This window comes from Cynocephalus volans, chromosome 15 (genome assembly GCF_027409185.1).
Source record: "Cynocephalus volans isolate mCynVol1 chromosome 15, mCynVol1.pri, whole genome shotgun sequence".
Classification (NCBI taxonomy): Eukaryota; Metazoa; Chordata; class Mammalia; order Dermoptera; family Cynocephalidae; genus Cynocephalus; species Cynocephalus volans.
The window spans coordinates 46,083,595-46,155,683 of record NC_084474.1 but is presented as its reverse complement, the minus strand read 5'-3'; the positions used below and the strand labels follow the sequence as shown (position 1 = coordinate 46,155,683).

Below are 72,089 nucleotides of genomic sequence, written 5' to 3'. Positions count from 1 at the left end.
ATACAAAAATGGATTAGGCCTATACTTAAAAAATTTAGATATATGTTGTATTAGTCCATTTCTGTTGCTTATAACAAAATAACTGAATCTGGGTGATTTATAAAGAAAACAAAATTTATTGCTTACAGTTTCAGAGGCTGGGAAGTTCAAAGTCCAGGGAACACATTTGGTGAAGGCCTTGGTGGTGGCAACAGTGACCCAGAGGTTTCACATGGCAGAAAATGGAGCAGAGAGAGACTAACTTCTCATGTGCCCTTCTTTTAAAGCCCTCAGAACCATGCCCCTGACCACCATTATTAATCCATTCATTATGGCATGGTCCTACAATCTAATCATGTCTTCAAGGCCCCACCTTTCAATTAGCATAATAGGATTTCTCACCCTCAACAGTTACAGTGGGGGATTAAGCTTCTAACATATGAACTTTGGGGGACACAATTCAATCAATCCACAGCATATGTAAATGTATCTATAAATTTTGATGCAGTAAAAACTGTATTATACTGTCCAGATTTATAGATGTAATACATATTATTTATAGTTATGTGGCACTATTTTATAATGTCAAGAAATTAAAAGTATGTATTTTAGATATCTTCTAAAATTTACTTCAGGTACAGTAATATAACATTTCTTTTTCCTTTGTCTTTCTAATGAAATATAAGAATTATTGGAGTATAAACCCAAAATTGAACATGATTGGGTATAGCAATTACAATGGGTAGCATACACATTAGTCTTCTAATGGTCTTTGAAAAGATGGAGGTGATCAAATGAGCAAAATGACTTTAAATGTAATGATCGGTATCTACAAAAAGGGATCACTGAGTATTTCATTCATTCATTTAATGAATGCTTACCAACACCTAACATATGCTAGGCTGGGTTGCTAGGAATCCATCAATGAACAAAATAGTTCTCTTGAACTCCTCTGGCTTTGTCTAAAGGAAATTCAGATTTTTATAAAGAAATTACAAGTGATTATATGAAAGAAGTATGTCCATAGAACTATGTACAGCTGAAACCTAGTCTGACTGTTTAGCAATTAATATATAGGAGTAATTGAGATTTAATTTTCCTAACATCACCAGTTAGTGAAATAATACTTCTAGAGTTAATATTGGCTAAACATTCTTTGCTTCAGGGGAGGTGAAGAAGCCCTATCCCCCAAATACCCTCTGCAATCCTGTTCTGAATAAAGATTATAGTCAAGAGCAAGATTAAATGTCATTCAACAGGAAAAAAATCTACTGAGTGCCTACAAAGTGCTAGAGGACAAGACAGACATGTCTTGGCCCTTGAGGAGCTTCCAGTCTAGGAAGACAGCAGCTGAAGAATAACAAAACATGAAAAGTGTCTCATGAGGGAAGGTCAGAGAGCTGAGGGAAAATATATGAATTTTCTTATTGAAAAAGCTAAGCCAGTCAGCCATTGGCTGAAGGTTTCCAAGAGATTCGCAGATAAGTAAACAGCTCTGACTTTGGCACCTTTAGGGTTCTGTGGGGATCTTGACTTTGCTGTTCTTTGTCTCATATAAAGTATGTCCTTTCACATGGTTTTTGTATTAAAATGATCCCCATCTCCCCCAAACACACACACACACACACACACACACACACACACACACACACACACACACACACAATGTCAAGTGGCCTTGTAATAGCCTGAACAGAAGTGACTCCATTTTGTTAAAGCTTTGAATTTAAAAACTAGTTCTCTCCTGTAACCCAAACCACACAGCCTGCAGCTAACTGCCAAAACATAATGACTCTTGCTCTCACATTGTACACAAAACAATTCGAGAAAAATTGTTAACCCAGACGGTCATTTTTACTAGCTTACTAACCTGATCTTATTTGAGAAAAACAGGAACTGAACCCATGGAGAACGAAATATGACTCTGGTCAACTTCCACCTGGGAAGTTCCTTGATGATTATTTGAAACATTCAAGCATGTCTACATGTTCCTACTTGGTCACCATGAATCAGCTTTCCACCACAGACCCCTGGGAAACCCTTTGGCAAACTTAGGAGAGGTGGAGATGGTCTTTGAGACATAAGACCACCATTTCCTCAGGCTGCAGGCTTCCTGATCAAAGTCTACCTTTCCTTATACCAATTCTCATCTCTCGATTATTGGCTATTGAGCAGTGAGCAAATGGACCTTTGGGTTCTCAGAAACAACCTAGGATTTAGTAACTCATGTGAGATCAGTTCAAAGCCTAAAAGAAAATTGATCTTTACCCTCAGTGCTATTTTTGTTGAACTTGACTTTCCCACTTTCTTACTTTTGAAGCAGCAAGACTCTGAAAGCAGAAATTAGGACATAGGCCCAGGGCAGAGAAATCAAAGGGGCCTCTTGCTGTCTTTTTATCTAGGCTTTAGGCCAATGGCACAAAGGGAGTCCTTGCAGAGCTCCACGACTCTGCCTTGCTCACTAGGGCTCTGGTTTAGTGCCAGAGACTTATTGTAAAAAATGTGTGTGCTCAGACTTTTTCACTGGTCCCCAAGGAATCAAAAGATGGCTGATTTATTTTTGAGGGACTTGGGGGTCCCAACAAAGCCTCTTTTTGTCAGCACTCTAACAGAAAACAAGAAGTCTACAATGTGTTGATTTCTTTAGGAAACATCCTCAAATCCTGGAAATATTTTTGTTGCTCCTTAGGCTCCACTCTGTATTTACACCCTTTCTGAAAGTTTAGGGAGGAGGGTTGGTTGCACTGGTAAGATAACAAGATATTGACTAAGCTGCTTTTCCTAAGGTCAGATTTTCCTTTTGTGTCGAGAAAGAGGTCACCACAGGCCTTTCTTCTCTCTTGCTTCCAATAGGCTGGCTGGCAGCACAGAACTGGGTGGAGTGTGGGGATGGAGGGGCTGCCCTCTCTTCCTTCCTCTCCCTGTTTCAATCAAGCACAGCCTCAGCCACTGCAGCAATACACAGGGAGAGCTAATAGGGTCCTCTTGTATACCTTACTTTCCGTTTCCATTAGTGCCCTCGAGTCTTAGGGGAAAAAGTAAAGAGAGAGAATCCGAAGAGCCTGCTTTAGCCTAAAGCTATTTAGGCTTAATGAGCTTAAGAAAAGGAAGCCTTTCATAACGTTCAGCCAGGTTTACTAGAGCTTTGTACTTTGGCTTGTAGCCAAATTCCCAACTAATAAAATTTTTTACTGTTGTTATTTATTTTCTCCATCAAATTATTTGCTTTGTGAGAATATACCTCTCAGAGGTATCAGATGAGGAGATGATTAGTTGAAGCAAGTTTAGAGATATTCTTAGTACTCTGACAAAACACCATTAAATAGTACCCAAATCTCACTCGAATTCTAAACGATGTAAACATGAAAAATTTATTTAAAAGTAAAAATTCTATTTCTTTCTTTCTTTCTTTTTTTTTTTTTTGGTAGCTGACTGGGACAGGGATCAGAACCCTTGACCTTGGTCTTATAAGCCTGTGCTCTCACCAACTGAACCAACCAGCCAGCCTAAAAATGGTACTTCTGTTTGCAGAATACATTTTACTGATATTGGTGTTAGTGAAGGCCCTGACATTCACTGTAAACAGCATAGCATGCAGAGCAATAGGATATTTACAAACCAGTATATAGAGTTCAACAAAACCTTGACAGTGAACCCAAGACTGCCCACGCTGAACAAAAACTACCCATATTACATTACTACCCACACTGTTCATGAGCCACTCTATTTGACTTGCTAGGGTTGGAATTAGAGAACTGTTAAACATTAAGAGACAGGTAAATGATTTGGATGCTGGTAATAAAATACATCTACCATTGAGCTGTTACCAAAACCCCAAAAGTCCGTTTGCTCACCACTCAATAGCCAATAATTGAGAGAGAGGTGTTGGTGTAAGGAAACACTAACCTTTAATCAGGAAGCCAGCAGCCTGTGGAAATGGTGGATTTATGTTTCAAAGACCATCTCTGCCTTTCCCAGGTTTGCCAAAGGGTTTTCTAGGGGTCTTGGATGGAAAATTGATTCATGGTGACCAAGTGGGGATGTGCAGACATGCTCGAGTGTTTCAAGTAATCATTAAGGAACTTCCCAGGTGGGAGTTGACCAGCATCATACTTCATTCTCCATGTGCTCAGTTCCTGTTATTCTCAAATAAAATCAGGTTAGTAAGCTAGTAATGAATGGCCATCTGGGTTAATAATTTTCCTCTAATTATTTGTATATAGTATGAGAGCAAGAGTCATGGTGTTTTGGCAATTAGCTGAATGCTATGTTTTTCGGATTACAGGAGAGAACAAGTTTACAAATTCAAAGGCTTAAGAAAATGGAGTCACTCCTGTTCAGGCTATTACAGAGTCACATTGCAGCCATGTGGTTGAAATTGTGCAATAAATAGAACTACTAATCATTGTAATATACCATGCTAGAGTTTCCAAAAGCAAGTACTAACGTAAAGGTTTCCCACTGCACACATGTTCATAAATAGATATCATCTGTTTCTAGCAAGAGTGCCATGTAAACTCTGGCTTTAGTACGCTGAGTCTCAAAGACCTGCACCTAGATGGTTTTATTTGCTGCTCTCAGCAGCCCTGTGAGGTAGCAGGCCAGCTATGGTTATTCTCTTTGCAGAGTTGTCATGCTCAGGTGGTTATTCTTATTCACCAGGGGTTTTGCATGTGTAGTCTGAAAATGTACACGAAATTTTATAGTAATTCAAAAATGAAACCAAAATTACTGGTTTATAATATGGGCCACAAAAACTAAAGCTGGAACAATGTGGATGTTGAGGTTAAGGTTCTCAAACATGATGGGGTAGGGAAAAGATTTTGTGTTCGTTCAAAAAGGGCACAAGTTTTAGACAGCTGATTAAAATTGCTCTACTCCTTTTTCCTAGATGATCTAATCAACTGCTATGGTTTTACCAACCATTAAAATACTGGTGCCTTCTAAATTTACATCTCTAGAATGGATTTCTCTCCCATGTTCTGACTGGTGGAATTTGATTGCTTAACAACTCTTTGGGGAAAAATGCCAGTTTGATTTATATTGTCTCAAAGCATGAATGGGGCTGGTCTTACCATCAGGGGTTCTTCAGCAACAGCATCTGCAGGTAAATAGGCTAAGCAAGGCAAGTTATGCAGGCAGCAGAAGCCGGTGGCCTTCATCAAATCTGATGTGCTAAAACACATTTTCTCCATTTGTGAAAAGTTATATGGATTGTTTTTAACTTGAAATTATTACTGTTCTTTAACAACCCCCAAAAGTCAGTTACATAAACAAATCATTAGGCTAAAACCAGAAGACTTGACGTAAGCACAATTTACTAGTAGACATGACAGACATTTGCCTGCCCACAGATGAAATGTCTACATAGACATTACCAAAACATGATATGAGGTTGTAAGGTTAAGGCAACTAAGCCAATTGTATTGCTAGGGCTAAGGGTTCTGGCTCAGAGACCCTTCAAATCGGTTTTACAGACTGGGTGACCATACCCCTCACACGCTGGTCCATGAACTAGGTAATTGGGAAGGACAGCGGGAGCCATTGGCAGATGACAGGAGCTCAGTCCTCGGCTTCCTCAGCAGCAGCAGCAGCTGCTGCTTACATCAGCAGTAGCAGAGGCAGGGGTGCCTTCCGGAGGGCTCCAGGGGCCCTGGGAGCAACAGCTTGTAGCAATAGACTCCAGCAGCAGAAGCGGTCTCCTCATGGCCTCCCTGGGGCATCCTGGGGGTGTGGGGCCTGTGGATCACAGCCACTCATCCTTTATACTCAAGTCCAATAACCCAGGACACCTGGGTGCAAGTCAGACAACACAAGAACACCTGGGTGCACATGCACAATTACATTAGACAATAGCCAAGGAACACCTTGGGCCCATATGAACAGTTATCATTTACATCAAATGCTCGGCAAGATTCCGAATCTCCGAGGGCCCCCGACCATTTATCCTCACTTTCCCTACAGAGATTATCTGGTGTTATGCTAATATGTAAATGTTCAAACAATAATTGCAAAGCAGGTTTGCAAAAGCAAATATAGTTCCTGATATTTTACAGCTGAAAAAGTGATCATCCCCTCATTTTTAGGAAATTGGTGTTTCAAAAAATTAAATCTGCAGAAAAGTTAGACATGGAAACAATAACTCTTGTTTAAAATAATTAAAATAAGAAACCATATAGACCTTCATATGAGGCTTTAGCAATCATTAAAATCCCTTATTCTAGCTAGAAATGTGTGAATGCATGACTCCCATTGACTTTAATAGACACCTTTGTGTAAACTCAGCTGTAATATTTACAATCAGGGAGGTATGTTTTCCAAGGTTATTTGGGCGAATATTTGCACAATGCAGTTTTTCTTCAGTATTTGTCTACTCTTGCACTTATTTTTCATTTGATTTAACTACATATCATATAATATAGCAAACATTATTTCACAAGGGAGAACACTTTTCTATTTGTTTCAAAATATGAAAGTTTCTATAAGTGACTGTTATAAGTCTAAAAAATACAGTGTGATTTTATTCTAAGTCCCATTTGACTTTTTTCTTTTTGGTGTGTTTTGAAGTTGAAACTGAGCACCTGGAAAGTAATATTACTGGTTTAATATGTCTTCACTTATACATTTTATTGGAAAATGCCTATATGAAAACTTGCTGAAAAAATGCAAAAGATTTACTCCATGAAGCAAAATGGCTTTAGCTCAACAAAAATCTTTTTGAGACAGAGTGAAAGAATAGCAACAACAACACAACTGATTTTATTTTTTTCACTACCTCAACAGTGCTTAACATATAAAAAGTGCTTTCTGGCTGCTTTCATTTAATAGAACAACAATGTATTTCATGTTAACCTTTCCAAAGATTTATTAAACAATGTATTACCACAAACCAATACTACTGAGATAGGCTACACATAGAAATTAATGGAATTTAATGGCAAAAAAAGATAATTCATTAAAATGCTATGTATCTACAAATGTACACAAATATATTCCAGGCCTCTATATAATAAAGTAGTAACCACACATGACATTCTAAAATCCTATTAAATATCTAGGTACTTAAATAAAAATGCAATTTTATCACTTTCTTTTTTTTTAACTTAAGCCAAAAATGTGTAACTCAGTGACCCTATTTTATTTTTCTTTTCCATTTAGCACTGAAATTTCTAAACATCATTGAAAATGTTTGTTACTTAACAATGAATTTGGATCGAGTAAAATATTCACAACGGTGGCTCTCTTTGGGAAGAATCATGAGTGTTCTTCAACACTACCTTTGCCCTGCAAGCACTCCTAACAGCGGGATTTCTTAGAAGGGATTCATGAGATTCTCCAGCCTCTCCAGCTGCTCCTGGGGAGGACAACTGCAGGTCCAGTTGTCTTCACTTGAGGATGAACACTAGAGACTTCTTCGCTTTCTTCTTATACCTGTTTACATTTGTAAAAGAAAACTGATACTTTAAATTGCAGATAAACAAATATCAAAATCTATTTAATTTTTATTATAGAAAGTTGGAAAAGATAGAAAGTACTAAAGAGATTTTTAAAAATCACTCATAAATCTAATACCCAAAGGAAAACATTTTGATGTATTTCCTTTCATCGTTTTTATGCATACATATTTTCAGTATATATTTCTTATGCAGTAAGTCCTCATTTTGTGTGTCAAGATAATACTCCCTAGCATGAAAGGGAATATTATACCAGTTCAATATTTAGTGAAAAATTAGAAATGAGCCAAAACAAAATATCATATGAAATGGATTAAAATTCTAGTGGGGAGTAAAGAAATCAGAAGATTTTCACATTACCTATATCATGTTGAAGACAGTGGAAGTAATTAAGGAAGACACCCCTCCCAATGACAGAACCCAGTAAAGATCTTAGGTTGCAAAATAAAATTTAGATTTAACTTGGACAATATATTATCTAATAGTTTACCTGTAATTCAAAAAAGGAAAAACTTTAGGGTACTCTGTAACCTGTAGCACCAACATGAAACTAAGATAGGGAAGAACGCTGCTTTATGCATCCTGAAGTCTAAATGCAACCCAATAATGCTCAACATTCTTCTGTATGATCACGAGACCAATGTGTTTTTTGGCTTTTTGGCTTTTAACCTGAGGAATATGGCTCCAGTCCAAATGTAATCTGTTTTTTAAAGGTGTGTTTTATAAACTGGGTACATAAAAGGGATTTATGCACAAACACTCACCTAGAAAAATTCCCTTGATTAAATAGATTTTCAAACTCATTCTAGATTAGAGATATTCACTGGTTAGAAAGGAATACTATTTTATCAACTTATAAAAGGTAATAAAGATATAAAAATAAAAGTCCAGATTAAATCTGAAAAGGAGATTGGTCAGATTTTTTGTGCAAATCAAAGAAAAATATTTAACCATAGTATATGTTTAAAATGTTAGTTTTGTTATGCAAAGCAGTATTATTTCCTGTACTTATTGATATTTGCTAACAAATTCAAGCCATGTTCACCTATATTTTACCAATTTTTGAGGCCTTTTTTTCAAAGAACATAGAAGAATTAACAAATATCACATTAAAAGTGTTTATATGATTTCTTGCTACTTGACTTTTAATAGAACAGGTATACTAAAATGTACATAAAGTGTTTGCCCCTTAAAGTTTTATTTTCATATTAAAATATTGTTCCATTTTGATTGATCATTGAGTGGTAACATTTCCTAAGAATTAAGTTTTCAAATTCTTTTCTTTTTAAGGTATTTCTCAAGTCATCAATTAAACTCTTAATAAGCATTTAACAAAATAAGTTGATATTTTATTTAAAGAAATTCCTTTTTAAAGTGAGTTACTTTAGAAATACAAGTTGCCAATTTTTTCAAAAAATAACAGTTCTTATCATACTCACCAGATAGAATTATCACCATGGGACAAATTGTATATCTGGTTTTCTTAGATGGTCAAACTTACTTGTCCAGCAACTCAGTGTGTAATTTTCTCATTGCCAAGTGACCTATAATTCCCATATAAAAATTTTTAGTTTCTTCTTTAAATGAATCAAATAGTGTTGTCTATGTACATGTATGTTCTCCAAGGAGACAATAAACCTATTGAGGGATGGGACCATGTTCTCTCATTTTTAGGTGACCTGTGCCTTTCAGTGGTTGACACATTTCAGGCAATCAGAAAGTATCTTATAAATAAACGGATGAGTCAGTTTTATATTAGTGAGCTATACTCCTGTCAGTATTTAATAACAAAACAAGACTAATTCTTTTTATCTCTCCTTGTCCAGCTTCTTCACCTTCATTATCAGTTTTATTCAGTAGCTGTACTAGCTTCCTTGAGCTGCAGAGATACAAGTCACCACAAACTATGTGGCTTAAAAAGAACAGAAATGTATTTTCTCACAGTTTTGGGGTCCAGAAATCTAAAATCAAGGTGTCAGCTAGGCTGCGCTCCCTCTGAAAGCTCTTGGGGAGAATCCTTTATTGCCCCTTCCAGCTTCCGGTGGCTCCAGGTATTCCTTGGCTTGCAGAGGCATCACTTCTATCTTTGCCTGTATCACATAGCTTCCTTCTCTTTCTCATCACTTATAAGGACATCTGTCATTGAATTGAGAGTTCAGGCAGTTAATCCAGGATCATCTCATCTGGAGATTCTTAACATATACATACACATATATATGCAAAGACTTACTTTTTTCCAAATAAGCTCATGTTCTAAGGTATATTCTAAGACATGTTCTAAGGTAGACATATCTTTGGAGGGCTACCACTTAACCTACTACAATTGCTTATTGTATAGATTTCTTTCTATTAAATATTTTAACATATAACTTTAAGAAGAGGCATAAATATTTGTACTACCTGATACCCCCCCCAGAAAAAAGACAAAGAGAGACCCCCAAACCATAGTGCCCTAAATAAGGTAGAAGTTTATTTCTTTTTCATCTTACAATCTGGCCAGGAGGCTGGTAGAGCAGTTCTGCTCCATCAGACCATTAAGGGTCCCTAGTGCCATGGGTCTCTGCCATGTTAGCATCTCAGTTCAGGAAGGGGAAAGAAACAAATGAGACCGTAGTTGTATACATCACGTCTACACTGCCATCACACTGGTAAGAACTTATTCCTGTGGCTACTTCTAGCTGAAAGTGGGGCTGGGCAATACTATCTGCAGGTGCGTGGCCATAGATCCAGCTTTAACTCCACTACTATGCAAGATGAAGGAAGGAATTAGAGGAGAATTAGCCATATGTGACAATTTTTAAAAACTTTCACTCTCCTAATTATATCTTTTAAAAATTAAATACAACATTGGTAGAGTCAAAATAGTTGTGCATCTAATTACAGAATTCATCATCTTCATTCGTAGCCTGAAAAATAAACATAAACTTTCGTGATTTTTAAAATTCCTTATCATACTCTGGTTTCTCTTCAGATCGCATAAAATTCCTTATCATGTTTGACATTAATTACCTTTAAAGGAAGAAATTATTTTTCAGCAATTCAGAAATCATTGTTAGACATGGTTATCATTAGTCATTGTTATTTTCTTATAACTGTCTTTAAGACTCGCTGGTTTCTATGAGGAAGTGTTTGTCATGGCTTCTTGCCCTACACCCCTTACTCGTCCACATGGTGGTGGAATGAATTACCTGGCAAATGGGAGACAGCTACGGCCCAGGTTAGTGTGTCTGCCCTGCACACTCAAACTTTCCCTCTAGCGGGCTGTTCAAAGGACTAGACAGGCAACAAGGAGTTGTAATTGGGCCCTCACTCTAAGGCACATTCTCCACCAACTCTATCAGGAATAAAGTTTTGATCCTCATTTGCCTGACTCATGTGTCTCTCTCAATGGACCAAAATGTAAGTGGTGAGGAGAGGAGTAATTTATTAACCTCTTCTAGCCCAAATCGTGATTAAATTTATTATGGAAGCTTTTGTTTCCCACATGACTTGTGAGCATAAAGTGGTGAAGGAGGAAAGTTCCTGAAAAGCTGCAGTTAAAGACTATGCTAAATGTTGTTAAAGGGTAACATGTCTGTCCAAGGAAGAAATTTGTTTTTGGCTTAGACCCAGTATGAAAGTTACTCTTCCAGTCAAAAAGAACAAAATGTAACAAGAGACACAGAGGTTTAAAGGATGGCAAAAACAGAGGGACGCTAATGGCCTACAGAGGACTGCAGCAGCTCCTTAGAAATGCTATTGACAGAAATTATATTGATGGGAAAATTCAAAAATTGCAAAATGGTAATAAAAAAAAAGAAAGAAAGAAAGAGAGTTTGTACAAAGATGTGACCTTTTCACTACACTGCAAAAGTTTGAGAGAAGAGCAAAAAGCACAAGAAGAGAGTCAGCAGAACCTGGACACTTTAAGAAGAATAACATTCAGAGGAAAAGAGATCGGAAATGAGACTCTTCCTTAGGCACACTTGGCTAAGGGCTCCATAGTTGCTAGAAAGTGAAACTAAAAGTAGATATCAAAACTTCACTGTATGTTATTATGTGTTGAATATAATTTCGGATCAAGTTACTCACATACTTCTCTTTTCACTTTGTGGTTTTATCCAGTCTCAATTTATCAATTCCATATTGTCTCTATAAAGTCCTATGTATTGGTGGGGGGTGGGGGGGTGGGGGGGGAAGGCAGGGATGGGGAGGGCTTATTAAAAGAATATACTGAGTGAAAACCATGACTGATACTTGCAGCCAAGGTTCTGATACTGAGTGGCACAGCGTTACCCCCAGAAAGCGTTTGCTTAAGAAGACTTGCTCCTACATGAGTGGCTTCATGTCACACATTTTTGAGGTAGGACTGCTGAATGATTATGACAAAGCTATCTCTTTCTTTAGCTGTAAAGGCCTAAACCATGCCACCAGCAATAAAATGACCTACAACTTTTTATGATTTGTTGGAATCCATTTTTAAGATTTCGGTAGACTATTCTTTGAATACATAAATATCATAGTACTTCCTTTACATTATGGAACATCGTTGCAGTCTCTTTTGTCACCTCTCTCCCCCTGGGTGATGGAGATGCAAAGGATTACTCAAAGCCCATTTTTTTCTGAGCAGTGAGACACCCTGAAGGGGTTAATTTCCAGTGAAATAACAAAGTGACATTCCATAATGCAATTTGCAAAAGGTTAAGTTGATCCACCAACAAAAGCTTGTTCTTAGCAAATACTTTCTTTCCCTACAGCAATTTCCTTAATATGTTTACATAACAATAAAGTAACTTTAGGTTAACCTGCTCCAAGGACTTTTGTCCTTGAGCCAACAATTTTGCTGTGTTACAGTTCTTTATCTACAACAGAGACTTTAGCCTGGGGAAATTTTCCTGTCTTTTGCAAGCTTAACTTTTCTATGTGTAATTTTAAAAGGTTAGGTATACCTGAAACTACAGGGCTTTGGAAACTAGGCCCTGTGAAATACATTTGCTTCATTAATGTTAGTGTACTCCACAGAACATAATTTTAACATCCTGAATTCCTTCATTTTCTCTTATTTCCCATACTCAATCATTCTAAGTAATCTTGATTGTGCTTTAGAAATTCTCAAGTCTATTCCACCTTTCCCTAAATGGGTTTAAGCCCATTTACTCTGTCTCTTGGACATGTGAAATAATCTACCAACTGGTTTCCTTCTCTGATTCTCCTCATAACCTCCAGTAAACTTTCTAAATACAAATCTGTTTATTTTTTTCTCAAGCTATAAAAATTCCAGGTACTCCCAAGTGACTATAGGATAAAATCCAGAAAACCAGAAGTGCCTCTTAAAGTGTGGTCCCAAAACCAGCTAGCTGCACCAGCATCACTAGGGAATTTCTGAGAAATGCAAATTCTTGCCTTCCCAGGCCACAGATCAGCAGAATAAAAAAAACTGGAGATGAGGCCCAGTGAACTGTATTTTTATAAGCCCTCCAGGGAATTCTGAGGCATGCTCAAGTTTTCAAGTCTCTGCCAGAGGGTGCCACACATGGTTGATGCTCTCTGCCTAGCTTTCCTAGGCTGACACTGTGCTCTGTGCCTCTGCCCACAGAACATCAAGCCACTTGCCAAGCACATTGTGTCCTTTCACACTTCTGTGCTTTGGCACTTCCTGTGCTTGAAATGCTATTCTACTCCCCCACTGTCTGGTCAAGTCCTACAAAGCACCTTAAACCCTTTTGGAATAAGTAGGCTATAAATGTCTACTCATCTTTCAGCACCCAGCTCAAATATCATCTTTGCTGCAAAACTTTCTCCTGGTCAGATTTAGTCATTCCTTCCTTCTGTGCTGTCATTGTACTTAACGCTTTGTGCTACAGTTGCCTGTGCCTTCTCATGCTGGAAGTTACATTCTTGGGGGCACACCCTCAATGCATCCTTTACAATGTTGGGATCACAGTGGATGTTTCCAATAAGACATAAGAAATTGTTGAGTAAGATCTTATTTGGTGGTTAAGCAGGCAAGCCCATCTATTCCTGTGTTTTGTTTTGTTTTTTCCCCTACCCCTTTCTTTTAACTGAAAGTGAATCCTCTTCCTGGGAAGGTTCCCCTCTTCAACTGAAAAATTTGAGAGAAAATGTCAAGAAGAGATAAGGTGAAAGACTATCAGCTGGATCAGTTACATTAAGCCCAGAGATCAACAGAGTATATCTTCTCTAACTCACACCTAGTAAATAAAACAAATAACCTCATGTAAATACAGATTCAAGTTCAAATTCTTAAAATTTTTTCTAATCATAGATTTTATTTGTCTTGATTTATGAGAAGAGTTGAAAAATCATATTTAATAAATGTTGGAAAACATAATTCTATGTCTGTGTGGCTAAAAATTAATAGATTTATTCTGGGGAAGGACTCAATATCAGTCTCTAACCTTATTTTTATACCAGGAAATAAAAACTCATTGGCAATAGAGCATTCTGAATTTTCCTTTTTCTTATATTTTTAAACAAAATTGTAAAGGGGATACTTGATACTCGCTTTTCTCCTTAATATACTATGTGGTGTTTATCAGCATAGTGGCTAGACTGAGGAACACTTGTGTGTACATCAACTTTACAGTAACAGGATTGTATTGTAATAACTGCAAGATTTGCCATTTCATCCACTATCATAAATGAACAACAGTTCTCTTCTTGGGACTGTGAAATACTGTTTCCCATCTCCTCAGGAAGATGTGTACTTGTTAAAGTATGGGCAAGCATACAAACATCATGATGGCAGATGAAGGCTGGATGAGACTGTAGCATTTCTCACCACAACTGTAATGTGAGACAGGGGGAGTTGTCTATGAAGATTGGTTATTTTTGCAATTAGCTCAGGGAATCAAGGAAGTGTTCAGTTTGAAGTGTCTAGTTATTAAATACAACAAGGAACAGAACAAAGAGCACTATTGTAGAAAAGGTCACTCCATCAGAAATCATCTCCCTTAGTCCTGCCATCCTACTCCCTTTAGCGCCACTTGATGCACTCATCACCTAGGCATTCCCATGGAGTTATTGTCTCTTCTTCACAATCAATTGTATTTCCCGAAGGCAGAAAATGCCTTTAATCCATCTTTATATTTTCAAGGGAGTCTAGCAAAGTATATACCCTCAATATGCTATGTGTCAAGCTAGAGCTAGGGTCTGGTGCTCACAGACCCCTTGAGCCCAACAATTGGTGTAGTCAGAGCAGGATTCTGAGCAGGTACAGGAGCCAAGAAGCCCTTGAAGAAGGAGGAAATGTGGCTACTTTTGAACATGTTGTGCCCCATGGCCACTTTCCTGTTGACCAGGATCTGGTTGCTGCTCATGGTACTGCAAGTCAGCATAGACCAGGCACTGAAGCGGAAAGCCCCTTGGGAGGGGGAGGAGATGTGACTGTCTTTGAGCGTGTGGTGCCCAGTGGCCACTTTTCTGCTGACCAGAGCCTGGCTGCTGTTCACTCTGCTGCAAACTGATCAAAATTTGAAAGCGGAAAGCAGAGTTGTTGGCGGATGACATGCAGTGACTGGAAGATACGAAGTGAAAAGCAGAGTTGTTGAAAGCGTGGATAAATGTCCTGGAGGATGACGTGCAGCAACTGGCCACTCCCGCTTCTCAAACCAGGGAGGACAACGAACCCAGTGGTGAGTTAGGGGAGACCATGTGTCCCCAGGCACAACCTGTCGTGTATCAGAAAGTGAAATGTGAGCAGCCTATGCAACCAGGCAGGCAACTAGTGGGCAATCCACAGGTGACCCAATTTACTACCTATGTCCCGTATACCCAGGTTGAGTTAGTTGACTTGGGGAGACAGTTTCGGCAGAAACAGTGGGAGCCCCTGGCTGCCTGGCTGTTGCAGTTATGGGACCAAGGGGTGGATAGGGTGATACGCTCTGGTGAGGAGATGGAGAAATTAGCCTCCATCACCATGCACCCGTCCCTAAGACAGTGGCTGCAGAATAGCCACAGGTATGCACAAGGGCCAGGTAATCACTCCTTAACGGAATGGATGAGTGCAGCTGCCCGAACATGTGGGCAAATGCTGGAGAATTGCCCAAGATTGTTAGTAAATGGCAAACATATTCTGAGTTACTCCAAATAATTCGAAAGCTGGGGATGTGGCAATCCATGTTTAATGTTAACACTCATGGCCCGGACAATGAAAATTTTACAGGCAGCATGAGAGACATAGTGCTGCAAAATACCCCGTTAACATCCTTTGGGTCACTGATGGACATTCTGGCCCCATTCATTGGTCGTCCTATACATGAAGTAATGACCATGATAGCTTGGGTGAAGTAGAGGGTAGCAGACAAGCAAAAGGGACCCAAAAGGTGGCTAAGATCCAACCCCCAAGAAATGCTTTGGATTTTATCCCAAAGGGACCAAGCAAGACTAGCCGTAAGCAGATGAGGCTTGACCTGCTTGCAACAGGGGTTGATAAAAAGAAAGCTGACCAGCAGCCAAATGCAGTTATGTTTGCCTTGTGGCAGCAATTGTGCCCTGAACAACTTTTCGCTAAACATCTGGAAACAGATAGCAAGGTACATCCAGTGGATTTAAAGGACTTTTTGATTGCTCCTGAGGAGGTGGAGGAAATGTTCCATTTCGATTAGGGAGCAGGCCAAGGTGATCGTCTTTTGGGGACAGGCAAGAACTGGGGGCCTCATGTTGAATTGGCAATGAAGTTGATGCGCTGGCTAAGGTAAGGTGACTGGAGAGAGCTCCAGCAGCTGATGTAGCTGGGTGGCTACACTGGAGAATGCAGCATGCTGGCTGCAAGACCGGGTGGTCGATGGCTTGTCGGGTGCCACATTGACTTAAGAAAAAATGCCCCTGATGGGAAGATGTGCTCCTGATGAGCAGATGGGCGCCCCAATGGCCAGATAACTCGTGTGAGAGTGCTCCTGACATAGTGGCAGGTTGATCTTGTGGGACCACTGCCAAAGTCAGAGAGTTACTGGCCTTCTGTTTGTATGGCCTTGTGAGGCCCCAGACCAGGTAAGATACCTACCTATTCCTGCAACCATCCTTTCTCAGGATGGCAAACTGGCATGTATCTTACCAGAGGGGTGAGAACGTCCCCTATTGGTACCAATAACCCTTCTGTCTTTTCGCCCATAGTGTTCTGGCTGCAGGCACTGCACCAGAGTCGACTGGGTACATGCATACGTTGGCGTGATCATCTATTGAATATGCACTGAACTTCACGTCAGTATGACTACAAGATTCCCATTGAAAATCACACCAATGATAACTGCTAACAGGACGTGTGTGGCTAAAGGACAGAACTACAGAACAAGCCTTAAGGACAAGCCTTAAGCCATATTGAACAGACAATAGGTTGTATAAATAAAAAGGTCATTTATCCTCGCTAAGGGAACATGTAGATTGTACGGTGAGGGACCCTGAAGGGGTGGATTGTGGGGAAAATAGAATAATTTAGTCAGGCTCCCTCAGCTCAGGTCTGGCTGGGGGGTCAAGCAGCACATTTCTTGTAAACAAATTGTCGGGTGAGGGGGAGTTAGTGCACACCATGCATTCATGTATCTTTCTAGTTATTGCTATTGTGTGTTCTTCAGTTTGTGAAGCATAAGCTGGCAGGCAGAGCTCAGGTCTAAAAATAGAGTATGTTTACTCTGCTGGCAGCTGCTCAGTTTTTCTGTGGACTTTGCTGGCAGCAGTTGAGTTTATGAGTTTCTCCATTGTACTGCCTAGCTCATAGTGTTGTTTGTGCTGAATAAAGACTATTCCTAGTTCAGCCAAGGCTCCAAAGACCTTTTTTGCCAGTTACCTAGCTCATAGACCTGTGTGTGAAGGGTCTGAAAATGGGCTCAAGGGGTCTGCGAGCTCCAGACTCTAGCCCTAGCTCTACACTATTTTGAAAAAATAAACTGAGTATCCATCATTCAGAAAGAACTAGTTGCTAACACTGAAAAGGCAATTTCACATGGGATCCAGACATACTTATTTAAATTATATATCTTAAGCAAGTCTGATAAGAGAAAGCACTTGTCTTCTGTAAAATGCACCAAAAAAAGTGTTCAAACTATTTGCCTTGCTAGTTGGAGAGCCTACTGAAAAACAGCCCTGTTCTTTCAAGGCCACCATTTGATGCAGAACACTTATCTAGTAGTTTCATTTCTTTTGGCTGCAGGAGTAGACATTGAGGGATGCTCAGTATAAGTGTTTATTTGGTACAGAGTTTCATGAAGAATTCAAGGCTTCTGGAACTCTATTAGAGAATAAGCCAGATTCTAATTTTGAGCCCAGATCCCTAATATCTTTCCCAATCAAAGATTTAAGTGGGTGTCAAAGAAAGGCAAAGAGATAGGAGGCCACCAAACCCAGAAGATAAAGGGACCCCTAATTGTGCTTAAGGGACAATTTGAGTGAATAACAAGAAATCTCAGCAAATTAATTTTAACAGTTGGCTTCAATATCCACATATCAAAACATATCTATTGTTATAGATGTACTTAAATTTAACTGAAGGTAATATTGTACTGTACATGGAAATTCATAATTATGAAATTGATAAAGTTTGGAGAGTCCCTTTACCATTCAATTAGTTTTTAATAGCATTTTCTATTTTGCATTTAAATGTGATTAGTTGACAATGTCTGATTGGATTCCTTCCTCTGTCTCATTCCCAGTCCTCACAGACACAAAGTAGCATATCTAAAGCAGAGGTACAGTAGACCTCCTATAACAAGGAGCCTGGGAAAATTTTCTCATTGTATGATTGACACCTGAAGTGCTGAGAAGACAGACCAGCCCTTATTTGTGATCAGAAAAATTCATGGAAATGATTCCCTGGGTCATTAAAGGGGAGAGCAAAACTATCTTCATCTCCCTAACTACATTCAAATAAATTCTCAAATAACAGAATCTCTTACAATTGGAAATAAGCACTGACAAATCTGCATATCTGCATTCGTCTCTACATTTTTCCTTTGAATCTCAGAGGGAGCATTGTCTCCTTTCCTCATATATATATATTTTTTAAGTTGGATTCAGATTTATTTATTTACTACTGGTTATGAATATTCGTGGGGTACAAAGCTGACTGTCACCACTCGTGCCCAAGATGTGATGACTAGATCCATACTGGCAGCATGCCCATTACTACAGTCTGTGATTATACCCCATGTCCGCCACCCAATTATCACCAATCTCCCTCCCCATCCCCCTTCCCCCACTCCACTTTGTATCTCTAGCTATGTTCTCTCCCTCTGCAAGTCCAATGCACCACTGTGGTCTTTCTTTCCTTCCTTCTTTCTCTCTTAGCTCTCACATATGCGTGAGCACATGTGGTATTTATCCCTCTGTGCTTTGCTTATTTCACTCAACATAATTTTCTCCAAGCTTATACAAGTTGTTGCGAATGGGAGAATTTCATTCTTTTTTATGGCAGAGTAGTATTCTATGGTGTATATATACCACAGTTTCCTTACCCAGTCGTCCATCGATGGACATTAAGTTGGTCCCATATCAGACTACTGTAAACAGAGCTGCGATGAACATGGGTGTGCAGGTATCCCTCTGACATGATGATTTCCATTCCTTTGGGTATATACCCAGAACTGCTTTCCCCATATCTTAATTCCATCCTCTTTCATCTCCTTTAGAACTTGGCTTCATCATTTATTTCTCCCCTTCTGTTCCTTTCCTCCCCAGCCTTCTGCACTTCAATTTACAAACACATTGGAGTACCTCACCCCATCTTCCTCACCCTGTATTACCTTCTAGCTGTCCCCCTTCCTTCCTCCCTTTCCATTCAATATTATCCAAAGGGCTATCTAAACTCACTCTTTTATACCTACCTTTCATTCACTCTCAAACCACTGCAATTTGTCTTTTACTGAAAGTATTTTCCCTAAGGCCCTAGTGGCTACTTTTAGAAGAAATATCTAAGAGATACTCATTGTTCCTTCTCTCACCTTGAACTCTTTGCTACAATGGGCACTGTTGACCCTTCCTTCCTTCTTAAAATTCTCTCTTCCTTGGACTTCTAGTTTGTTTCCCTTGACCTTCTCATAATCCCTGAATTTACTTTTAATTTGAAACCTGGTTCCACCATTTTCTCTGTGTGACCTTGGGTAAATTATCTGAACTCAAGGGTTAGCTGTACTGAACTTGTCAGCCTCTGACCTGCCCTGCTGTGTCAGTGGGGAAGGGAGAGGAGGGCAGGAAACAAAAGCAACAGCAAAAAGAGTCTAACCAAGGAATTATTACAAGGGATGGTGAAGCATCAGGAAATCATTACCAGAGCTGGGAAAGAGTTGGAACCTAGGTAAACAGAAACTTTATTCATGGACGAATTCAGCCACTGCCAAAACTACAGTGAAACTGGGTTAGGAAGAGATAAATACCCTGACCATCTCTCACTCCTACTATCCTCCAATGTTCTGCTGGTGCCTCTCACTGGTCAAACCTAACTGGAAAGACAAGAACACAGTGGAGCCTGGGTGATGCAGTCCCTAGAGGTAAATGTCCTAACACACACTGCAAGGCAGGGAAGAGAGGAGAGTGTGCCTGGACGGAGATGCAGCCAGCACACAAGCACTCTGCCCATCATCTCCTTCAATCACTTAAAAATGTTTAGTGTGCCAGGGACTATTCTAGGGAATCAGGGCATAGGGTTTCACAAGGCAGGAAAGATGCCCATTTTCATGCGTTTTCATTCTACTTGGGAGAGACAGAAAGTACAGGAATAAGCATACAAGGCGATTTCAAGTAGTGGTAAGTGCTATGAAAAAAATAACAAGGAATACCAGGACTCTGATGTAAAGAGTCTAGATGAGGCTAATCAGGGAAGTCATCTCTGAGAAGCTTAAAATGAAGAAGGAGAAGGAAACCGAGCTTTCTAAGAACCAAAAAGGGTGTGTTCAAACAAGAGAGATCAGCAAGGGCAGAATGCAAACACCCTGAGGTGGAAACCAGTTTGGCTCATCGAAGGGAGAGATAGGAGGCCACGGTGGCAGGACTGTGAGAGGGAGGTGGCAGGGGTGAGGTACAAATGGCACGTAGGGACTAGGTCATAAAGGGCTTTGTAGGCCAGGCAAGGAGATAGGTTTTTCTCCTCATGCAACAGGAGGGTTTTAGACTGGCTGTGGTGGGCTAGTGTATGTGGATTAAGATGCACCTGATTTCCCATTGTAAAATACAACTTTCACAATTTTGTGAAAAATACATGGGAGTGGGAGAAGAGTGGAAAAGTCCCATTGCAGTTTACATTGCCCTGATCAGCGCTCCTGTGGCCAGGAGAGCTGGATAGTGTTTTGGGTAGGGATGACACTGTTTAGATCAGGATGGGTACCTGACCCAAGCGTGGCCCATCAGCAGCTGGCTGGCAGACCATGAAGTGGTTTAGAACTAAGGGCTCTGCAACTGGATTATATTCCTCTGAAATGTGGACTAGAGGGTAAAAGGAAGATTAATGAGCCAGTTTACAGTATGATAACAGATTAAAGAGGTAGAGAAGAACAGGGACACAATAAGAAATGAGATTAGCTTATCCTTAGAGGTGCCTGGGTACCTCACAGATACTCACATATCCGTATAAATACTCTCGTTTCTCCCTCTTTTAACGTGTTCTCTAAGTCTCTCTGTCTTGCAAGCAAAAGAGTCTGACAAGCACATTGCTGTCCTCCAGGTTTCGTGCTTAGACCTGTTCTTATTCACATCAGCCAGGAGTGACAAAGATCCACTCTGGTAATAAAACTCCCAAATCTCGGTGGCTTAAAACAACCAAAGTTTACTTCACACTACATATGTCCATCATGAGGCGGCAGGGACCTTATCTGGCATTTTCCCTCAGAGATCAAGACTGATAGAGCATATGCTCTCTGGAACATTTTTGATTGCCATGGCAAAGAGAAAAAGCGTTCTGGGAGGTCTTGCATCAGCAATTAAATGATATGTTCACAATTCAATGGCAGAACATGTCGTGTAGCTCAAACCAACCACAAGGAAGCCAGGTCATTCAATCCCACTGTGTACCTAAAAGAGAACAGGGAACATTTAGCAAACCAAGCACCACTCACACATTCATAACCATGGTTTTAACTGCTGCCTGTACAGCACTGTCAAGATTTCTAGGAGATATGCTCCATTTTAACCCTATATCCACATTTTCAACCACTTGCTGAAACACCACATTCGGATGGTATCAAAGACATCACAAGTTTCACGTATCAAGAGTGAACCCTTCATCTTTCCCACAAACTGTATTCTCTCCTGATCAGTAGCCCCATTATCTATATACTAACTCAAATAAGAAACCCAGGTGTTACCCTTGACTTCTCCCTCTCTTCCAACACTTAATCAGCTGCCAAACCCATAGATGCTGCTGTCTAACTTACCCCCATTCAATTAACATCAGGGCCATTACCCTACTTCAGCCTCATGGGTTCTGCCCAGGCAATTCTATTAGTCTTCAGTCTGATTTTACTGCCTCCATTTCTTCCTCTATAAACTGCAATCATTTGTGTATTCAACAAATGCTTAATGAGTGCTTATAGACCCACCTTGAAGAAATCCAAAGTCTGAAGAGGGCGGAAGTGTTGTAAACAAAAAAATAACAACAGAATGAGACAAATGTGATAATAGCGATATAGAAACTAGCCTGGGAATGGAAAGGAAATACCAAATTGGGTGTGACAGTGGTGGGAAGGTAGTGTGAGATGCTGCTGGAGAGGAAGAGAAACTTCAGATAAATGCCGAAGGAATGCTCCTCCGTGAGAATCACAGAAGTTGAAAAAGGAAGTAAAGGAAGCAGCATGTGCCTGACACAGCCAGACCAGGGTGGACTGAGGAGAATGGCCTGAAGAAGCAAGTGCCTGATCAGCAAGGACCCAAAGTGTCCTACTCAGTTATTGGGCAAGCAACTGAGTGGTAGGCCATTTATTGAGGTAAGAAACCTAAAAGAAAGGGAAGTCTATGGGGGATACTTTTAATTATGGATATCATCACGTAACATTTATTGAACACTGATTTCAGGCATAGTGCTAATCGCCTTACTTTTTAAATTTTATTTAATACTCATAACAATCTTATGAGGTACAGTTGTACTATTATCTTCAGTTTGCAATTTAAAAAGAAACACTGAGATTCAGGGATTAATGATTTGACCATTTGCACATTTACTAAACCTGTTTGGCACCAGAGGCCAAGCTGATATCCATCTCCGAAGCTATGCTGAGTTTGAGGTGTCTACAACAATTTCACCTGGTTGTGTCCAGAGGCTGGAGCACAAGGGAAATACGGGCAAAAAGAAAGACTTGGGGGTCATCAGCTTATGGGGACACCACTTTGATCTCAAAGCTGTGGGCTTGGATGGCATAGCTCAGGGAACTCTACAAAGGAGGAAGGAAAAGGGGCCTGGGGAACACTAACATGAAAAGGGCAAAAAAGGAAAAGGAACCAGCGAAAAAGTTTGGGAAAGGGCCATCTGATAGCGCGAACTCTTAAGAAACATCCTCCCATGAATCTTTTTAAAATGCCCCTAGTCCAGTGCCTGGCACTCAAATAAAAGACCTCTGGAGTCAGAAAGAGCGTTCTGTCAAGGGTGGGCCTTTACATCTAATTTCTCCAGCTTCTACAGGCCCAATTGATCTGAGACCCAGAGGATGACCTCGCTACCCAGGGAGGCAAATCTAAAGCGGGGAAGGTGGGATGGAGGACACTTAGCAAATCCTCCTCAGAACAGACCAAGAACCCCCGTCCCCTAGTTGGCCAGGGCAGCTGCGGATGAGAGCTTGTGAGCGCCGCAGAAAACCGCCCGCTCTCATCTGAGGTCACTGCGGAAACCACCAAGAGTACTGGGCAAGGATCCAGCACCTAGCGGAACGGGATCTCCCCGGTCCGAGAGGAGGAGCTCGCGCCCTGACACGCAGGCACCCGCGCTCCCGCCAGTCTCTCCACCTCACTGCAGCCCCTCCCTCCCCGGCGCCGCAGCACCTCGCCTCCTCCTCTCCCCCCACGGCTTCCCCGGAAAGCCCCGCCTCGGCTAGTCCACGCGAACGCCCCCCGACCCGCGCAGCAGTAGGCGGGGCTGTGCGTCGGGGGCGGGGCCACAATGCTGCTCGCCCCGCCCCGTCGCGCCCGCGGCCCCACCCCTTCAGGCAGAAAAGGGGCGGGCTCGGCCGCTGCTGGCTCCGGAGTTTGTTCACTCTGCGCCCGGCGGTTGCTCGGCCACCGTCTCCCGCCCCCTGAGTGGACGCAGGGAGTCGAGGCCCGGCGTGCGGGGCGCCATGAAGGGCCGCCGCCTGACGGGCGCTGAGGCGGTGGGGCTGGGCGGCTGAGGGCCCGCGCCGGGCCGAGGCATGCGGAGCCTCGGCGGGAGACTCCTGCAGCAAGTCTCCTCCCCGGGCCGCGCCGAGCTGCCGGCCGGCTGGGCCCTGCCCCGAGAGGGGGGCGGAGACGCCCCGGCGGGCCACCTACCCCGCGGGGGCGGGGCGGGCGCGGCGGCGGCGGCGGCGGCAGCGGCGGCCTCGGGCGCCCTGCTCGGCGCTTATCTGGAGCGCCACGGTCCGCCCGCGGCCTCAGAGCTGCTGCCGGCGCCGGGCGGGGCCTTGGCGGGCGGCCCCGGGAGCGGCGGCGGCGTGGTGGTCGGCGTGGCCGAGGTGAGAAACTGGCGCTGCTGCTGCCTCGGCAGCACCTGTTGGTGCCGGAGCCTCGTGCTGGTCTGCGTGCTGGCCGCCCTGTGCTTCGCTTCCCTGGCCCTGGTCCGCCGCTACCTGCAGCATCTCCTGCTCTGGGTGGAGAGCCTCGACTCGCTGCTGGGGGTCCTGCTCTTCGTCGTGGGCTTCATCGTGGTCTCGTTCCCCTGCGGCTGGGGCTACATCGTGCTCAACGTGGCCGCCGGCTACCTGTACGGCTTCGTGCTGGGCATGGGTCTGATGGTGGTGGGAGTCCTCATCGGCACTTTCATCGCCCATGTGGTCTGCAAGCGGCTGCTCACTGCCTGGGTGGCCGCCAAGATCCAGAGCAGCGAGAAGCTGAGCGCCGTTATTCGCGTCGTGGAGGGAGGAAGCGGCCTCAAAGTGGTGGCACTGGCCAGACTGACCCCCATACCTTTTGGGCTTCAGAATGCAGTGTTTTCGGTAAGTGGTGTCTCGCTGGCCTACCCCTCTCCCAGTCTCTTTTGGAGCGGTCTTGTGAACGCCCGGGAGGGCGTTCCGTCTGATAAATACCAGCAGAGAAGTGACATTGACAGTAGGAGTTGTAATTACTTTCCATCGCACCCTGAGTATGTACTGTATAAATCAAATATAATGCGGGGCCTCAATAGATCTGGTAGAGAAAGAACTGTTCCTTTTCGGGATGGGTTTGATTAAAAATTAAGAGTCTTCTTTTTGATTGGGGGGGAGTAAGATATGCATGGAAATGTCCATTTTTAACATTTGTCATCCTATTTCCGCAGCAGTTTTGGCAACAGAGAGTAAGGTTTCATATTCCTAGCTTTCTCTCTCACCTGCATAAATGCATCCCTGCTTTGACTCAAGTTTTCAGCGAAATGAGGCTGACAGAAACGTTGGAGTAAACAGTGGAGGAGATAGTTTGTATACTCCAAATTTTGGAGTTTCCAAAAATTTATAATAGGCCTTTTCTTCTTTGAGTAATTTGCTTTAATACAATTCAAAGGAGAAAAATCCTCCTGTTTCTCTTTCTCTGAAGCAACTTCAGACAGATAACCTTTTGCTCAATGAGCATGTGTTTTTCTAATTTATACGCATCCTCTAGACTCTTTTCTGTTCTTGTATTCATATGTTCTGCTTATTCTGCTTCGGTTTCTATAGCTAGTGTGCATCTCCGTACCGCTAATACAGGATCAAAATACTGCTAGTAGGGGGACCATCCGGTTGGAAGAAAGGAATCTGGTCTTTACAAACTTTGTGACTTTGGAACAAATTACTTTCCTCTTTTCTAAAGTGTGAAGAGGTTAAACTAGATTACTGAGTTCCCCAAATACAAGGATTCTTAGCGACAAAGAGTTCATATAGAGATTCCCAGGAACTCAACCCTTCAGTTAGACCTAAACTGTATACTAAAAGAGATACAGCATTCAAATCCCTAGGAATGGATGTATTTTATGTTAGTGATTCTGACGCATCATTTTGTTTGAAAAGTAAATAAATCATCTCTGGAAACTTTCTCATTTTGTTTTGTTCTAACCAGCCTACCTCTTTGTGATGAAACTAAGATATTTTTATTTTAAGATACCTTTTGCAAATTTCTTGTTGGTTATATTAGCCAGCAGCAGTTATGACTGTCAAATGATGTTTGGTGGAGGCAGTGGAAAGAGATATGGGGTTGTCTGTAGAGACAGCATTTGGTGTTTACAGTACTTTGGTATGGTCTAAGCCTTAAATTTGTACCTTTTCACATCCTCTTATAATAGGAAATATAAACACAACTTTGACCCAACCTTGGGTAATAATCAACTGTCCTAAGACTTTGAAAAAAGGTCAGGACTAAGGAATGTATGTAGATTTATTATGTTAATTTGCTTTGTCTCCAGTATAGCTTGCTTGTATCTTTGTGCCTTTTCTTGTCTACCTACTGTGTGCAAAATACTATTCTAGGCTCTTTCCACATGTTATTTCTAATCCTTAAACCAGCTCTGCAGAATGTGATTATGTGCATATTATAGACTATTGTCTACTAGGTAGGAGCACAGGGCTGGTGCTCTGGAGGCCTCTTTTCTTCTTAGAATCTGGTGACCTTGGTCAAGTTGCTTATTCTGTCTGTGCTTCAGTTTCTTATTGGTAAAATGTAGAAAGTAAGTAGTGTTTCCTACTTCATAGGGTTATTGAGAAGATTACATATGTGTATACATACAACAGAGCTTGGCTTAACACTCACTCACATGCTGGCTTTTGTCATTGTTTCTGTTATTACCCAAGGTCACCCAGGTAGTAAATAAATGGTAGAGTCAAACTTTGAACTGTAGTCTGATGGTGGGTCTCGACCCATAGTCCTATTTCTTCATTGTATATTTAGTGCCTAGTGTAGTCATGGGTATACAGTAAGGATTTGTTATATGTTTATTGATTGACAATAAGGTAGGTTTTTCTTTTGACAGTGCCTCTTCTACATATTAAATATGTAAGAAGTTGTAATATGTACTTGGAAGTAATTTAATGTAATTGTGTAGTTGGAACCACAACTACACTTGTGGTTTGAAAGCTTGGAAGGGGGCAGCTTTCAGTTTGGCATTGTGGGGTCAAGAGAAAAGAAGAAAAAGAAAAAATGGCCTCTTGAAATAAGTATTATTGTCACCATTTTATTGAGAAAGAAGTGGATGTTCAACCATCCAGGAACTTATTCAAAGTCATCCACATACCAAGAGGCAGAGCTGAGGTTTAAAACTAGGATTAGCTGATATGGTTCATCTCGCTGTAAAATTCTTACTCATAGCCATAAACAGGGAAGTTTGGAAGCCACTGCATATGGTCTGTTATGTTTTGTTCATTCCTATTATTCTGAGCTGCCTGCTTACAGAAGTAGTCCTTTCAACCAAACCAATTTGCTGAATTCACCCAGGATATGTAAGCAAAAGGAAAGCTTAGTTTAGGCTGATATTTATTTTAGTCTGGGTTTCTTTCTCTTCTGCCTTCTAGAACTTCATTCTACTTTACCCTTTCTACCTCATACCCATCTGGCTGCTCACAGCTACCCGCTTTCCAGGCTTATTTCTCTTGTTATCCACCTCCCTCCCTATTTTTGAAACCCCTCCCCCCTTTTAAAAAAAAATTCCATTTAAAACTCATTTTCTCAATGCCCATGATTAAATATATTTATCTGGTCTTACCTCAAAGAGGAGATTAGGTATGGTGGTTATAAGAAACACAGGCTTTGGAAATAGACAGTCTTTGCTTAGTTTATGCTGTGTGGCCTTCTCCATGTTTCCTCATCTGTAAAATGGGTAGAATTATGAGAGTTAAATAAGCTCTTGCAGCAAAGGCACTAAGTATTTTGCCTGGCACATAGTCATTTCTCAATGAATTGTTAGCTATTATTATTTGTGGTGAAGGGAGTGGCAGGAACTGATTGTAAAAGGTGAACATATGGAAGAAAGGAAAGGTTCTTTCTCTTGTTGCTTATATGTCCTTAACCATGATTCTTTCCTTCTCCCGAGTGTGCTAAAAAAGGATAAACAAGTTGACTCTCCACTTTTGAAACTAAGTGTATGTAATACTTTATAGTATTAATTCTTAAGCCATACAAAATATTTTTCAAGTATGTATATAAATTTTTTCTTTTTTTAAAAATGCATCCATCATTTCCACTTGGAAGTAGGGTAAAGCTTTTTTTTTTCTTTCTTTTTTAATTAATGTTTTTAATGTAATCTTGAGTCTACAGGTCTTGCTGCCCTTTAAGATGGGTAGTTGATGTGTGTATTATAAGTACTGTTCTTATCTGGACATATATCTAGGGTGACCATTATTGCTTTCTTACTGGGTCAGTCAGGATAGGCTATATTATGCCACAGTAACAACCTCCAAATCTTGGTTAAAAAGCAAAGGTTTATTTATTATGTTTGACACAAGTCCAGGTCAAACTTGGTTTGTAAAACGGGAAGGGGGGCCCTCTGTTTTATCTTCATTTTTACTCTGACATCCAGGCTGACAAAGCCACCATCTTGAACTTGATTACTGTGACATGGTGAATTGCACACTGGCTTGTAAAGCTTCCACCTAGACCTAATCTCACTTTTTACTGGCCTGCACAAATTACATGGTCACAACTAACTTTGAAGGGGTGATGGGTGTGCCAGGAAGGAGAGAAGTGGAGCATTAGGTAGCAGTCTTAATGACTCTACACCTGACCACCTCCTCTCTCTCATCCTCCATGTCTGATCATTGGCTAAGTCCTAAGGATTCTGCCTCCTAAATACTTGTCTAGTCCACTGCCACTACCCTGGTCCAAGCATCTCTAATTCCCAGCCATTCTTCCTGCCTCCTGATCTAGGCTTTTCCGTCTTTGCTCTATCCAGAAAGATGTAAAATGCAAATGTGATCTTGGTACTCCCCTGTATGAAATCCCCAAATGGGTTTTCTTTTCCCCTCAGGATAAATTCCAAACCCTTTTGGGCTTACCTCTGCAGTCTCCCTCTTGCCATTCCACAGTAATTATGTGCCTTTTGATGTGTTAACTTATTTCATCCTCAGCACTCTAATAGGTAGACATGATATTTCTGATTTAAGCATAACAAATGAAATCCTGTCCGTAGCCTTCAAACTTGAGGAAAAAGAAACTCTGGATGGACAAGAAAGGACTGTTGGTGCAGGTGTGGAAGGAGGTGGAATTCTAAAAGAGTAAATTGAAAGCATTCACAAGAATAACATCATAAGCATTAAAGCATTAGTAAGCATTAAAGCATCCTTGTAAGGTTGGCTGTGTGATGCCCCCCTGGAGACCTACAGTTTAAAGTTACCTCCTGTAAAATGTTATTTTTGATCACCAAATATTACATGATAATTGGTTGTTACAGGTATCAGTAGTCATGGTGGTGCTTGCAACTACCACAGGGGTCTGGTGCTGATGTTAGGTTGCTCTACAGGAGATCCTAAAAATCATTCTCTGTCTCTTTTTTCTTTGGTCAAAGAAAAACTTACAGACTCTGGTAAGTTCCTTCTTCGAAACAAATACACATGGGAAATTTTGTTTTCAGTCATCCTGACATCTTGGAAACCTAAAATAAAAACATAAAGCATAACGTGAAAAATCCTCTTATTCGTATGTTGTATACCACTTAACAATTTGCAGAACAAATTTATATACATGTTATTCTTTAATTATCACAGTAGTCTTTAGAGCAGGTGTTAATGACTAAGAGGCAGAGTTCTATGAGGACAAATGTCACAAACTTGAAATGAGACTTGGTTCTAACATTTACGGGGATACCTTGAGATAGTTATAGTTACTCTTTTGCGCCATACTTTCTGTTGTGTAATGTAATACTACCTTTGATAATATCTGCTGCAAAGCTGTGATAATATATATATGAGGGTACTACAAAAAGTTCATGGAAAAAATAGAATTAAAAGATAATGCAAATCTTCCCATGAACTTTTTTAATTACCCTCATAGTTTGCTCGTTTTTTACTATTTCTTTCTCTCCATCTTCTGCATTCCAAAATGAGGACATTGAAGCAGAGACTTTTTTTTTTTTAAATTTAACAAATCTGCATTGCACCTGCTAAGTGCAGGCACTGTTTACCATGCACACATTACTTATTTAGTGCTCATGTAAACCTAATCCTCATCTTATAGCTGAGGCAGTTGAGACACAAAGTGGTGAAGTAACTTGCCCAAGATCACAATAAGTGGTTAAAGTCATTAACTTTACCAAGGAATTAGGTTGGTTCGAGAAGAGCTAGGTTTCCCAGAGACCTCTGGTTCCAGTTGTGTAGAACAGTTATTCCTAGAGTGCCTTGCACATCGAACATTATGGAGGACCTCCCATGCGTCAGGCACTGTGCAAGTTTCCACACAGTAGAATTAGAGATATCATCCAGGATGTTAGAGTGGGCATCAGCAAACTCTAGCCCAATTTTGTATGGCACACAAGCTGAGAATGTTTTTTTCATTTTTAAATGGTTGGAAAAAATATCAAAAGAAGAACATTTCATGTACATAAGGATTATGTGAAATTCAGATTTCAGCATCTGTAAATAGTGTTATTGGAGTATAGCTGCACTAATTCATGTATGCCGTTTGTGGCTTTTTTAAAACCTAAAATGGCAAAGCTGAATAGTTGGGACATAGCTTACTGCCTGCAAAGCCTAAAATATTTACTACCTGGTACCTTATGGAAAGAGTTTGGGTACTATTGCATTATGGTCACTGCAACAAAATAACCAGCAAGCCTGAGCTCTTGTAACTAAGAAGAGATCCTTAAGTTCTCACATATATGTTATATACCTTTTTATTTAACAACAAAAAAACATTTTTTTAAACAAAAATAATATATGAGTACTGTGTATACAATGAAAACAAAATAGAAATGAGTAGATTTAAAAATTCAAAGCCTTATCCATCACTGTGGCTTACTTCTCAGTTGAATGATTTTAAAGAATTGTATGTTGCGTAACTGTTAATTACTTTGGTTATTTGTATGAGCCCACAGTGGGCTGGAAGCAACCACAGAAAGATGTTTTCGTTTGTTTTGGGGAGGGGCAGGGAGCTGAAAAAAAAAAAGTGGTACTGACTGAAATGATGACAGCAAGGGATGTCATTATAACTTAAAGCAGATATAATTGTTCTCAAATAAATTTTCTTAGGGTTTGCATTGAATTATCAAGAAGAAGGAAAGTTACCTTTAGTAATTTCACAGTTGAACTGAAATGTAATACAATTAAATAAAAGTCTTTGACAAACAACTCTAAGGCTACAAATACGGTAAAGTCTTAGCCTGTGGACTCTATGGTGACTTTTGGTTCTGTCTCAGTTCCCGTGTAGCCGTGGGGAAGTCATGTAATGGTTCTGGCTTCCAGTTTTTTTATTGGTAAAATGAAGGGGGTTAGATAAGGTCTCAGAGTTTGCTTTTAAAAAGGCAAATGTTCTGAGCAACAATTTAACATTTCCTTTTATTTTTTAAGAGTTTAGTGATAGTATGTTTTATAAAAATATTTCCTCATCTTAAATTCTTATTCTGTGCTATAGATATAGCCATAGATTCAGGTAAAGATGATGGGCCATAATACTTATCAATCAACTGTACCAGTGTATCTAAGATTATTTCTTATTATCAAGGTATACTGATTCACTGCCAGTGGTACAGTTCAGGCAGAATAGAAAGACCAGACATGGTCTGTGTTTTGAAGGAGCTTGGAGTCAAACTAAAGGCTCAGATAGGATGACCAAGTTGATAAATGTAATGTCATCTTAGCCCACATCCTTAGACCTCTGAATACGGCTGAACGCAGTTGCCATTATTTCCTGTTTTCCCCTCTGTGCCTCCTTAGTTATCTCATTAGATTCTGTAGTTTTTATGTGTCATTTATAGACTTACAACTAACATAATCTATATCTCTACTCTGTGTTATCATGTGTATATACAGTATGTCCTATTACCCCTTCCTAGATAAAGAAAAAAAATAAAATAAATTTCTTTTAAAGTAGAGATCTTATTAAAACTTATTTTGACAATATTTTTTCTGTCTACAAAATAAGCGTTCATCGCAAAAACTTTGTATAGCAATTATGAAGAAAAAAATTAACATTTTAGTGTTAATTTTTTCAGTCTTTGCATTTATTGATTGTACTTTTCTAGATAACATTGTGGGTTAATGTTGTAAATGATTGTGTCCTTTCCATCATATTATGAACATTTTTTTCATTGTATATACTACAACATGACTTTTAATGATGACACAGCTATAGTTTTCTATCTTTGGATCTTTTTTATTCCTGCTTAGAGCTGAGCCTTAGATATAGAAGGCTTTTGATAAATTTTTGTTGAATAAGTAAAAATAATAAACCTACAATTTGTCAGACTATAAAGAAGAGCTTTTCAACTTATGTTTCAGAAATTATATGCAATATGATGTGCATTTTTCTTCTGGGGAGAAGGTTCAATGTGTGTGTGTGTGTGTGTGTGTGTGTGTGTGTGTGTGTGTGTGTGTGTGTGTGTGTGTGTGTGTGTGTGTGTGTGTGTGTGTGTGTGTGTGTGTGTATTTTAGCGCCAGAGGTGACACCCAAATATTTGGGAGCCATTAAAAGCAGTTCCTGAAGGCCACCACAAGAGGGCAGCCAGGGAGCGCGCCCAGGTGGCAGGGCCAAACCCCCTGGTGATTCTAATCATTGTTGAAACCAGCTAATTGGTGTCATACAGACAGGTTCTTCCATCTGTGAGTTCTGAATTTGAAAATAGAAAATCCGCATTAGGCCAACAGGACACAGGCCAAATGTCCATCGGGACATTTTGTGGTGGACGGTTCTAGATGCCATTTGCAGAGAGTGGGCACTCAGCCAGCTACTGCAGCTTTGAGCGGCTGTGAACGTTACTGTAGAAAAGTTGCTTCAAAAATACATTACAATACCACATTATCCTGCGGATCCTAAGATGGCGGTGGCTGCGGCAGTTGGCGCGGAGTAGCTGAGGTGGAAAAGGTGGCCACTGGGCCTTAGGCAGCCAGGATACTTGTGGACCTTCCTCTTGCCGTCTCTTAAGGGAGGACCGCTGCTGGTGGCCAGTCATGGGGGCTGACTGCCACTTTGCCCTTGGCAGGAGAGGCTGCTTCATTTACAGGCAACAGCTTTGAAGTATGGAGCAGGAAAAGAACTGTTTCTTAGCTGCAAAAGCGAGTCTCTAAACGGAACACGGTGCGGGGCTGCTGTTGACGCTGCCAGGATCCCAGAGGCCCGGGCCACGCTGAAGGCGGCCAGCTACCCTATTCAGGATTCGAGGTTTCAGGCCAGCATAAAAGAAGATTCCTGGGAGTGCCTGAGCCGCGCCAGGGGACCGAGTGAGCAGCCCGAGGCAGCAGCGGCCGAGAACGGGGACGGTGACGAGGCAGAGGCAGAGAGGGAGCCGCCCGACCTGGCACAGCCCTGTGAGTGACCCCTGGCCCTGCTGGGGGGGGCGGACGCACACCCTGCTTCCGCGTGCCCCACCGGGCCACTCACTGACCCCGGGGCTGCCTCCATTTTCTCAGGTGATGGCAGCTCCGGCCCGGCTCGGCCAGGCCTGTCCTCCTCGCCCGGCTGAGCTCCTCACTGAGCCTTCCCACTTGCTTGCCCCGGCACGGGGCTTCCCGGGGCCTGCGGGCCATCCTCCCCTCCCACTCCCTCCGCGGTTCTCTGGCAGGGCTAGTGGTGTGGGTCATCCCCGGCCAGCGTCGGGAGGGCAAGGAAGTACGGGCTGTTCCGACTGTCACTCCACCACACCCTGGGCTCCGGCCCCCAGTAAACTTCCTGTTACCGGGAGGCAGATACCATCTCTGCAGCCACCAGTTCGGGAAAACGCCTAACTGATTTCTGGTTAGGAATACTGTGGATGGAGAGTTCCCGAGTTCGCTTGAACCTGCTGGAGAGCTGACTGTAGGTGGGCACCGGACTCGGTCCGCACCGGGGGGATTCAAAGGTGAACCGTGTGCTGCAGGCTCCTCCCCCGAGGAGCTCACGCTCTGGTGTGGGAGATCAGACAAGTACATAAATAACCACGATACCAGGAGGAAGGTGATTAGTCCCGAGAAAGATCTACACAGTGCTACAAAGGCACCCAGAGCGACTGGTCATCTGTGCCTAGCAGAAACCTGGTAGATTTCCTGGGCGAGGCGGTGCCGAGCAGGGTCTTGAAGGCCCAGCTGATAGACGAGGGCTGCACAAGACATGTCCCAGCCCAGTCCAGTCTGCACAGAGGTGGGAGACGTCCGGCTAGGGAGTCAGAGACTCGACAGAAACCACACACCCTGTGGGGTCGCCACTGCATGAACCAACAGCCTGGGCCAGAGCGCACGGAACAGGGAGAAGTCCTGCATGGGAAGTGGAAGCTCAGCAGAGACCACACACCCTGCGGTACTGCCCCGTGATCCAGCAGCCCAGCAGAGTCCAAGCTGACCAGAGAGGTGGCTCCCCGGAGTGGCCCAAGACCCGAGGCAACCACACACACAATGCACTAGAGGCCAACTGAGCAGTCACGGAGGTAGCCATACCAAATTGGCAACCACAGCAACATTTTAGTTGGTCAGTATAGTCTCAAACCGGTGGACTGTGAAACCCCCTGCCGCAATGAATAAACATCAAAAAAAAAGACACCAGAAATACAAGAAATCAAGAAAGTACACCAGAAATACAAGAAATCAAGAAAGTACACCACCAAAAGTTAATGAATCTCAAACTCTAGATTCTATAGAACAAGAAGCCCTTGAAATGACTGACAAGGAATTTCGAGTGATAATTCTAAGGAAACTGAATGAGATACAAGAAAACTCAGCTAGACATCATGATGAAACGCAGAAGAGTATATAGGACTTGAAAGAGGAAATGTACAAGGAAATCAATGTCCTGAAAAAAAATGTAGCAAAACTTGCTGAACTGAAGAAGTTATTCAGTGAAATAAAAAACACAACGGAGAGTTTAACCAGAGGCTTCTCGAAGTTGAAGAGATTACCTCTGAACTTGAAGATGGGCTGTTTGAAATAATACAAGCAGACAAAAAAAAAAAAAAAAAGAAAAAAGAATCAAAGACATTGAAGAAAATCTGAGAGAGATATCAGACAACCTTAAGCACTCAAATATCCAAGTTATGGGTATCCCAGAAGGGGAGGAAAATGGAGATTGCATTGAAAAGATATTCAATAAAATAGTGGCAGAAAACTTCCCAGGTATAGGATAAATCACAGATCTTCAGATCCAGGAAGCTCAATGATCTCCAAACGTATTCAACCCAAAAAGGCCCTCTCCAAGACATGTTATAGTCAAATTGACAAAACTCAGACACAAAGAGAGAATCTTAAAAGCTGCAAGAGAGAAGCATCAAATCACCTATAAGGGAGCCCCAATCAGGTTAACATCAGACTTTTCATCACAAACCCTAAAAGCTAGAAAGGAATGGGATGATATATTCAAAATACTAAAAGACTAAGATAGCCAGCCAAGAATACTCTACCCTGCAAGGCTATCCTTCCGAAATGAAAGGCAAATAGTGTATTTCTCAGACAAACAAAAACTGCAGGAGTTCACTACCACATGACCACCCTTACAAGAAATCCTCAAGGGAGTACTGGGTTTGGTTCCTGAAAAATACCTACCACTGCCATAAAAACCCAAGAAAAATCAAAACCCACTAGTATAATAAAAATGGCATTCATGAAGAGAAAACAAGCTAACAAAAACACTATGTACAACCTAAGCAACCAACAAACAGAGAAACCAAACAGTAAATCAGACAGCAAGGAACAAAAGACACCTAAGACAACCAAACAACCAATAAAATGCTAGGAATAAATCAACACCTTTCAATAACAACTCTTAATGTAAAAGGCTTAAATTCCCCAATTAAAAGACACAGACTGGCTGACTGGATTAAAAAGGAGGACCCAACTATATGCTGCCTACAAGAGACCCACCTCAGGCATAAAGATTCACACAGACTAAGAGTGAAAGGATGGAAAAAGATTTACCATGCAAACAAAAAAGAAAAACAAGCTCGAGTAGCTATTCTTATATCTGACAAAATAGACTTTAAACTAAAAACCATAAAAAGAGACAATGAGGAACACTACTTAATGATAAAAGGACTGATCCATCAAGAAGACATAACAATCATAAATATGTACACACCCAGTGTTCGAGCAGCAAGATTTATAAAACAAACTCTATTAGAACTAAAGAAGGAAATAGACACTAATACCGTAATAGCAGGGGACCTGAACACCCCACTGTCAATATTAGACAGATCATCTAGGCAAAGAATCAGTAGAGAAACACAAGATCTAAACAAGACTCTAGACCAATTGGAATTGGCAGATATCTATAGTACATTCCATGCAACAACCTCAGAATATTCATTCTTCTCAACAGCACATGGATCATTCTCCAGGATAGATCACATATTAGGTCACAAATCAAGTCTCAATAAATTCAAAAAAATTGGAATTATCCTATGTATTTTCTCAGACCACAATGGATTAAAACTAGAAATTAATAACAAACGAAACTCTGGAAACTATACAAACACATGGAAATTAAACAGCATTCTACTTAATGACATATGGGTCCAAGAAGAAATCAAGCAGGAAATCAAAGCATTTATTGAAACCTTTGAAAATAATGATATATCGTACCAAAACCTGTGGGATACTGCAAAAGCAGTACTAAGGGGGAAATTTATTGCATTAAATGCTCACCTCAGAAGAATGGAAAGATGGCAAGTGAACAACCTAACACTTCACCTTAAAGAACTAGAAAAACAAGAACAATCCAAACCTAAAGTTAGCAGATGGAAAGAAATCATTAAGATCAGAGTAGAACTGAATGAAATTGAAACCGAAAAAACAATACAAAAGATCAATGAATCAAAAAGTTGATTTTTTGAAAAGATAAATAAAAGTGACAAACCATTAGCATGGCTAACAAATAAAGAAGAGAGAAGATTCAAATAACAGAAATTAGAAATGAAAAAGGCGATATTACAACTGATTCATCTGAAATACAAAGAATCATTCAAGACTACTATAAACAACTATACGCCAACAAATTTGAAAATCTGGAGGAAATGGATAAATTTCTGGACACACACAAGCTCCCAAAACTGAGCCATGAAGACGTAGAAAATTTGAACAGACCAATAACAATAAAGGAGATTGAAGCTGTTATCAGAAGGCTCCCAACAAAGAAAAGCCCAGGACCAGATGGATTCACAGCTGAATTTTACCAAACATTCAAAGAGAAATTGACACCGATTCTTTACAAACTATTCCAAAAGATTGAAACAGACGGAAATCTCCCAAACTCATTCTATGAAGCAAACATCATCCTGATACCAAAACCAGGTAAAGATATAGCCAGAAAAGAAAACTACAGGCCAATATCCTTGATGAATATAGATGCAAAAATCCTCACTAAAATACTAGCAAACAGAATACAGCAACACGTACGTAAAATTATTCACCACGATCAAGTGAGATTCATCCCAGGGATGCAAGTTTGGTTCAACATATGCAAATCAATAAGTGTGATACACCATATTAATAAAGTCAAACACAAGGACCATATGATCATCTCTATAGATGCTGAAAAAGCATTTGATAAAGTTCAGCACTCATTCATGACAAAGACCCTCTATAAGTTAGGTATAGAGGGAAAGTATCTCAACATAATTAAAGCCATATATGCCAAACCCACTGCCAATATCATCCTGAATGGGGAAAAGCTGAAAGCTTTTCCTTTAAGAACAGGAATTAGATGAGGATGCCCACTCTCACCACTCCTATTCAACGTAGTGTTGGAAGTACTAGCCAGAGCAATTAGAGAAGAGAAAGAAATAAAGGGGATCCAGATTGGAAAAGATGAAGTCAAACTGTCCCTGTTTGCAGATGACATGATCCTATATATCGAACAGCCTAAAACCTCTACAAAAAAACTCTTGGAATTGATAAATGATTTCAGCACAGTAGCAGGATACAAAATCAACACAAAAAAATCAGTAGCATTTCTTTTCTCCAATAGTGAACATGCAGAAAGAGAAATCAAGAAAGCCTGCCCATTTACAATAGCCACCAAAAAAATAAAATACTTAGGAATTGAGTTAACCAAGGATGTGAAAAATCTCTATAATGAGAACTACAAACCACTGCTGAGAGAAATTAGAGAGGATACAAGAAAAAGGAAAGATATCCCATGCTCTTGGATTGGAAGAATCAACATAATGAAAATGTCCATACTACCCAAAGTGATATACAAATTCAATGCAATCCCCATCAAAATTCCAAAGACATTTTTCTCAGAAATGGAAAGAACTATCCAGACATTTATATGGAATAATAAAAGACCACACATAGCCAAAGCAATGCTGAGCAAAAAAAATAAAGCTGGAGGCATAACACGACCCGACTTTAAGCTATACTACAAAGCTATAATAACCGAAACAGTATGGTACTGGCATAAAAAGAGACACACTGACCAATGGAATAGAATAGAGAATCCAGAAATCAACCCACACACTTACTGTCAGCTGATCTTTGACAAAGTCACCAAGCCTATTCACTGGCGAAGGGACTGCCTCTTCAGCAAATGGTGCTGGGATAACTGGATATCCATATGCAGGAGAATGAAACTAGATCCATACCTCTCATCATATACTTAAATCAACTCAAAATGGATTAAGGATTTAAATATACACCCTGAAACAATAAAACTTCTTAAAGAAAACATAGGAAAAACACTTCAGGAAATAAGTCTGGACACAGACTTCATGAATATGACCCCAATAGCACTGGCAAACAAACGAAAAATAAACAAATGGGATTATATCAAACTAAAAAGCTTCTGCACAGCAAAAGGAACAATTAAGAGAGTTAAAAGACAACCAACAGAGTGGGAGAAACTATTTGCAAAATATACATCTGACAAAGGATTAATATCCATAATATATAAGGAACTCAACTTTACAAGAAAAAAACAGGCAACCCAATTAAAAACTGGGCAAAAGAGCTAAGTAGGCATTTCTCTAAGGAAGATATACAAATGGCCAACAGACATATGAAAAAATGCTCAACATCACTCAGCATCCGGGAAATGCAAATCAAAACCACACTGAGATACCATCTAACCCCAGTTAGGATGGCTAAAATCCAAAGACTCTGAACGATAAATGCTGGTGCGGTTGCAGAGAAAAAGGAACTCTCATACATTGCTGGTGGGACTGCAAAATGGTGCAGCCTCTATGGAAAATGGTATGGAGGTTCCTCAAACAATTGCAGATAGATCTACCATACGACCCAGCTATCCCACTGTTGGGAATATACCCAGAGGAATGGAAATCATCAAGTCGAAGATATACCTGTTCCCCAAGGTTCATCGCAGCACTCTTTACAATAGCCAAGAGTTGGAACCAGCCCAAATGTCCATCATCAGATGAGTGGATACGGAAAATGTGGTACATCTACACAATGGAATACTACTCAGCTATAAAAACGAATGAAATACTGCCATTTGCAACAACATGGATGGACCTTGAGAGAATTATATTAAGTGAAACAAGTCAGGCACAGAAAGAGAAATACCACATGTTCTCACTTATTGGTGGGAGCTAAAAATTAATATATAAATTCACACACACACACACACACACGCAAAGAAAAACCGGGGGACGGGGGAAGAAGATATAACAACCACAATTACTTGAAGTTGATACGACAAGCAAACAGGACATTGTTTGGGGGGAGGGAGGAGAGGGAGGAGGGAGGGAGGTTTTGGTAATGGGCAACAATAATCCACCACAATGTATAGCGACAAAATAAAAGTTAAAAAAAAATACCATAAAATGCAAAAAAAAAAGCAGTTCCTGAATTGAGGCATTGAACTAATGAAAAAGTTTTTATATGTAAAGATGGCTTCTGCATTGTAGACAGATACCATATCTGTCTGACCAAACCTTTTCTGTCAGTAGAAGCCTCTTTACCCTGTAGCCCTCTCCAGCTGTTAGAGTGGGATCTCTCAGAACCCTACATTGTTCTCTTTCCAGTAGCAAGACTTTTCCCAGTACTCTCAGGAATGTTGCTTAACCAGAGGGTCTTAACCTTGACATTAGGTTTGCCTCAATGGTTACTGGAAATACTTTTAGTATCCATTCAGTATTCATTCAACAAATAACTGGTACGTGCCTACTGTGTGCCCATGGCTGTTCTAGATGCTGGAGATAGAGCAGTGAATAAAGCAAAGTCCCTCCTCAAGGTGCTAGCAGTGCAGTGGAGAAATAACATTCTAGGTATATCATAGTGTAAATTTGGCTGATAATGAGTTAATTTCCATTTATAACATTTTTATGTGGATTTTTTTTGGGGTGGGGGTGTTCTTAATTTCCAAACAGCCAAATACAAGTAGACCTTGCATCCCAACCTGTTTATAAACTGGTTGCTATTTACTCATATAAACAAAAGTTTTGATGCTGATACATTCAACCTCCAATCAACATATATTTAGCACATAATGTATAGTAGGCATTGTGCTAATGTCTAGGGACACAATGAAGAACAAGACAGATGACTCTCTTCCCTCACGGAATTTGTAGTGTGAGGAAAGGGTGAGAAGCAAACCTGGTGAAACCTTCTGTTGCTCTCCAGTGTGGAGGGGACGGGGAGGTATAGTATTCTGTTAGCACACTGGAAAGCTCTTCCTACTCAGACTTGGGGTGTCAGGGAAGGTTTCATAGATGACTGACAGTTTAGGAGTTGCCCAAGTAAAAGGAGGGGGAAGAAGGATGTCCTTGCCAGAAGGAACAATGAACAAAGACCCAGAGGGAAAAGAACAAGGAGTATTCTAGGAACTGAGAGAATTTTGAATTGGCTGGACCAGTGTCACATGAAGCATGAGACAGTCAGAAGCCAGATCATGAAGCACTCTGCACGCTGAAGAACCTGACCCTCATTCTGATGGCAGTAGGAGAGAGTTTAAGCAGAATTAGGTTTGCATTTTTAAAAGATTTTTGCAGTGTTTAGCATAGGTGGTGAGTGGGTAGTAGTCTGGGTGTCAAGACTGGAGACGAGGAGGCTGAATAGGAGTAGGACCAGACGATGGATTCCTTAGATGTTTAGAAGGTGCAGTAGATAATTGGATGTGAGGAATGAAGAATGAGCCCTGTGGCTGGTTTCTGGCTAAGGCAACTGAGATTGGGAAAACAGAAGTGAAGAGGTATTTTGGGAAGGAAGGGAAGAGGCAGTACATGTTTTTTCTTAAACAAGGTTAAAATTGTTTTTCCAGAGTTGCCACTCTTTCTCCCTCTTTCCCAATTTTTCTGAAATATTAACAGTAAGTATTTTGGGGGTATATATAAAATAAAATACATAATTTTATTAATAAATAATAATTAGATGAAAATATCAAACTGTAGTCATATTAACTTCTTTTGACTGTTCCTTTATTAAAAATCATTGTAGGGATTCATGATTTTTTTTCTATATGATATTATTAAATATATATTTAATTGGAATTTATATAATACCTGAATAGTAACTTTGTCAATAAATGGCATCCCAAGTAATATAAACCAAGTAACATGCCTATACAGGAAGGTATAGTTTGCCAAAACTAATATAAGATTCACAGAGCTCCAGGTGAAATTGGAGGTTCCAAACACATACCACCTTTTATATTCTTCATTACATCTATGTCGAGATATTGTATGTAGAAATGATGAAGTTTCTTAGTGGGTTAAAGCATGTAAAGCCATTGTGTAAGCAGCTGTAAACTTAGAAAGTGGAGGAGCTGGGGCGGGGTTGCCCTTGGAGCCGTGATTTGTGCTATGCATGAGAGGACAACAGGCCCCAGGCTCCGTGAGCCTCCCAGCCACGGATCTGAAGATTGAGGCTCTCTTCTTGTCAGCTCCAAAAATGCCCCAGTTCAGAAGCAAATCAGCTCTTGGGCCTCAGAATTAAGGTTTTTTTCTTTCTTCTCCCCCACCCCTTTTGTTTTCAGGATCTATTTGGTATGTTGGTGATGCAGTGTTCCACATTAACCCCTACTGACCCAGATAAGTGAATTGCATTTTTAAGTAAATCACAGTACCTCTGGGAATAAGAATAAATATAATTTTATAGTGCTTCTAAGGTTTTAAAAGCACGAGAATATGGCGATTAGGTGGTGTTGGTCACCCCTGAAACTCACTGAAGTATATCTGATCATAGAAACTACTCAACAGGGAAACACTGATATCCGAGGTTGAGGTTTCTAGGGGTTCTTTGGATTTGTATGACAACTCCTGAGCCAGAATCCCAGAGTACTGTAGACAGGAATTCTAGTGGGATTGCTCAAGGCGCATGTTTAGTGTCATTCTGGAAAGTAGAACAAGGAGGCATATTTTTAAAAATTTGGTGGGTGAAGGCTTACTGGAGAAAGGTGTTTGGGTGGGTCTCTTTGTGGGAACAAGTATTCTAAATTGTGTTTGTCGAAAACTGGAGCCAGATGGAGATTCTGAGTGGGTTTGGGCCTATAGGAAATGTAATATTAAAATAATTTGGTACCTGTTTATCTTTAATAAAGTTATTAATAGTTTAAAAACTGTGTGTATGTTATTGTGTTACTCCATTGGTTAAATGATTGAACACTCCAGCAAAACTGTTTCCCATGATTAACTAGAATAAAATTTTTTTACTTCTTTAGATACACAACTTTTCAGAAAGGGAATATATATAAAAACACTTTTTCTCTAGGATGAGGTTTGGTCATTGTTTTAGTCTGTTTTGTGTTGCTATAACAGAAACACCTGAGACTGGGTAATTTATAAAGGAAAGAGGTTTATTTGGCTTACAATTCTGGGACAGCTGCATCTGGCATGGGCCTCAGGCTTCTACTCATGGCAAAAAGTGGCAGACAACCGGCAGGTACAAGCAGATCACATGGTGAGAGAGGAAGCGAGAGAGAGAGAGAAGGTGCAAGGGTCTATTTAAGCAACGAGCTCTTGTGGGAACTAATAGAGCTAGAGCTCACTCATTAATCCCCCCTCCCCCAGGGAGAGCATTCATCCATTCATGAGGGATCAGCTCCCATGACTCAATCAGTTTCCAACACTGCCACATTGGAGATCGAATTTCCACACGAGTTTTGGAGGGGACAACACATCAAAACTCCATCACTCATGAAAGGTTTGATAAACTTCGATTTATGCACTGAACAATAGTCATGTTAAAGAGTTGAGTGAGTGAATTGTTTCAGGTTTATTCAGATTTATTATTCAGATATTGATATTGTCTGTAAAAGTTAATTATGTATTCTCTTTAGAGAAACTTCATTACATTCAAAGTCTATGGACTGAAGCTTTGTATTCTGACATTTTATAACTTGAATATTTATTTTAAAGATTCATAATATGTGATGTTTATGAAAAATTACTACAGTGTAGTAATTTTTATGGTTCATTTTGTCATATTAACTCACTTTATATGTTTAACATGTTTATTCTAAAGAAAGTTCTCTGCTCTTGTAAGTGCTCTAAACTGACAGAGGAACCTTCCTCAAGCTTATTTCCTTTTATACCATTCATTCGCTAGACTCCCCAGTATTTTTTTCCTCTGAGTACAGGCTCCATTCTCTTTCATCCAAGGCCCCTAACAAATATCACCCCAGCTACTTTTCCTGTCTTTATTTTACCGGATTCCCTTGCATGTGTCCTATAAATAATCCAAACTTTACTTCCAAATTCAGTAATACATCCTGTACTTTCCCTGCCACATTGTCCTTATTCATTCTCTTCCTGGAACACCTACCTTCCTCATCACACCTGTCTTTGCCTGCCAAATCACATGTAGCTTTCAGTGTCCATTTTAAATGCCTCTTTTTCCACAAAGTTGCCCTTTGGTCCCTACTCCTACAACTAATTTTAATCCTTCTTTAATTCTCTGCACATAGTCCTTCTCAAGGCTTCCTTTCTGCCTGTTTCTAAGGTAGTTGGTGTGCACTTGTTAGTGTGTAAATCCTTGGAGGGTAGGTGTTGTGTGTTACTTTCTCCTTTAAGCACCCATCAGAGCATCCTGAATGGGTAGTTACTGAGTCAGGAATCAATTGATAAGGAAAATTGTTAAAAACCAGTTGCTGCAGTATTCTTTCCAAACCAGCAGTGGTGCATCTCCAGTTCATCATTTGTGAGTAGAGATGAATGTAGCTTTATGGAAAATATGATTTACATGATTATTAGGTCAGATTGTAATTATAGAGTAACAGAGCTGATTAAAATACCAGATCTTAAAATTAGTAAAAAAGTTCAGTGAAGTGTTCAATAGCTTTCTTACATACCTGTAATACCCAAATGAGGATATGAAAAAGTTATTTTCAAAATTAATAGCAGTGGTAACAATAATATGAAATGCTTGGAAATAAACTAATAAGAAATGCATGGTATATGTAAATAAAACTACCAAACTTTAGTAAGAGGTGTAAAAGAAGATTTGGGGTAATTATAGAAACATTTCTAGATAAGAATATTGAATATTGTAGAGATTTTCAGCTCTATGCAGATTTGCAAATTTACCTAAATCCTAATATAGAATTTACTGCTTTTTTTTTCTTTCTTGAGTGATCTGTAAGAATAAATAGGTGAGAATAGTTATGGCAATTTTAAAAAGAGGAGTAAGAAGAGGTTTTAAGGGAATGGGAAATTTTTTTGCTAGATATTAACTGATAGTCTTTACTATGATTTGGTTTCAGTGCAAGGTTTGAGATATGAATTAGAGCCCCATATACACCCTTTCGTATACAATAACTTCATTTATAATGATGTAAACATCACAAGTCAGTGAAGAAGTTATTGATTATTTAATATGTATTACTAGGAAAACTGGCTGTTGGAAAAAGAGAAGAATAAGGCTATATTCTCACCTTTAATCTGAATAAATTCCAGAAAGGCTAAGGGACAAATACTAAAAAGGAAAACATAATCAGAAAAAAATATATAGGTAAAAACTAACATTAGGGTCTAAAAAGACTTTCAAAGCTAAAAACAATAGAAAAATCAGAGGAAAAGATTGATAATATTTGATTGCAAAAAAATATAGAAACATTTGTATGTCAAAACATAAAATTATATGTGGGAGAATATAAGCCACTTGTCATAGACAAAAGGTTGTCCTGACAAAAGGTTTTCCTTTATATATATATATAAAGAGCTCTTATGAATAAATAGGAAAAACACTTAACATTCCAATAAAAAGGGCAAATGTGAACAAAGCCATAAAGAAATGCAAAAGAAAAATCTATAGAAAACTAGTCTCCATATAAATTAAAATAGTACTTAAATAATGACAAAACATTATTTTTACTCCTATCAAACTAGGAAAGGTTAAAATTTAATATTTAAAGTTGAGAACAGTATGATAAAATGGATTCACATGTATTACTGACAGATGTGTAAGTTAGTGTGAACATTTTGGGAAAATAAGCAATTTTTACTGTTTGAGCCAGTGATTCCACTCCTAATGATCTGTCCTAAAGTAACTGAGATACATATCATCCGTCATTTATTGCTGTATAAGCGATCCCTTCAAAACTTAGCCTAAGACAAACATTTACTGTCTCACTATTTCTGTAGATCAGGAATCCCTGTGCAACTTACCTGGGTGCCTATGACTCGGGCTCGCTCACAATGCTGCAGTCATCTCAAGGCTTGACTGGCAGAGACTTCTCTTCCAGGCTCACTCTTTCCTGTGTGGCTGTTGGCAGGCCTCAGGTCTTCGCTAGCTCTTGGCTGAAGGCATTAGTTCCTTAGCACATGGACCTCTCCATAGAGCTACTTACTGCATCGCAGCTTGCCTGCTTGAGGAAGAGATGGAAGTCCTATTTTTGTAACCTAATCTTGGAAGTAACATCTCGTCACTTCTGCTATAGTCTGTTTGCTAGAAGTAAGCACTAGGTCCAGCCCACACTCTAGGGGAAAGGGTCAGACAAGGTCATGAATACAAGCAGATGGGGTCATTGGGAATATTTTAGATGCTGCCTACCACCCAGGTTAATATACAAAGTTTTTTGTCATAGTTTTGTTTTTTAATAATAGCAAAAAATAATTGAATAATTACATATACACAAAGAAATAAGGAGGCAATGTAAATGTTCTACAGTAGAAGTGGTTAAATTGTGCTATATCCCACAGTGGCAGTATAATTACATAATAATTTCTAACTTTTTTGAGGTATTTCCTTGGTATATTACAGGTATTTCTGACCCTAATAACTATGTAAGGTGGTGGTTCTTTTCATTTTACAGATGAAAGAACTGATACTATACTGAGTGACAAAGTAGCTCATTAAGTTCTCAGCACCAGAAGGCATTCTAGGGTTATCTGGTGTCAAAGCCCAGTGACCATACTGACATTTAAGAATGGTTATGAAGAATAATGTCATAAGGAAGACTTACCTGTTTTTACAAAGTGATCTGTGTATGGATTCTGTTTACATGAAAGAAAAACTAGTCACAAATGTTATCTTTCAGTGATAGAATAATAGAATACTAAAATTTTCTTTAAACTTTTATTTCATTTTAAATCTTCTGTATTCTGCATGTATTCCCTTTATAATCATTTTTAAGAGTCAGAATGCTTTGTAAAGTATTTCAGTTCTCTCCACTCCCAAGGAAAACCACTAGCAAGACTTATACACACATTTTTCCTTTGAGTTGAAATTTTACTTGGTAATGAATCATTCCCTTTAATCTACCCTTCTAGATTACTGATCTCTCATTACCCAACTATCTGATGGCATCTTCGGTTGGACTTCTTCCTACCCAGCTTCTGAACTCTTACTTAGGTACCACCCTGCGGACAATGGAAGATGTCATTGCAGAACAGAGTGTTAGTGGATATTTTGTTTTTTGTTTACAGGTAAGTTTAAAGCCAAGGGTTGTTTCTTTTTATCTCTATTTTTTTCTTTTTGTATTGCATTGCTGATTGAAACCTAACAGAGGTCATTGTAAAAGAATTTTCCTTTTTATATCTTTTCTTGTTCTTTCAATACTATATATTTTCACATCAAATTTTTTTTAATTGTGTGGATATATGGAAATGTGTAGAACTGAATTGATACTGAAAATTCTCTTAAATAGGCAAAAAAAAAAAGGAATGACAAAATAGGGTTTTCTTTGCAGTGGTTATTTTCAGTCATCACAAATCAAATACTGTATTTTGACTTTGTGTGAAGTGAATATACTATGTTTGTGAAGATAATTTTAGTGGGATTAGGTGGAGTTGAGTTTTTATCTTTATATTCAAATTATTGAAACACTTCTATTTGTATTTTTTAGAGCATTAGTTTTACTGGCAATATAAATATCTTTTTAGTACAGTAGAACAAAAAATTTGTTTTAAAAAGTGTTGCCTTATAAAAAATTTCTAAAGCTTTCCATTACAAATCCAAATAAGATTTGTGTGATGGATTATTATTATATGGCAAATTGTAAAATAGTTTGGGGCATATAATTTCATATAAAAGGCTGATAAAAGAGGAAAATACTGCTATGTAGACAAATTTATTCAGGGCCTTTAAATTGTATACAGGAAACATTAAGTAAGTCCAGGAATATTTGCATTGGAGTATTGCTTAAATAAAGCTTGTCAATAAAAGGGCTTGTTTTAAGAAAATGTTGTAATATTTTTGACATTTAGGGAGTCAGTTTTTATTTTTCTCTTCTAATTGTTTTCCAGAGCTGTATTTTTTTATGTAACCTGAATCTAGGTTTAGAGTTTTTGTTACAGTTGGTTTATTTGTATTAATATAGCATGCTAATCACAAAATGTTAAACTTTTTATGCATTATATCTATAGTATAATATATGTAATAATATTTATGATCATCCTAAGGTACTGTAAGATGCTGATATACACTGCATTCTCAGATTTTTTTAGTATAAATTTAAGCATATTTTATGCTTTTTTTAGTTTCCTGAAAATGAGTAATCTATTTGAAACATCTCTTTTTCCTTTGACATTATGTTTGAGTAATTAGAATTTCTCTATCAGGAGCTTATGTAGATTTTCACTATTTGAAACTTGATATTTTTATGCATCTTAGTAAGTTATTCACCTATATTTATTGGAGTTTATGGTTTTTCTTAAACTATAGATCTTTTATCCAGTGATTTCTTACCCCTTTGAGCTGGCAAATTTAAGCTTAGGATACAAGACCAGAGGGAGGCAGGGGAGAGGGAAGCACATATTCTTAAACCTAGGCTTTTATGAAGGAAAAAAAAAAAAAAGTGAAGACATATTTATACTTTGGTTTGATTTATTGGTGGTGTAGCTTAATTTGTTTTAGGAAGTGTTTGCAGCTTACAAAATATATACAGAAGAATAAGAAGGGGGATAGAAGTCATCTTGAAGGGGAAAATTAGCATAGAAAAAAAGATGAGACTTAGGTTAAAGTTAGTAGAGTATTCATGAGTTTCCTCTCATCTGCTAGAAGTGAGCTGCAAATTTGCCTCTGAGCTTTATAGCCATCAGTCTAAAGAGAATCCAGTGTCAATAAAATTAAAGCAATACAAAATATGTATTCGGAGGAAACCACAACTATTTCTTGTACTAAAATCTAACTTAGATTCCGTTGGTCTATTTAGTTAACTTTTTTTCATGCCCTATATTTTTCTATATACCCACCAGTCAAAACCCCAATCCTGGATAAGGCCGAGTTTATCTTTGCACCTGTTCTAGGGGGAGATTATACACCCAAGCAGATTAGTAATATTTAGTTCATTGTTGCAAACTTTCACCTGGTTTCTCAACACTGCCCCACATCCCAGCCATTTTTTTTTTTTTTTTTTTTTGTCTTCTTACTGCTCTGCTATTACCTAGAAATAAAGGACAGAAGAATCAGATGATTTCAAATGGGAAACCCCTCAATTTCCATCTGAGAAATCTATGAACCTTCTTGTGTTCCTGCTCATACTCTTGGCCTGCTTTCCAGTTAACAGAGGAAGAGACACCTGTCTTTCTATGTGAGGCTTGTCCTGCCTGTGTTTGATTCTTTCATGTCATTTTAGTAGGAGAACTTAAAACAGTTGTCTACACTTCCATTTTTCATTTTTTATCCTTTTTTTAAAAACACTGCACTGGGCTAAGGAAGAGGGTGAGGGTGTGTTAGGGGAGGGCTAGCCCAAATTGTCAGACTCTGGGGTCCAGAAGGGAAGCTGGGGAAAATCCCAGGTAAAGATGTAGCCAGTTCACCCTTGCTGGGAGGCTGAAAAAATTTTTCACTGGGTCTGAAATATCTGTGGCTTTGCCACATCCTTCCCTCAAGCTGCTCTTTTTAAGGTTACCACTAACCTTGCTTGTTTATATCAGATGCACTTTCCAGTAGTTTTCATCTAGCTTGGCCTCTTAGCAGCCTAAGATTATTCATCATGCCTTTATTATTAAAACACTTCCTTCCGGGCCGAGCCCGAGGCGCACTCGGGAGAGTGCGGCGCTGGGAGCATGGCGAGGCTCCCGCCGCGGGTTCAGATCCTATATAGGAATGGCCGGTGCACTCACTGGCTGAGTGCTCGTCACAAAGAAAGACAAAAAAACAAACAAACAACAACAAAAAAACACTTCCTTCCCTTAGTTTCTTTGATATCACTATCGTGATTTTTTTCCCACTTGCCTGGCTTATGCTTGTCACCTTCCTTTTACCCCTTAAATCAGTATTTCAGAAGATGTTAGCCTGTGCTCTTTAGTCTCACTCAGAAAACTTTTCTTTGCAAATCCAGTTACTGTGGTGGCTGCAAATACGTTTGTCTCCAAACCACATCCCTCCTACCCCCTGGTATGCATCATTACCGCAGCTTTCTTTCCATAGCTTCAAACCCATTCACTGAACTGTTTTGGATGTATAATAGGCACCTCACATTTGGTATGTTTTAGACAAGCATTTAGCATCTCATTCACACACACACCTCCCCACTCAATTCTCTAACATTTTCTCCCTCTTTACATGTTGTTACCATCTACTGATAAGTATCAAACTTAAGAGTTTTCAGTAAGTATGTCTTGCTTCTTTTAAGAGAATGAATATATTAGAGAACAATTACAGGATTTAAAGATCCATCTTTAAAATACCTATTTAACTTAGAATTTTATTGAGTGATGGGTACTCATGTAATGGTAACACCCCCTTGCACAAGTTCTAAGTTCTTCCCCCCATCTTACCCCCCAGTATTCTCTGCTTCTACGACCCCTACTCCTGCTACGTTCAACACTTGGATGTAAAATACTTTTCCTATAAAGATTATAAGTACGGGTGGATTAATTGCAACAGTGAAGTACAAGGGTACTTCAAAAAGTTTGTGTAAAAATAGAATTAAAAGATAATACAAAGTTTTCATTGAAATTTTTGAAATACCCTCGTGTTTTAGGGTCACTTTTGGTTAGAGCAGCCTTCGTAAACTTCTTGGGACATTAAGCAACAACTGCTATATTTGCTGCAAACTCTACAGAACTGATTTACAAATGAACTTTGGAATAAAAGTCATTTAGAAGATGTGGAATGCTTAGACATTATGATGAATTGTATGTAGAATGTGAAAGCACAGAGAGATCCCTGATCTGAAGACTTTCCTGAAATCACATCACAAGTGGATGGCTAAACCAAGACAAGAAACCTGACATTTAGTTTGATGTTTTTTCTAGTATCCCTCTGACTGGCTTTTTTTTTTTTTTTTTTTTAAATCATCATCACATTTTTGTTTTTGTTTTTCCCTAAGTACAATTTTATGTTCACAATCACTTGTTGATTTCTTTTGAGGTTTATTGACATTTCATTTTTTACGTGATCCTTAATACTTTTAATTTTGTCTGTACCAGGTAGTTCATTGCAAATGGTAGTACTTCTTTTTAAGTGGATATAGAAGTACTTATGGACATTTACAGTTGTGCAAAGATATACTACATCAATTATACTACCAAGTTTAGCCAGCTGTTACCTCTATTGTGACATTTTTTATTCCTTGAAAGAAGCTTTTTGGTACAAGGAATAAGTTTGACTTGTATCAAGCAAACATCATTTAAATAGACCCAAAGGGATGTATGTTTACTGTGTGTTTACCTGATACCATATAATGGTTATCTATAGGCTTTGGCACTCCACTTCTTGGAGAAGCAGCAAAGGAAAGAATAAATGGTAACTGTGTGTAAACTACTTAAAAATGTATAGCCTCGTAACCTACCATATTTGAGAAGTATCCTGTTTGAAGCATTTCTTAACTAAATACTTACTGGATTTATTTCTCTCTTTTTGTGTAAAATATTGATAACTAATATTTTATTTTTATTCACAGATTATTATAAGTATAGGTCTCATGTTTTATGTAGTTCATCGAGCTCAAGTGGAATTGAATGCAGCAATTGTAGCTTGCGAAATGGAACTGAAAACTTCTCTGGTTAAAGGCATTCAACCAAATACCAGTGGCTCTTCATTCTACAAGAGGACCCTAACATTTTCTGGAGGTGGAATTAATATTGTATGATTCTAATGAAACGTATGGTTGTCAAGAGCCTAGTGTGCTGTCCGAGGTCTAGCAATCACTTTACTAGTGGACAGAAACAAGTTCTAATTGTATTACGGCACAAACAAAACTGACTAGTTTTTAAATTGCACAATTTTTTAAAAGCAAGAATCATTTTCTGGATATGTAAGTGTAAACATAGATGCAATTTTGGCTGCACCTCTTTATCATGCAGGTATTGGCCTATGGGTCTGCACTTTAGTGTTTTTTAATTGTTTATTTCTGGGTACTTATGAACAGAGAAATAACCCAAATATTTCTTTCCACTTAGTGTCTTTATTTATAAAGTCCGTGAATAGTTTTATGCATCTTTCCTACTTATAAAGATGAGTAATATTATGCAGTTTTAAATGTACAATGTTATTGTACGTTCTTTGCTTTGGTAGTCTTTTCAGAAAGGATAAACAGTGTGTTTTATTTTGTTTTATTGTTTTAAGTGGGACCACTTCGCTTCCCTTTTCCTTACTTGTTAGAAAACAGACATTAACTTTTAGTTGAATGTAGTTTGCAAGCATCACCTTGTTGCAAGGCCATTCACACCTATTCACACAAGCTTAAATCCTACATCGTGGGACTGAAGTGCTCTTAAGATACCTTTTTATTTTCACTGTGTAATATGGAAAGCAAAAGGGAAATTATTTAGTGGGTGTTGGCTCAAAATTAGAACTTGTGTTCTACTTGATTATATTGGCTTTATCCTCCTTAGACCTTTCATCAAAGGGCTGTCCCATTGCAACCTTACTAAAACATTTTATTAAAATAACCTTTTTCCATTTTTATATTAATAATTAGGCTTTGAAATAAAGATGTTATTCCTTTAAAATGGTGGGCTTACCATCATTGAAGATGTCACTCAGGTGGCCTTGTTTGATCAAAACGCCTTTTTAAAAAGCCAAGCTTTAAAATCATGTTTATAATTCCATCGAAGTACATACATATTTGTTCCCATAGTCTTCAGCTTTAAAAGTATGAATATGATATTAACTTAATGCCCAAGTTTGTATTATTTGCCCTACTATAGGTAGGTTTATTTCATTTATTTTTTTAGTACTTGTTTTTCTCTGATAAGACTCAGGAATTCTGAAATGTGAAATTAAGTGTCTCAGTTCTTTCTCTGTAACATGAACCAAGTGTATTAATAGCACTTGTGACTACAGAATACAATAATTTGGCATATTATTCATATAACATGTATTATTCATTTATCATCTTTATTTTTAAAACAGTTTAATTGTGAAATGAGTTTTGTTTTTGTTTTTTTTTATAAGGGTAGCTCTCTCTCTCTCTCTCTCTTTTATTTGCTGTGAAGATTGCAACTTATCAGAGACCTTCACATTTGCCTTTTCATTAGGGTACAACTTTTGCCTGGATTTACTGAAGTGCAAAGGAACTCTTTGGAAGCAGATTATTCCAGTCTTATTACAGAGATAAATTTGATTTTAATGTGTTGGTTTTTTGCCCTATTCAGGTATAATTGTTTTCCTTTCCTTCATAGTGCATAAGTTTTCTCACCTTTGAGTAACAGTGAAGTTCATTTATGTGCCCATACTAAGGAGACCTTCAGTGCAAATGCTCTGATAGGCACCTAGATCTACAACACATAATTGGTCATCAAATACTTCCATCTATTATAGGTAGAAAAAATATATATATAGTATTGGAATACTCTTATTATTTTTTAAATCTAAATTACCTATATAGTTTTTTTTTTCTTTTTTGAATCCTAATTGCCTGTTTAGGTTTTTTTGTTTGTTTGTTTGTTTTAATGAGTTTAGTTTAACAATCCCAATGAGCAATACATTTGGTTTATTTTTTTCCATCTGACATGACAGCATTTTTCTTGTATTTCTCTTATTGGTTAGTTTTTGTTAAAGGAATAATTCTTTCTTTTTTTTTTTTTTTGGCAGCTGGCTGGTATGGGGATATGAACCCTTGACCTTGGTGTTACAAAGTGTGCTCTAACCAACTGAGCTAACCGGCCAGCCCTTAACACCGCTGTTTTTTTTATTTGCTTCACACTTCATGTATTTTGAAGTGCGTTTATTTACTTAGCATTTGTGACTTGAATAATTTCACCAAATGAATACCTATTGGTAGTTTGTAATGGGTTCTTCCAGTTGTTAAACTTTGCTTGGTACTTGTAATAAATATGTAAAGGTAAAAGAGAAATAATTTTTCTGTATTCTGCCAATCATAATTTTATATAATAAATCATTTTTCCATTAAAATAGTATGAATTGACTATTTCTGAAAAACTAATCTATAGCTTTGGTTTTCCTTTTCTTCAGCATTTCCAGCCTCAGAACAGTCCATTACAGTCATGCTATTGATGGGTGAATTTAGTTGCTGTTTTTTAGATTGTACTCAGTATAAATTGTGCAAAGCACTGCCATGCCTTAGTCATGCCATCTTTAATCCTGCATCCCAGGTCTATGGCAGCAACACATTTCTACAGGAAACTTTTATGTTGCCCAAATATTGCCTCCAGTCACATATATTTATAAAATGCCTCTAGTCATGTATATTTATTGAAATGAAATGTTTCTGATTTATCAGACTGTTTAAGTGCAGCATTAAGTTGCTTTATGCACATTTACAAAAGCATACAATACACCTAATTTCTAAAGCTGATGAAAGATACGTTCTATTTTTAATTCCTTGGGTCTTTCCCCAAGTTTTTCATATTTTTCATTTATTATTGATGGTTTTGTTTACTCTTTGCCAAATTTTGTTATGTAAATTATTTTAAAATAGCAATTCTTTTAAAAAATGTATATATAGTAATTTACTATGTGCTTTCATGTCCATTTTCATTTAATTATCTGCTTTGTGAAATAACTTGAAATCTGTACTCTGGTTTGCAAAAATAATATAACTAAATCTGTCAATAGAATGTGCATTTTGAGTTTATGTTCAGAAATGACTGTGGTTTTATTCAGAACCAGCCATACTCTCCCTTGATGTACATTGTAACCAGCTGCAAACCCTTCTAAGATGGCTTTCCCCTGATAGGGTCAAGAATATGACTATAAAACATTTTGCTCCTGTGAAGCCATTAAGTTCAGTAGTTACTCTTATCTGCCCTTGCTGTTACTGAGCTAAGTGGTGTAGGTGCAAGCACATCTCCAGCATTACTATGTGTGTTAATGTGCAATGCTGATTTGAACTTTTCTTGGAGAAGATGCTGTGACTTACATATGCCAATATTTGTTAGCTGTGGGCCCATGTTTAGAATGCTTGAGAAAGTCAGTAGGTATGTACCAAGTTAGTTTGGGGTAAATCTTTAGATGCTGTTCATGGCCGAGCAGTATTTACAGAGAAGAAAAGAGGTTTCTGTGGACCTCAGGAAGGACAGTACTGACCTAGATTGATGGCCTGGGAGGTGGAATTTTGTTTCAGCCCAAGGCTACTCACTGTATCAGAGTTATGGTCAGCATAACACTGTTTAGATTGGATGTTGCTGATTTTTGTTATAAAAAAATGTTTAGGATAGAAATTTTCAAAAGATGATTACTTTAAGCTGAAAAGCCATTTAAGAAGGGAGAGAGATCACAGTTCCACAGGATATTTAAAACTCAGGAGTTCAGATAACCTTACATATTGAACATAAACTGTTAACTTATTCCTTGGAAGGAATTAGTTCTAAGTTAACTTAGAACTAAATTACAACCTGGTACTTCTGAATTGCAAAGTGATTGCTGCAAACTATTTTCTAAGGTGGCTGAAGATTTAAAGTAGATAATTCTGAAGGTGAATCAGTAAAAATGTCTTGATAATTGGTATCCCAAATCACTTGTGTGCCTGAGAAAATAAAAGGTAATATTTTATTTTCCCTCTCTCTTCTCTTTCTTTCCCTCCATGGATGCAGAGACATGTCCTATGGGAGGGAGTGATTCGGGGTGAAGGGATGTGCTCCTAAAAATTTGAATGCTGACAATCAGCCCTACCTGGGGTGGTTTTGGTATAGCAGAGGCCCTATGGAGACATGATTCTGATATGTTGGCACTCACTCCAGGTTTTTTTTCTAATATTCTTAAGTCATGAAATGACTACCTGCCAGTCAATTAATTGTTAGTTGTCCCAGGCTGTGATAATATTTATGATACTTTTCATAATGTCAGAGGACTTTCCCCAGTCTAATTTTCTGTTTATCTCTATCTACCCAGTTTCCATGACTGTTTCCTTGAGAGTACATTCAGCTGCCATAAAACTTTGATCTTAGCACCAAGAATAATACTTGTCCTTGTTTATTTGTAGCAGATCCAATGCTGTTGTACACTTTCCGTTAGCCACTGTGGGTCAGAACTGCTAGCTAGAACACAAAATAGGCTACAGGGGGTAACCACATGTTGCAGACCGCTTTCAGCTGGGGTGCTGCAGTGGTGCACTCAGCAGACAGGCGTATTGGCTTTGTTGTGTGCTCATTACCCAAGGTGGTATGGTATTTATTGTCTTCCCTGCTCACTCTCCTTGAACTGTGCCTGTCAGCACTCTGTGGGGAAAATATATATTAAATATTATGTAAAATATTGAACATTTTTAGGGATAACATTATATAATGGTGGTGTTAAGCAATGTATGTATATGTGGTAAATTTATATTTAATTACTCTTCCAGGTTTTATAAAAGTTAATTATCCATAATGATACTAACTGATATCACTGTCTTAAAGTGCCTCAGTATTCTGTAAGGTAGCCTGCTAGATGAAAGACTTGAAAAATCACAAAATTTACAGTGAAGTTGAGTAGAAAAGTGAATAACTATTTGTTGAACCAAAAAAGAATAATTTGAAAATTACAAAATGTTTTAAGTAGGTGTACAATTAGAGTGGTATGCTTTAATGTGAGTATGTTTTTCCTAGGATGCATAAAATTTATGCCCACCATAAAGTAGTAGAAGCCAAGAGGGACCTCTGATTCTGTCCTTGATTGTTATAAAGCCATTTGCAGTAGTAATGTTTTGAAGCATGGCCTGTTTAATACTCTTTATCAGTCCTGTCCTCAATTGCCCTTGACAGGGAACTGAGTAGTTTTCCACTAAATTGTTTTCAGTTTATTACTCTGATTTTAATTAAATGATTTTGTGTCATCACATTTCTACTTTAAATATACAATAGAACAGCTTTGTTTGGAATCAGAGTTTTAGGTAGGTTTTATGGCAGTGCATTAAATTATTAGATGGACTTGGCGTAGATTCTGGAAACATTCACCTTAGCATTTCTTCCTTTTCTCCATTTGGCTGCTTTGTGCGGATAAGGCCTTGCTTTCGGTGAGGGTCTTGGCAGAGAAAACCAGGGCAGGAATTCCTCCTCCTTGAATAGGCAAGTGCCAGCGAGAGGACTAGAGAGCCACAGATCTTGGGGAGATTTTTGTCTTTCAAATATGTAGGCTTCTGAAGAACAGAAGCTTGATATTGGCTCCACCAAAATATGACAATTCTCCCTGACACCCAACAAGTAGCTGAAAAAGAGCTGAATGGCCTGAGCATTCTATGCTGCCTGAGGAGGAAAGAATTCAGGAAGACCAGATGCAGAGAAGCTTCCTCCAGGGACTCATAGCCTGCCTGCTTCACAATCCGCCACTGATGTCTTAGATTAATTGCAGCACTGTCCCTGGTGTCCATCAACTGGAGATAAAGTGAACATGGTATATAGGAGAGTGGCTGAATAAATTATGATACATCCACATCATGGAAGGTTGAGCAGCCATTAGAAAGGATGAACTAGATTATACCAGTGAGTTAGGGATTTTCAGGAAGTATGGTTTTGTGAAAGAAATGCATTGCAAAAATCTGTAAAAATATTGCATTTTTAAGAAAATGTTCAGAAAAGTGAATTTGTGTGCATGTGAAATCTGCTGCTGCTCATATAGGAATAAATGAGTAGGGATAAAAATATGGAAGGAAACCTACTAGTTTAAGATGGATTAATTTGGTGGTGGTGAAAAGCTGGGATGGGGGTGCTGATGGAGATGGAATGAATAGGAGAGAGTGGAGGTAATAAAGCCAAGAAGAAAGGGGAAAATGCATTAATTTTTTCTAAAGGTTAAATGGACTTATATTTCTTTCATTGGTTTGGTAGAAGTCATCTTAAAACATCCCAATTGTTGTCATTCTGCTGAAGTACTTGAGATAATGTAGTGCAGTATTGAAGAGTGCCCTTAAGGCCAACTGCAAGGGATCAAATCCCACCGCCACCGCTTCCTGGATACATTATCTTGAGAAGTTAAGAATTCACTTCTTTCTGTGCTTCAGTTTCCTCGCTTGGATGATAATAACCTATCTCTTAGTAATTGTGACAATTAAAGAGTTTAAAACAGATTATGTGGAGAGTTAACACTTGGTAGGTAGTAAATATACAGTAAGTGTTAGCTATTATTACCTGAAATCAGCTTGTTCTTAGGAGTTGAGAGGTACTTTGAATATTTGAGTATGTATTTGCCAAACTACATTGAGTTGGTCACTTATGGACCAGGGGAAGATATTAAAACTTTTACCTGGCTCCTGTCTTTACAGAGCACACAATGAAGTTGGAGAGACAACATATATACAAAATAATTACACAATACTCACAGGGTAAAATATCAGTGTAAAAATTACTATAGCACAAACTTCATAAATAGTGAAAGGAATACTTACAACCATCATTGAATTTTGGGAAAGGTCCGGGAAGTTTTCTAAAGAAGATACGTGTGTTACTGGTTTTTTGCCGGTAGGGACTATATAGTAGTGCATGGTACTCAAAGGGGTCTCTGACCAAAAGAGACTAATAAACATTAAGGTAAAAGGTGAAAGTTGTGCAAGTAGACAGGAACTTATGCCCTTTTGTGGGGCGGGGCAGGGGGGGTGGTGGTGGCAGCAAACAAATGAATTTTCAGTCTAGCAAGTTTTTCCCCAGTTGACTACTAACTCCACTAGCAGCTCTTTTATTTTTTTCAGCTGACATATAACTTAGATGTATTTGAGTTCATGTCTTGAGTTATCCAAGTTGTTTCCTTCATAAACAGTAAAGTTTATTGCATTCTTGTGGTTTATGATGCCAATTTTCATTTTATCAGTATAGTTTTTCACTTATTAGTGAGAAAATAAGGTTTAAATTTTCTGAGTTAACTTTCTTTTTTTTTTTTTTTTTTTTAAAGATGACCGGTAAGGGGATCTTAACCCTTGACTTGGTGTTGTGAGCACCACGCTCAGCCAGTGAGCGAACCGGCCATCCGTATATGGGATCCGAACCCGGGGCCTTGGTGTTATCAGCACCGTACTCTCCCGAGTGAGCCACGGGCCGGCCCCTGAGTTAACTTTCAATCATTTTTTCAGTACATAGAGAAAAATCATCTAGATATCAGGCACTTGCTAGGCTTTGGGGTTACAGAGATCAGAATAATACTAGAGGAATTCTCATTTAGTGGGGAAGGTAGAAAATGAAGACACAATTGCAATAAAATGTAACTGAAGCAGAAAGATAAAGTAGAATCAGGAGTTGTGGCAGGGATAAAGGGCACTGTCAGGTGGGAGGGGATGGACCAGGGATGGAAAATGTGCCATGGTTGGTGATTGCTGAATTGAGTTTTGATGGATAAATGCAAATCCTCCAATGGAAGAGGAGGAGGAAGGGCATTCCAAAGACAAAAGCACAAGAGAGAATGGCATGTAGTTTAGTACAGTCAGAACGTAGCAAGAGGGGGAATGTTGAACTAAGACTGGAGAGTTACATATAGATAGTGTGCATATGTGTGTGTCATAACACATATATGAATAAATTCATATGAAATATTAAGAAGTAAGTTTTTATATTTATGGATGAGGAGATACTGAAGTGATGATAGAGTCTGCATTTTAAATTACACTCGTAACAGTTCGGAGGAATTGAAGAGGGTCACAACTACCAGTCTAAAGACTGATCAGGAAAGAAATGATGAAGGCCTTGAGACATAAAATGGGAAATGTAAATATGGGAAAGGGTTATATTTGAGGTGTGTAGAAAATAAATTTGGCAAGTGTAGGATGTAGGGTGTCAGAAGAGGCAAGATGTTGTGATGGCTCTTCACTGTCTGGCACTGCTATCACAGAATACCTGAGACTAGATAATTTATAAAGAACAGGCGTTTATTGGCTCACAGTTTTGAAAGCTGAGAAGTCTTAAGTTCAAAGCAACAGTAAGTTTGAAATCTGGTGAGGCCGTTCCCCTCTTCCGAGATGGGGCCTCACATGCTATGTCCTTGGGAGGGAGGAAGGCTGGTTGCTCACATGGCAGAAGGCCAAGGGGCTAAGAGCCAAAGGGGGCTTGTGGAATTTACTAAAAGCATATGTACTTCACAGGGCCTGGTTTTCCAAAGGCTTGCAGTTTCAAATAATTGACCTTGTGGAGGACTGGAAATTTTCCTCAGGCTATAAGTCTCTGATGTAAGATAAAGATTTGTGGTATAGCAAGGTTTCTGGCTCAAGGACAGACTAGTTACTAATTGTTATGTAAAGATGCTGAGAAATTGATGTAAGAAGGAATGTTTGCTAAGATCAAGCTTTTGTTAATTGCCTTATTGGAATGTCATCTGGCTTGTTTCACTGAAAGTTAGCAACCTATACTGTTAAACTATAACCCCACCTATGTTCTCTTCCTGTAACTTCCTAGTCTGGAAAATAAATGCAGGAAGAGAACCCCAATTCGTGGTTAATTTCCCAAGGAAGGGTTGCCTCTTGCTGGAGTGTCCCAGGGAAGTTAGCCACTTCAAGGTTTCTCACTGCTCAGAAGAGATGGGCTTTGATTAATTGTTTTCATCTCCATCACCCAGGGGAAGTGGGGTGACAAATCCGTGGGGGGAGAAGCAACACAAAGCAACAGGGGCTGAACTTGCCATTTTGTAATGGCATTAATCTCACCCATGAAAGCAGAGCTCTCATGGCCTAATCACGTCTTAAAGATCCCACCACTTAGTACTGTGACAGTGGCAAGTAAATTTCAGCATGAGTTTTGGAGAGGACAAATATTCAAACCATAGCACATGGTGATGTAAGTATAAGCAATTTGGAGATGGGAGGTGATATTGGGTTTAAAATGTCTCTGGGGCACGGAGATCAACAGAGACACTGGATAAGTGGATATGTGGATCTGAGACTCAAGAAGAGATGGGCTGGAGACAGAGGTTTGGAAATTACCCACATATACATAGATTGTATTTGAAGCATTTGGTATGGATTTGGTACTGAGTGAAAAGAAATGGTGACTAAGAATAGGACCACGTGTGAGAGGAAGGTTCTTTGAAGGAGTCTGATGAACAGCAGCCTGGGGGAGAGTCACAAGGAACGGAAGGAGAAAGTTTGGAGAGAGAAGATGCTGTTAAATTCTACAGAGAGGCCAAATACATTAAGGACTTAACATGTTCATTGAGTTTGACCGTTTAGGCAGTCATTGGTAGTATGGTGGCAGTAATTACAAGCAAGTAGCAGACATGGAAGCCAAGCTGGAGTGTGTTGAGGTGGGAGGAAAGGGGGCTGCAAATGTAGACCACTGCATGAGCTTGGCAGTGGGAGCACCAGAGAATACGATAAACGGTGAGGTTAGTTACAAAGGGACCTGCTTTTCAAAGGGATTTGCATTTTTTACCCTTTACTCTAAATTTTGCACCTCTTTTAAAGTTTTTGTACATTTATTATATCATTTAAAATTTTAACAAGTCTGACTGAATTAAAGAAGAGAAAGCAGTAGCTGGGGAGGGAAAAGATAAAAGACTATAGTTTGCTAACATTAGTCACTTCCAAAAAATGCCCATGCCCGGCCCTTACCACATACTAATCACAGTCTTTTCAAGGAGGGCCTGGGCATTGATGTTTTTTTAAGAGCTCCAGCTAATTCTAATGCCTAGTGAGGGATGAAAACCACTGAGGAGGAGGAGTTTTTCTGTTCAGATGGAAGTGGCTAAAGCCTGTTTAAGTACTGAGGGAAATGAGCATCTATAATTTATAATTCATTGATTTGAGATACGCTTAGCTTACATCACAAGATATTGATATTGAAGTAAATAGAGCATTGGCCTGGAAGTGAAGAGACATAATACATTTTATTATTGCCAAGTAGCTACATAGTTTCATGAAACTGAAAAAAAATTTTTTTCCACATGTATACGGTATAGAGACTGTGATCCTTTACCTAAAGTCCATTTCAGTCTAAATTTTGTTTTTGTTTTCAAGCACTTCTTGAGGCAGAATCATGGCTCTCTAGAATAACTAATTTGTACCTGTGGTTGGATATAATTCCAACACTAATTAATTTTGGATGGTTTGTAACGTTTCTTTTTTCTTCCATCTCTGAAATAAGAATATCAGAATGTTCACAGGGTAAAGTACATCCAAGACCATCTTTAGAGAACCATAGGGCTTAGAGAAAACGAGCTCTACTTTTTCCTCTGCTCTCAATGTTTATACTCTAGTGAAATTCATTTTAAAATTGTTTGTTCAGTTTTAGAAAAACGTGTTTTAAAGTTGAAAGGAATAAAGACCATCCAGACCAGACTTCTCATGTTGAAAGAGGAGGACATTTCTTTACAATCAGAGGAAGTTCGTGGCAGAGCATCTGACTGCTGCTTCCTGTGTTTTCTATACTAGTCAACTCTATGGCAGATGGGAGGCCTACTTCAGAAGCGGTGACACCAACCATCTAGCTTGTGTGGCCTTGCTACAGAGAGGCTCCACAAGGCCCAGGGATTATCACCCTGGCTTAGCGAAAGTTTTACTCCACAGCCACTTAAACTTGATAGAATTTGATTAAGGCTGAATTCTTTAGAAATTTCAAATCCTATAAAATTGCGTATATAATGATGAAAAATAGATAGTTTGATGTTATATATGTACATATATCAATCCCTTCATTTCAAATCCTTGTTATTGAGATGAAGATAAATGATTTTTAGTGTCTTAGTTTAGATAGTGATATATAGTTTGTTACATGTCTAAGTAGATATAATTTCCACCCACCAAAAGAAGCAATATCTTAAGAAATACAGAGACATTTATAAGAAATAATTGAAAGGAAAGGAAAGAATTATTCCTAAGTAGCAGTTGCAAGTATCATCACATCTCCTGGCTATATAAGGGCATTATGTCAAACATAGGATCATTTCTGCTCCATCATTAGTCTCAAGCTTAATAAATGATTAGGAAAGTTACAGAGATGCATTTGGTCACAATATGCTTTCATGGTTAAAAATATTCACTAAACACTTGGGACCAGATGTTATCAACTGACTTTTCAGACTTAGCTAACGAACCTTTTGTACTTATTAATTTGATAGACAAAATTAGAATCAAAATAAGATTTATTCAAATAGATCCAAAAGGAACAATTTTATTTGTAATTCTGCAGAAAAATTGAAATATTTATAGAAAACTACAAATTTTTTAACCTAAACTTTGAATTACAATGTCAAATGAGGTAATTCTGAAGGCAGGGAAGTGAAACTTAATGTAGCTTCTGATTCAGTTTGCTTGCTGCGTTCACCCTCAACAAGTTATTAAATGATGATAACATATACAAAGCACCTAACCCATAACAGACACTTAAGAAATGTGAATTTCTTCCCTCAGCGTTCCCCTTTCTTCTAGTGACAGACTTACCATTTCTTCAGGGCACACGGGACTATATGGAGGATCTAGTGGCAAGAGGGTGGCCCGTATATTTTCACAAAAGTATAAGAGACCAAATAATTTAAAATTATATCTCTGTTCAGCGTCAGATGTACTCATTTATTAAGAATTAGCCTGTTTAGATGCAGCTGTTGCCATTTAGTGCCACCTGAGTACACTGAATTTCTTGGCTTCTTCTGAGTACACTGAATATTCTGACAAATGAGCTGAAAACTCAGTTTTTTTGAAGTCAAAGTTTAATTTTGGGATTGATAAAGCATTTTTGACTGTTGTAATAAAATTAGAACCATGTTTCTCATTATGACTTACTCTATTTCATATTATCCCTCAGAATAAAAAGGAAAAAATGCCCTACTGTTTTTCTTAGGGGATTGTTACATATGTAAACGTCAGTTGTAAGCTGTAGCTGGGAATGCATGAGCAGGAGTGTACCCTCATAGTAAGGCGAGAGAGGCCAGTTGATCCCATGGTCAAATCACACATCATATTCTCTCAAATTATCCTATCAGTTTAGACTCCATACAATAAATATTTCAAATCATTTTTCTTGTACTTTAACAAAATGATGCAAAGATCATCTGCAATAATAAAATGTGAGAAGATGTCCAGAAAAGTTTTAGGAAAAAAAAGTAAAAGTAATAAAGAAAATTTAACGTGTAAAGTCATTGAAATCAGAGGAAATAGATTAACGGAACGGAAGAGAAAGTCTAGAATCAGACCCATGTATATGTAAGAACGTACTACTAGATTAAAAAGTTAATATCAATAAATAGAATTGGGAAAGCAAAGCTTTCTTTTGGAAAAATTAAAGGCGAAGTAAAGATTTTAAATGGTAAAAAAAATTGATTACAAGGAGCTATGCTACTAGCAGAAGAAAGGAGTGTGGATAAATATTGAATTTTAACTGGAAAATCTAAGGCTTAATTCCACCTCCCTAAAATAATTTTTTTCTCATATATTTTCCTATACATATTGTCTAATGAAGAAATATGTGCTAATTACATTTTGTGTTCCATTTTATTTATTGTTACAGTATTCTTTCTTAGGCCTATAGTATTTTTATTTATTTTAATGGTTATTTTAACAGTCTTATCTTTTTGCAGGTACACATAATTCACAGCTAACAGTTTCCTGTAAAACCCTTTGGACTTTTTTCCCCTTCTACACAAGTGTATAAAAATGTTTGTGTGCATTTGTCTCACTGACAATAATGGAAATATGCTATATATACTATTATCTTTTTTCTCTCTCCACAATATAGTTTGGAAAGAAGATGACATTTAAAATCACATTATCTCATTGCCATGTTCAAAACAAAAAGGTCTGCTGTGATTTTATTTGAAAATCAAATTGTAAACAAGTTGTTTTTTCCTAAATTAATTTCTGGGTTGCATTTAAAGACTTTTCTCTTTTAAGTTATCTATTTTCAAGACTATACTGTTGCATATTATTTTTATTTGTATCTGAGATTCTACTTACTGTGATTGATTAATTGATGTGTATTATTATAATTGATTAATTGATGTGTATTATTATAATTTTACTTTGTAATTTAAAAATTTATACTTTCCCTTTTTTCTTTTTCCACTATGATTTTACTTGTATGATGTGCATTCTGTTTACATTAATATATTAATAAAGTTTGGAGGTAAGTATATCCTATTTTTAACATTTATAAATGAGTTAAGGCAATTCACAAACATTCATAATATTGCAATTATCCACTTATAACTATCCAATCAAGCATACTATATTTTTGTTTCATCTTAAGGAGAGAATAATCCTATGCTCATTGGTAATGTTTTTGTTCCTTGCTTCTTCACCATTAGTTAAATGGGAAAGTCTTTTTTTTTATCACTGTTGGTTTGTTTTATTCTAACTAATGCTTTAGTACTTCCAATGATTAGTTGAATCCCTTGTCTTTCTAGAATACTTACTATTGTTCTATCAGTGATTACATAAATTGCTAGTTTTCCTGGAGTTTTTTGTTCATCTGTCTACTTTACAATAGTTACCATAAATACTTAACAACCTCTATTTGGAAGTGCTTTATCCCTGTCCGTGGAATTCACTTGATATTGTATTCCAGACATCTTTACAGTAAGCATATAATTGGATACTAAATATTGCAGGTGTAAAAATGTTTTTCTGTACTTTTACATACACATGATAGGTGAAATAGAGTAATCTTGGACTACATACTTTTAATTTTTAATCAACTTTTTATTTTAAGATAATTGTAAATTCACATGTAGTTGTAAGAAATAATAGAGAAATCCAGTTTACTAGTTTTCCCAGTGGTAACATCTTACAACACTAAAGTTTAATGTCACAACCAGGATGTTGACCTAGACATAGTTGACATACAGAACATTTCCGTCACCGCAAAGAAGGATCCCTCAGGTTGCCCTTTTACAGACACACCCACTTCCCTGCAGCTCCCACCCCCTCCTTGATCCCTAGGAACTATTATTGTGTTCCTCTTCTCTACAATTTTGTCGTTTCAAGAATGTTATATAAATGGAATCATACAGTATTTTACCTTTGGGGATTGGCTTTTTTCACTCAGCATAATTCTCTGGAAATTCATCCAGCATGTATCAATAGTTTCTCATATTTTTTTCTGAAAGTTTTAATGTTTCAGGTTTTACATTTAAGTCTGTGATCCATCCTTGAAATTTAATAATTTCCCAAGACATGTTTTTATCTTGGTTTCTGCTTGTTTATTTTCTTTTTAATTTTTTTTCCCCTGACAGGATGAATTCTTTTAATTCCAGTCCTACTCATTAATATATTGAAAGGCATCTTCAGTTGTACTGTTAATTAGGGATTCTGGTTTTTTGTTTGTGTGTGTGTGTGTGTTTTTTAATGAGTTCTTTGTTAAGTACTTCAGTTATTCTCATGTTTGCATCTGTATCTTTTTTTTTTTAATTGCCTCATATTCTGTTATTAGAATAGCACCTTGCACATGCTAGGTGTTATATAATAATGTGGCAAATGATCAAATAAATATCTTTTATGTCTCAGGTTATCTGGCATTTCTTTCTTCTGTCATTTTTCCTGTATTTTGTATTTCTTTTTTAAAATTTATATTCTATTTTACTAAATTCAATTTTGGTAGTGTTGATTGAACTGCTTATTTCAATAATGATATGAGTTGTTTCAAAGACCTAGGTGTTTCTAAAGTATTAGAGATTTCTAAAGTTGGTCAAGGGAAGAGCGCAAAGTGAGGTGGAGACCTAAGGAGATCATGAGATTAGTTTCATCCATGAGGGACTGAGAAATAAATACATTGAGTAAAATGGAAGCCATGTCTCTCACTGTGAGAGAAAAGCGTCACAAATATGGAAAGCAGAAAACTTAGAGTGAACATTTTGGTATTAGATTGGAATTTTAATCTCATGATTTTTAGATAGAGAAATATAGATGTAAATACATTTTATATAAATATTTTATGTATTCATACACACATTTGTGCATACATAGATAGATATGGATAGCTAGGTAAATAAATTCATTTTCTAGCTCTGTGCACTGAGAGGGCTTGGGAGCAATGACACCCGAATAACAATGAGAACACCTATTACCCAGATACTGGTTTCAAAATTCCATTCTCTACTACAAGGAACCAGATTCCATGGAGAAATGTCTAATCCTAGGGCTGGGACAAGGAAAGTGTGAGGTGAGCCTGGAGGTGTTTTTTGTGCCAAAAGTAAGGAAGTGCTCAGAGAATGACAGGACACTGCAAAAAGATACAGGAACCAGCTTGAATGGACAAATCTGGGACAATTTGAGCACAAAAGTAAATATTGATATAAATGAGTGATAACCCACTAATAAAATAGGAATATGTGAGTCCATACCGAAAAAAGAAATTAGTAAATGAATGGGGGAAAGAGAAAGTCCTATTTATAGTAGAATGTCAATGAATGGAAGTAATGGTAGAAATAGAAAAACACCATTCAGCAACTACCATACCTATAGTGGAGAAACCTGGCTGACCTCACCTTTAATCAAGTGAATATCACAAGAAATGGTATAAGCAAAATTGTATATCCTTGTGTGGTGGCCATGGAAATGCCCTGCTGAGACCTCTCTCTCTTCTCCAGATCAGAGACCCTGATTAGGGCTCACCTGAAGCAGATATATGGAAATAAAATGTTCCATAGAGTCCATTGATATACACTCAATTCTCTTATTTCAACACACCTGCTCTCTCAGAAGTATTTGTCCTATCTCCTGTCTTGTTCATCACTGTATGGCCAGCACCTAGTATGGTGCCTGTCACCTAGTAGATACATGATAAGTATTTATCGACTTACTGGATAGTAAAATTAATATCTTGTGTAGGTGGAACACTACTCACTTACTTTACTGGATTTAATAAGTATTCAAAAATATTGACACTAAATCACTTTCCACTCTTCATATGTGATGCAAATGCCAGGGGATATAATTTAATACAATTATGCTACACCAGAGGGTCTTGCTTTTCTCTATTATTGCACATAAAAATAATTAATTTCTTATGAATTTGATAGAAGCTTCCTGAAATTTTTAATAAATTCATTAAGGGATATTACAGACTTCAGTATAATGGATATGGTCATTAAGTTTAAAAATTAATTTTCTTGCTTATGCTTTCAATACTTCAACGTTTATTTTTAAAAATCTATTTTCATGTTAGACATTTTTATATTTCATGAAAAGGGGGATTCTTTTAGATTTAAAAATGAGGAGAAAAATACTTCAATTACCCCGAAAATATCCCCAAAAGAAGTATTTTAAAACTGCAAGCATTCTTTATGGAACCAGAAATCCATATTAATTAAATGGCTTCCAAACAAAAGTGTTATGTTCATCTAAATAATTTCTGAGTATGGGTAAATGACACATACTAATAATTAATATGGATTTTGTTAACAATTTAAATATTTTCTGTTTAACTTTGTAATAAAATAAGAGATATTTCATTTACTACTTTCCCTCTCTGATAATAGAAATAATTTAGTAAGAGGTAAACAGTGTCTGCTTTTCATTGCACTTTGTCATGATAGTTTTGCTTCTCCATTCTGAAAGTGTTTTTTTAATTTAAAAAATTTTAAAATATGTATATACACACAGTATTGTATATATATATATATATATATATATATATATATATATACACATATTAAAAATCAGGCTAGGAAGAAAATTATGTAATTGAAAACATTACTTAGTTAAAAATATATTCTTTATTTTCTTAAACTTAAAAACACTTTTTTGTAAATTGCTGTGGCTTGTGGTTTTCAAGTTGTGACTAAAATTATAATGAAGTATTTGTGTTTCTGGGGGAAAATGTTGCATATATGAACTGTATATTATTGTCATCATTATAAATATAACTGGGAACGTATGCAGATAATCCAGCCAATACAAATAAGCCAAAAAAGAAAAAGTCACTGACATGTGTGTGACTCAGTCAAAGAATATTTGGATAAATCCTATTGAATATGTTATGTGCTATCTCTTGCTTTGGATACATGGACTTATTCCGATCACTAGAAATAATGAAAATAAATATTATCCCAGAGTAGAATTATTTTGTAATTTTGTAAAGAAATTCCTTTGTAACAAATTATTCATGGGTGAAAATATAGAGAACTAAAAATAAGCGGTTTCAAGATGGCGGTGGCTGCGGCAGTTGGCGCGGAGTAGCTGAGGTGGAAAAGGCAGCCACTGGGCCTCAGGCAGCCGGGAAACTTGTGAACCTTCCTCTTGCCATCTCTTAAGGGAGGACCGCAGCTGCTGGCCGGTTGTGGGGGCTGACCGCCACTTTGCCCATGGCAGGAGAGGCTGCCTCATTTACAGGCAACAGCTTTGAAGTGTAGAGCAGGAAAAGAACTGTTTCTTAGCTACAAAAGCGAGTCTCGAAAGAGGGAACACGGCGCCAGGGCTGCTGTGGATGCAGACAGGATCCCGGAGGCTGGGGCCGCACTGAAGGCGGCCAGCGGCCCTATTCAGGATTCGAGGTTTCAGGCCGGCATTAAAGAAGATTCCTGGGAGCGCCCGAGCTGCGCCGTGACTGAACAGCCTGAGGCGGCAGCGGCTGAGAACGGGGAAGGCGACAAACCAGAGGCAGAGAGTGAGCACCCGACCTGGCACAGCCCTGTGAGTGACCCATGGCCCAGCCCGGTTCGGGGGGCTGAGGCCCACCCAGCTCCTGCCTGCATCACCGGTTCACTCACCGCCCCAGGGCTGCCTCCATTTTCCCAGGTGCTGGCAGCTCCGCCCGGCTTGGCCGTCACTGAGCCTTCCCACTTGCTTGGCCTGGCGCGGGGCTTTCCGGAGCCTGCGGGCCGGCCGCCCCTCCCACGCCCTCTGCGGTTCTCTGGCAGGGCTGGTGGCGTGGGGCGACCCCGGCCAGTGTCGGGAGGGCAAGGAAGTACGGGCAGGCCAACTGTCACTCAACCACATCTTGGACTCCGGCGCCCGGTAAACTTCCTGTTACTGGGAGGCAGATACCATCTCTGCGGCTACCAGTTTGGAAAAAAGCCTAACCAATTTCTGGTTGGGAAGAGTGTGGTAGGAGATTTCTCAGGTCCGCTTGATCCTGCCGGAGAGCTGGCTGCAGGTGGGTGCTAGATTCGGTCTATGCCAGGGGGATACAAAGGTGAACAAGCCCCGAGAAAGATCTACACAGTGCTACAAATGCACCTAGAGCGACTGGTCGTCTGTGCCTACCAGAAACCTGGTAGACTTCCTGGGCGAGGCAGTGCCGAGCAGGGTCTTGAAGGCCCAGCTGATAGACAAGGGTTGCAGAAGACATGCCCCAGCCCAGCACAGTGCGCACAGAGTGGGGAGACGTGCGGCCAGGGAGGCAGAGACTCGACAGAAACCACACACCCTGTGGGGTCGCCACTGCACGATCCAGCAGCCTGGGCCAGAGCACACGGAACAGGGAGAAGTCCTGCACAAGAAGTGAAAGCTCAACAGCGATCACACACCCTGTGGTACGTGATCCACCAGCCCAGCAGAGTCAAAGCTGACCAGAAAGGTGGCTCCCCGGAGAAGCCCAAGACCCGAGACAACCACACACACAAGGCACTAGAGGCCAAATGAGCAGTCACGGAAGGAGCCATATGAAATTGGCAACCACAGCAACATCCCAGTTAGTCATTAGTCTCAAACCAGTGGACTGTGAAACCCCCTGCCACAATGAATAAACACCAAAAAAAAGATACCAGAAATACAAAAAATCAAGAAAGTACACCACCAAAAGTTAATAAATCTCAAACTCTAGATCCTATAGAACAAGAAGCCCTTGAAATGACTGACAAGGAAATTCAGGTGATAATTCTAAGGAAACTGAATGAGATAAAAGAAAACTCAGCTAGACATCATGATGAAATGAGGAAAAGTATACAGGATCTGAAAGAGGAAATGTACAAGGAAATAAATGTCCTGAAAAAAAATGTAGCAGAACTTGCTGAACTGAAGAAGTTATTCAGCGAAATAAAAAACACAACGGAGAGTTTAACCAGCACGCTTGTCGAAGTTGAAGAGAGAACCTCTGAACTTGAAGATGGGCTGTTTGAAATAACACAAGCAGACAAAAAGAAAGAAAAAAGAATCAAGGACATGGAAGAAAATCTGAGAGAGATATCAGACAACCTTAAGCGCTCAAATATCCGAGTCATGGGTATGCCAGAAGGGGAGGAAAATGGAGATTCCATTGAAAACATATTCAACAAAATAGTGGCAGAAAACTTCCCAGGTATAGGAAAAATCACAGATCTTCAGATCCAAGAGGCTCAACGATCTCCAAACGTATTCAACCCAAAAAGGCCTTCTCCAAGACATGTCATAGTCAAATTGGCAAAACTCAGAGACAAAGAGAGAATCTTAAAAGCTGCAAGAGAGAAGCATCAAATCACCTATAAGGGAGCCCCAATCAGGCTAACTTCAGAATCTTCATCACAAACCCTAAAAGCTAGAAAGGAATGGGATGATATTTTCAAAATACTAAAAGACAAAGATTGCCAGCCAAGAATACTCTACCCTGCAAGGCTATCCTTCCAAAATGAAGGGCAAATAGTATATTTCTCAGACAAACAAAAACTGCGGGAGTTCACTACCACACGACCACCCTTACAAGAAATCTTCAAGGGATTACTGGGTTTGGTTCCTGAAAAATAACTACCACTGCCATAAAAACCCAAGAAAAATCAAAACCCACTAGTATAATGAAAATGGCATTCATGAAGAGAAAACAAGCAAACAAAAACGATATCTACAACCTAAGGAACCAACAAACACAGAAACCAAACAGTAAATCAGAAAGCAAGGAACAAAAGACACCTAAGACAACCAAACAACCAATAAAATGCTAGGAATAAATCAACACCTTTCAATAACAACTCTTAATGTAAAAGGCTTAAATTCCCCAATCAAAAGACACAGACTGGCTGACTGGATCAAAAAAGAGGACCCAACTATATGCTGCCTACAAGGGACCCACCTCACCCATAAAGATTCACACAGACTAAGAGTGAAAGGATGGAAAATGATTTACCATGCAAACAGTAAAGAAAAACGAGCTGGAGTAGCTATTCTTATATCTGACAAAATAGACTTTAAACTAAAAACCATAAAAAGAGACAATGAGGGACACTACTTAATGATAAAAGGACTGATCCATCAAGAAGACATAACAATCATAAACATGTACGCACCCAATGTTGGAGCAGCCAGATTTATAAAACAAACTCTATTAGACCTAAAGAAGGAAATAGACACTAATACCATAATAGCAGGGGACCTGAACACCCCACTGTCAATATTAGACAGATAATCTAGGCAAAGAATCAGTAGAGAAACACAAGATCTAAACAAGACTCTAGACCAATTGGAATTGGCAGATATCTACAGAACATTCCACCCAACAACATCAGAATATTCATTCTTCTCAGCAGCACATGGATCATTCTCCAGGATAGATCACATATTAGGTCACAAATCAAGTCTCCATAAATTCAAAAAAATTGGAATTATCCCATGTATCTTCTCAGACCACAATGGATTAAAACTAGAAATTAATAACAAACAAAACTCTGGAAACTATACAAACACATGGAAATTAAACAGCATTCTACTTAATGACATATGGGTCCAAGAAGAAATCAAGCAGGATATCAAAAAATTTATTGAAACTAATGAAAATAATGATACATCATACCAAAACCTGTGGGATACTGCAAAAGCAGTATTGAGGGGGAAATTTATTGCATTAAACGCTCACTTCAGAAGATTGGAAAGATGGCAAGTGAACACCCTAACACTTCACCTTAAAGAACT

General features: G+C 38.8%; 1 protein-coding gene across 1 annotated transcript; it reads left to right on the top strand.

Annotated features, from left to right (window-relative positions):
* The first annotated feature begins 23,752 nt into the window (after window positions 1-23,752).
* Window positions 23,753-51,374, top strand: TMEM64 (transmembrane protein 64). Its single transcript, XM_063079258.1, has 3 exons — window positions 23,753-24,532; window positions 46,309-46,464; window positions 50,889-51,374. The coding sequence occupies exons 1-3, from the start codon at window positions 23,753-23,755 to the stop codon at window positions 51,075-51,077; spliced, it is 1,125 nt and encodes a 374-aa protein (XP_062935328.1). The 3' UTR covers window positions 51,078-51,374.
* Window positions 51,375-72,089: the final 20,715 nt, after the last annotated feature.

What these genes read in the sequence shown, in the direction of transcription:
- TMEM64 (XM_063079258.1), top strand. Translation starts at nt 23,753, where the DNA reads ATGCGGAGCCTCGGCGGGAGACTCCTGCAGCAAGTCTCCTCCCCGGGC. An exon ending in TTCAGAATGCAGTGTTTTCG is followed by an intron (nt 24,533 to 46,308) that starts GTAAGTGGTGTC and finishes CTACCCTTCTAG; the next exon opens with ATTACTGATCTCTCATTACC. An exon ending in ATTTTGTTTTTTGTTTACAG is followed by an intron (nt 46,465 to 50,888) that starts GTAAGTTTAAAG and finishes TTTTATTCACAG; the next exon opens with ATTATTATAAGTATAGGTCT.